Source organism: Zingiber officinale, chromosome 3A, assembly GCF_018446385.1.
Source record: "Zingiber officinale cultivar Zhangliang chromosome 3A, Zo_v1.1, whole genome shotgun sequence".
Taxonomy (NCBI): Eukaryota; Viridiplantae; Streptophyta; class Magnoliopsida; order Zingiberales; family Zingiberaceae; genus Zingiber; species Zingiber officinale.
In genome coordinates, this window is record NC_055990.1 from 43,794,320 (window position 1) to 43,866,408 (window position 72,089).

The following is a 72,089-nucleotide window of genomic DNA, read 5'->3' on the forward strand; positions in this document are numbered from 1 at the left end:
GTTCTAAATGTCCTTAAAAATGTTTAGAAATGCTTTTAAAATATTCTAGATATTTTTAGAAATTTTTAGAGTATTTTTACGTAATTTTTGGAAGTCGTTTGATATTTTTACTAAACGAAAGAAGTTTTGACAAAAAAATGTCCAAGCTGAGGTTTGAACCGGAAACCTTGAGATAAGCAGAGATTCGCTAAACCAACAGACCAGCCGAATGTTTCTTAATTAAACCTACAACGAAATATATTTAAGTTGTAATTGATAACGAAATACCTTAGTTTTAAAAAGGTTGCAGAGAAATGGCCGAGCCGAAGCTCGACCCGGTGACCTAGGGTTTCGGCGGAAATGCAGATAACCAGCTGTACCAGTGGGTTATGTTAATTAAGGAAAGAATGGTTTATATTTAAGGTATGGTTAGTAATAGAAAACCTAGTTATAAAGGGATTAAGTTTTCCCTTTCTCGCTGAAAACCCGATCCTTCCTTCCCCTTCTCTCCCGACGGCGCAGCTCTTCATGGGCGAAAACGTTGCGAGCGTCTAGGCGACTCCGGCGGCCGGCGAGCTCCCTCCTCCGCGGGTTCCTCACATAACCGAGCTCCTCTCGGCAAGGTGAGCACACGGGCACACGAAGGGCCGAGATATTCATCCTTACGAACCCTAAAACCCCCTTCCTTCTTGGTTTGAATCCAAGAACACGCTGTAAGTACTACTCACTTGTGGTAGGAGTTGCTCCGAATCTTTGGATTTCATTTTCCTTGCTCACGGAATTTTGCAGTGCCGAATAGATGATGTTAGGGTTTGTTATTCATTCTTTCCTTCAGTTGCTGCTTAGATATATTTTGCCATGTATTCTAAGTTTCGGTTGGACCTTGTATTTAAGTGGCAGAGACAAGCTTTAGGTTTTCGTTCTTTGCTGTGTCGAATTGCCATAGTTAGCATTGCTACTCAATTCCTCTCCTTGCTGTCCCAATGAACCTGAATTGCTTGTATGCTGTGTTACGGTTTTTTTTAGGTTCTTTTAGCCATTTAGTAAGTGTAAACAGTTATATTAGAGTAGCATGTAGTTTAAGTTTTGTTACCACCTTAATATGCTGCTTTAGATCTTCTTGGTAGTATTCTCAGTGTGATTTCTTGCAAATCAAGGTGTGTATATAACCTCATTAATTAGTAAGCAGTATCAGAATTTGATTGACATTCAACGAGCATGAAATGGGTTGCATAGTGAGCTTGAAGTGGTTCATATTTTGAGTATACTGTTAGTCTTCTTGCTGTAGTCTTGGCTGTGCGGTTTGATTTAAACTACGTTCCCGTTTAGTGCATGATCAATTCCGATGTTAAGCATTTAGTTTTGGATTTCTTGAGTTTCCATGAACATGTACATCCATTAACTTGACCATGCACGGTTTAGCTTTCCTTGCTACTTAATGAGCATGCACAACTTGGTACACTAGTATGTTTGGATAGGTCGTTTGTTGCTGTTTTAAGGGCAAGAACAGCCTTGTTATAAGGATTCGGAGTTAGCTTATTTTGATACCTTATCTAGCATTCCAGTGTTTGGTTTCCTTGCATTTCAGTTGCTTAGTTTCCTTTGCAATTCAACATGCAATTCAGTTTTAGAATTTCACAGCTTTGCCCTATTTTATAGCATGCTTAGAGAGTTCAGACTTGTTTTCCTTTATTTTGTTAGGATGGGTTTAGCATTTTCCTTGCTACTTAGAAGGGAAAGAACAACCCTTTATTTAGTTAGAATGGGTTTAACATTTTCCTTGCTACTCAGAAAGGCAAGAACAACCTTCATTTAAAGTATGTAGTGTTGGTTTCTTGAATTTCTTGAACATGAGCAGCTATTAAGCTCATCTTGTAGTTTGATTTGCTTGCTTTATTTTTATAGCATGCTCAATTAGTTGCAATTCTTTACTTGTTAGATACACTTGTAGTATTAGAATAGCATGAGCAGTATTGAATTATAATTCAGTTTCTTGTTTTGATACATATGCACATATGTGTTAGTTAGCTTTTAATAGCTCTTTAATCTGAAGCATATAGTTAGATGTTTTTGCTATTTTAATAAGATGAATAGCCATGTATTTTAGTGGAATAATTATGTGCCCTATTAAACCTTTTGAGGATTATGGGTAACTACAGGTAAGAAAAAGACCAAGGTCTAGTTAGAAAAGATAACAAGTAAATTAAAGTAAGAGGCTAGTATCCGACTTCCAAGGTTGTCGTTAAACAAATCCAGGTGACCAATTCCAAGGTCTTGGCCCTGGTAAGACCAATGTCTTTATCCTCATAGGACTGGAGGCTCGATACCTCAGTCACTATTAGAGAGCGCGCATAAGATGGTACTAAGCTTGGGCCCAAGAAAGAAAGAAAGAAAGAAAAGAAGAAAGTTAAATACTAATTTCAAGTATAAGGCTATAAGTAAATGAAACAGGTATCGCCTATGTTTAGAACCAGTAAATTTTAGCTTTTATAATGCTAAGCATACAGTCTTAGTTTTCATTTACTTTCCTTATGAGTTTATTGAGCATGATTATCTTTATTTCTAGTATGCAGATTTATTCTTATATTATGAGTATGCTGATTTATTCTTGTATATCATGAGTATGCAGTTTATTTTAGTACTTTGCTATTAGATGAGCATGTTTAGCTTTTCTTTTTAGCATTTCAGTTTCAGTATCCTTTGCACCTTATGCACTTTCGAGTTTTTGTGACATAGATTAGTACTTACTAAGCGTTTCACTTATAGATTTATTTTTTCTCCTACTGTAGATAAAGGAAAATCTAAAGTATATGAAGGAAGGCGACAAGGAGATGCATGAGGGGCGTGTGATGTTTGGACTATGGGAGAGATCTGGGGACATTATTAAGTTATTTTGAGTTTTGGTGAAAACATTTGAGACTATATTATTTATTCTAGGTCCATAAGATTATCTTTGGGTTCTAGATTGCATGCTATAATGTAATTGTTAGTAAGTTAGTATTTTGATGCTTTCTTGAGTTATAGTTTTGATATGTTTCTGTTAGTATAGTTATGTTATAAATGCATGTGATGTATGTATTGGATTTTGGTCCGCCGAACAACAGATTCTCTGCCAGAATTTTAAGTTTTCTAGAAACATTTAGTACAGCTTACTATACTAGTTGTTTTAAGATTACCGCGTGAGTTGTTTGATATATGTTCCAGCCGCCTGTGGCTGATGTATATAGTGTTTGTATCTCAGTTTAAGGTCACCGGTACAGGGGAGACTCTGTCGAAATTTTTCGATAGAGATTTCTCGTGGTTTAGATCACACCGATTAAGTAGAGTTAGTAGTTAAGTAACGGTCATCCTTAGAGTGTAGTAGTAGTAGTAAGAAGGGTGGTCGTTAGAGTTCAAGATGAGATCACAAATCAAAAATACCAAATTAACAACCTACCTCCAGAAATCGCTGCTAGGGCACGAGTTAAGAATTTGACTGGGGAACTAGGGCATAGGGATGAAGTCTAGCTTGTTAATCAAGTTGGACTTGGGGAGATGCTTGGACTTTCTTCAATGTGTTCTATTGACAAGAGATAAGTATGATTTGAACTTGTATTTGGTCTTGTATCCAAGTCCAGATCGATTGTATATGACCCTTTGTTTTCTAAAAATTAGATCAAGATTCTTGGAACCCAAGGTGAACCGTTCCAATGTTCCCTTTAGTTCGTTGACTTGATCTTTCAGACTGAAATTTTCTTTCTCAAGTTGTTAAACTTAAATTGAAGTTCCAGTTTGAATAGGTTCGGTCAAAGAGCTTGGGTTAGTCACTTTCTTAAGAGTTGTTACCTCCTTTTGGAGTGACTTGACTTGGATATTTAACTTGGCTAATTTATGCATTAAATAATTAATTAAATTAAATAATTTATGTACTTGAGAAGATCTTACAGCGTCGTTTGGCCCTTCGGAAGCAGATACAGATCTGTGGCTTCTCTCAAACTCGACTTCAGATTCACTTCCAGTTTCAGACTCGTCAAGTTGTTCTCGGGTTTGACGTGCGAGGAAACTTGTCTGCTCAAGTTCCTCGTCGGAGTCTTTTAATGAAGATTCGTCCCACATTGCTTGAAGCACCTTCTTCTTCCATTGCTTCTTTGTTTCCTTCTGGTTTGGATAGTTTGCTTTGATGTGCCCCTTCTTGTTGCAGCTATAGCAGATTACTTCTGACTTGATTTTAGGGCTTGGATCACCTTTTCGATCTCCTTTTGGTGAATCCTTTCTTCTTCTTGTATAGTCTCTGGACTAGGTTTATAAGTTTGACAACAATCTCATCATCGTCTTCTAAGTCCGGTTCATCTTCGAGCTCGGGTTCAGTATAGTGCTTGAGCTTTGGTTCCCGTATTCTACTTGCACTTGCAATCAAAGCAATACCTTTCTCATCTGACAATGCATTATTCTTTTCATGAAGTTCAAATTCTGAAAAGAGTTCATCTAGTCTAATTGACGAAAGATCCTTGGATACTTTGTAAGCATCTACCATTGATGCCCATAATGTATTCCTCAAAAAAGCGTTTAGTGTGTACCTTATTACGTCATAGTTCTCCACTTTATGTCCGATCACGTGGAGTCCGTTCAGAAGATATTATATGTGAGCATGAAGTTGGCTTGCTTACTCACCTTCCTACATTTTTATATTATATAATTTATTTAATATTAAGTCTCATTTTCTTACCTTCGTGTCGAAAGTGCCATTGTGTAGCTCGATCAATTTTTCCCACAACTCCTTTACACTATTAAAGGGACCAACTCAGTTCAGTTCTTCTTTGGTTATGCCGCATTGAAGAGTTTGTGTTGCTTTTGCATCGACTTCAATCTTCTTGTAGGTTGGTGTGCCCCATTTGTCGCATGGGACAAGGACTTCATCTTCGGTGGGAAATATGAATCCGTTCTGAATTATTATCCACATTTCTGTGAGTGATCGGTGGCCGGCTTGAAGGGAAGTTGGATAGACGGCACCCCCAAATCCTCGCTTCTTTCTATAATGTTAGTGTGCAAGCGGAAATACAAATAAACAAGTAGAAAGACTAAAACTAAGAAAGGAAATACAAACTGCGAACACGTTCGTTTACGTGGTTTGGAGATAACTTGCTCCTACTCCACGGCGTGTCCGTAAGGTGGACGATCCCTCAATCCGTTGGTGGATTAGTCCCCGGCAAACTCCGGCTAGCTCAACCTCATTGTGGGTGGAGAAACCTCACCACAACTCTCACCAAGGACTCCTTTGACGCTAGGGCACAGGTAGACTACTAATAGAGATTAACCACCTCTATTTCGTCAACTATAACCAAGCTCCCAAGGCTTGGTTATATAGGCCATGGGTTGAAAACCTCGCCTACAAGTCGACTGCCAAAACATGCAGTCGGCTGCCCTATGTGGAAATTCGGTCATTACATCCCAACGGCTAGATACCAGTCCACTGCTAAAACTAGCAGTTGACTGCTCCACACTGACTGAACGAACAGAAGCATTCTATTCACTCTCAGTCGACTGCCCGGTTGACTACACCAGTCGATTGCTTAAACATCGACTGCCCGGTTGATTACACCAGTCGATTGCTAAAACATGCAGTCGACTGCTAGAGTAACGCTACAGTGCTGCTACAGTAATGCTACAGTAAAACCCTAAAACTAGGATTTTACTCCGAGTATAATCTCTCGTGCACTCGTACCCTCACCCTTATGACTCACAAACCTACTTCCTTTGGCTCTCGTCCCTCGGATGTATTCAAGACTGCGGCTCATCCCCAATGTCATCCTTCGCGTATTCCTCGAAATCGCTTCCCTCGGTCCTTGTCCTCTCTTCCTTGTCCACGGTCCCTCAGATTCTCCATCCTTCACCAGACCTAAAGCCATCAACCTGAGTCACATGTATATCCTGTAAACCTGCACAACTCTAATACACATATCAAATACAAGGGTGAACCTAACTTAAACCCTTTACCCAAACATCAAAACGCATGGTCTCACAGACCATTGGGATTGCTCCAACAATCTCCCCCTTTTTGATGTTTGGAAATATGTTTAAGTTAGGGAAAACAAATAGCAAATAAACATGCTAAACAACAAATGGACTTACGTGGCCAAGGCTACACACTTGGACTTACACTGCCGAATGGATTTACGTTGCTAAGGCTACACACTTGGACTTACACCGCCGAATGGACTTACGTTGCCAAGTCTACACACTTAGACTTACACCGCCAAAATAAAAATGCAAACATGCATTAAAACCTATCCTAAGGCTCCCCCTACACCTATGCTCCCATTGAGCTATGAATTTTCCCAGAAGGATTTTTAAGAACCTATCCCAAGGCTCCTCTTATGCAAATGCACTAAGGTTTTCCCAACTAAACCTTACTTCTCCCCCTTTGCCTAACATCCAAAAAGCTTTTGAACAATATCCCAACTGTTGAAAACTTATCATCCAACTGACCCTAAACTCATGTTTTATCCCCATGGATCCCATACATCTATACGAGCTGACCTGATCAAAATCCAGTGCTAAAAACACTTTCAGACTGGTATCAGTCGACTGCAAGAAGTATCAGTCGATTGCCCTTATCGAAATGAGCTTACAGAGACATTATGTGCTCAAAAATACTGTTACTAGTCGACTGCTAACTATACCAATCGACTGGTACACTATTCATGCAAATATCAGCCTTTTCTGGCTAACTTCATAAATGCACCAGAAATTTCACAGACCTCCAAAAATTCTCAAATTTTATGGAGAGGTCTATTATATTAATGTCTACTTAGGGAAAATATATCTATCACAAATTCCAAGATTCACACAAAATCCAAAACTAGTTAAATGGTTCAATTGAACCTTGACCTAAAGTCCTAGTTTTGGCTTCCTCTTGATGTATTTGCCCATACTAATCCACAATGCATCCCTATCATTGGTTTATATGACATCTATACATCCAAAACCAATTATCATGCTATATACCCCAATGTCATATGTCTAAGTATGAAATATAACTCAATTGTGCCAAAACCCTAGGTTTGAGACTCAAATCCGTCTCTAAGCCACTTGGCACATTCAATGACCCAATCTAGACTCCCAAGTAAAACCCACTTGAGATCCATTTGCCATGAGTCCCAAATTGACTCTTAGAGCTCCCCCTATAGCTCTTAACCATAGTCACCTCCCTAGGTGACTCATTTACAATAGCTATGTAACACCCATAGGATCCCTAGCAATTTTATGAATTTTACCATGATTAAAATAGGCCTTATGTGGATTTTTCCAAAATATAAGAAAAATAGAACCAAAAAGAGGCATGACCAAGGTTTGAATCTTAGACCTTGTGTTAGATGCATGTATGTGATAACCAGTAGCCCCAGCAGGGGTGTGCTGTTAGGAAAAGAAGGGGAATTGTAGTTAAGGTGAAGGCCTTTCATTTAGAAGGAGACTTAGAAGGAAAAGTTGGAGTTGCCTTCTTCCTCCCTAATGGAAAAAGATGAATTGCCTTCTTCCTTCATTCAACATAAATAAGAAAAAGGGAAAAGTGAACTTCATTTTCTTCTCTTTTCTTCCTTCCTTCTTCTCTCCACCGAAAAACCAAAGCCTCACCCTCACCATTGCCGAAACCAAGCCAAATAATTTCTTCTAGGAAAAAGTTTCAAGAAGCAAAGGGTATTCTCTTAGTGAATTAAGAGAGAGTAAGTAAGTATTCTCTCACCTGCAGTACAATAGTTCTCATACACTTTATGTTTAAAAGTTATTTGAAAAACTTAGGGATTTCCTTGCAAGTTTCGGCCAAGATGAGGAGTTGTGGTCACTTATGGTTGTCAAGTTTACAATTTTTGCTTCATGTTGTAACAAAAAGTCTAGAACCTCACTCTTGAGGTTTCGGCCAAGATGGAATACAAGGCTTACAGTAAAAATTTTAAGACCTAATCATGCTTGTTTGTGTTCCTTCATGATGTATGATCTATTATATGTTGTTAGTTAAGTTTTCATGCTACATGTTGTATAAACAAAACCTAGAACCTTACCTTAGGTTTCGGCCAAGGATGAACATAAGGCTTAGAGCAAGGTTTTGAAATCTAATCATGCTTGTTTATGTTCCTTCATGATGTATGATCTATTATATGTTGTTAGTTAAGTTTTCATGCTACATGTTGTATAAACAAAACCTAGAACCTTACCTTAGGTTTCGGCCAAGGATGAACATAAGGCTTAGAGCAAGGTTTTGAAATCTAATCATGTTTGTTTATGTTCCTTCATGATGTATGATCTATTATATGTTGTTAGTTAAGTTTTCATGCTACATGTTGTATAAACAAAACCTAGAACCTTACCTTAGGTTTCAACCAAGGATGAACATAAGGCTTAGAGCAAGGTTTTGAAATCTAATCATGTTTGTTTATGTTCCTTCATGATGTATAATCTATTATATGTTGTTAGTTAAGTTTTCATGCTACATGTTGTATAAACAAAACCTAGAACCTGACCTTAGGTTTTGGCCAAGGATGAACATAAGGCTTAGAGCAAGGTTTTGAACTCTAATCATGCTTGTTTATGCTCCTTCATGATGTATGATCTATTATATGTTGTTAGTTAAGTTTTCATGCTACATGTTGTATAAACAAAACGTAGAACCTTACCTTAGGTTTCGGCCAAGGATGAACATAAGGCTTAGAACAAGGTTTTGAAATCTAATCATGCTTGTTTATGCTCCATCATGATGTATGATCCCTTGTCTATGGTTAGTTTAAGTTTCATGCTTTTTGTGGTAGTCAAAGTTTAAGATCCTTACCTTTAGGGTTCGGCCAAGATTAAATGGAAGGTGTAGGGAAAAGTTTTGAACCTAACTATGCATGTTTATGTTTTCTCATGATGTATGATTCTTGATATATGGTTAGTTTAAGTTTTCCATGCTTCATGTGGGGTTAAAAATAAATAAAAATAAAACCTAGAATCCTACCTCTAGGTTTCGGTTAGGTTAAGATCTAGGGTTATAGGAAGATCAAAACCCCAATCATGTATGCTAATGATTTCTTATGATGTGATCTGGATTTTATGCCATCATGCTATTTGTTATGTGCACTTACGTCATCATGTATGTTTTCTCTAAGAAATGCTATGTGTTATGTGCACTTTATGCTACTATGTTATGCAAGGCTCATGTATGATGAAAAGCCTAAGAGATGCTTCCCTTAAGTTGGGACTAAGAGCACTCTTCATGATATGACAAGAATATGATATGACATGATAGGACAAGAACATGATATGCTATGCTATCATATGATATGATATGAATCATGATATGTTATTTTACTTTGTATGGCTTGTACCAGGGATGGGCTCCTAAGTTGCCCCTAGGTCGATGGTCTATGAAATGGGCCTAGTAAAAGGGATGGGCTCCTAAGTTGCCCCTAGGTCGATGGTGTATGAAACGGGTCTAGTTCCTAGTAGGTTCAAGATTTGCTACCTTGGATCTACTTAGGATGAACGCATTTATGTATGTATGTGTTACAAAGTCGGGCCCTCATGATGAGATTATGTTTAAGTATTTATATGATATATATATGTTTTCAAAGGACATCTTGCATATACTCATTCATGATGCATGTTTTCAAAGGACATCTTGCATATGCTTATTCATACTAAATGTTTTCCTTTATGTTTAAGTAAGATGTTCCTTTTTGGAAAATAAGTTTAGGATGCCTAGATGATCATGTTATTACTTTGTGTATGAACTCTCACATGCTATGTTATGATTTACTTACATGAGTATGACTCTACTTTATGCTAGTATGCAGATTTATATCTAGATGTTGGTTAAATGAATATGTTACCACTTTATGTTTAGATGCATGATTCATGTTTTGTGAGTAGGAAAGAATCTTACTAAGCCTATGTGCTTATAGTTTAATTTCCCTTATACTGCAGACAAAGGAAAGGAATGGTTGACTTAAAAGGGAGCAGCAGGAAGGGCAAGAATGTGTGTGGCAGTGGCATGGTGGAATAAATCTGCTTAATGTTTCTATGTTCTAAAACTTTACGTATGATGGATGATATTTATTGATGTCTACTCACTATGAACTTATGTTTTGATGATCTCTGATAGTATGCTTATTTCAAGTAAAATATTATGCATTATGTAGTAAGTAGTAGATGTTAGATCAAGTTATGAATGTTAACATGATATGTTGGATATATGATCCTATGATAATGAGCATGTTTTTATGACAACATGATTGTATGCTTAAGTTAGTTTAATTTGTTTTAAAAAAAATAACATTATTTACTTCCGCTGCCATGTATGTATGTTTGCAAGTAACCCCCGTCCTTTTGCCTCCTTCCCGATTGGCGGGGAAGGGCGGGGCGTTACAAGCTAGGCAACATCGATGCACCTCCGGTGGCACTTGCCCTACAAACCTAACCTTCTTAACCTTGGACACCTTGTCCTTGGTTAATTTCTCCTTACCATTAAATGACTTTCTCTTACCATTTATTGGCTTCTCCTTGCTATAGTCATATGCAACCCTAGCATACGACTTTCCCTTAGCCTTGGAGACATTAGATCGGTATCCCAAACCCGAAATATCATTGTTGGGTCTTTGGCTACCCAACACCATACCTAAACCCTTAGATCCAATATTGAATCTTTCTAAGGTTTTCTCCAATTTATCAAGCTTTGCCTTCAAAGCTTGATTTTCTCTTTCTAGGTTCCTAAACCTAGAGTCAACATGTCCACCATGGACATTCCTAGATCTACCCACTTTTCTAGGCATATGTCTCCCCTTCTTGGGATTAATGCCTTGGGTCTCCCTAGGTCTATTGTTTCTAGATTTTTCATGCATAGATTTCCTAGTGTTTTGATCGACAATTACCCTATTCCTATCATGATATTTAAATCCAAAATTTTACATGAGCATACTATGATTAACAAAATCATTTCTCCTAGCATGCATGGAGGAATTTAAATTTAACTTCAAATTTAAACTAGGATTTACCTTACCCTTTACCATTGGAGCTCCCCCTTGTCATGAGCCTCCATTCTTCCTCCACTTCTTCTCCTCCTTCTTCAAATGCACCAACTTTTTTATTTCTTTCTTCTTTGGGAATTTGGTGTGGTAATAACCCCGCTCACCACACGTGAAGCACACTATGTGCCATTTCTTCTTCTTCTTCTTATTGGCACCATCATTCCTACAACCCACATTAGTGTTCAAATTAACTTGAATGGGTTTAGGAGTTACCTTCCTACCCATTGGATATCTACTCTTGTAATGTCCCTTTTCATTGCACCCGAAGCATACAATGTGGTCCTTTGACTTTGCTTCGGTGAAGGTGCTCACTAGGTTGACTTCTTCCAAGATTTCTTCTTCATTTGTCTTGGGCTCTTCTTCAACCCTCGAGGATGTAGATGCTACCTCATCTTCCTCATCCACACTTATGGATGTCCTTTCTTCATCCTCCTCGGATGTTCAGCATGACTCAACTTCCGATTGCTCCACCTCCTCTTCTTGAGCTACTACATCCGTTTCTTTGGATTTTCCTTTTTCTTCTTCTTCTAGTATAGGCATAAGTTCTTCCCATTGAACCTTCTTTATCTTGATCCACAAATTGTGAGCATTCTTGTACTCACCTACATGAGTCATCACATGATTAGGTAAAATATCAATCAAAATAGACATTACCTTTGAGTTTGCCTTTGCCCGTGTGGTTTGCTCCTCCGTCCAATGTCGTGGTCGGAGCTTTTTCCCTTTCTTGTCTTTTGGGACTTCGAACGGCTCCTTGATCACCATCATGATGTCCCAATCCATATTGAAGAAGACCTCCATCTTCATCATCCAATATGTGATGTCCCATAAGCCTCCGCCTTCGAACTTTGGCGGTTCTATCAAGCCGGTCATCTTCTTGTAGTTGCTCTTCTCGGTGGTTAGTCCAGTGAAGTGCGACCTTCACTCTGATACCACTTGTGAGGGATCGGTGGCCGGCTTGAAGGGGGTTGGATAGATGGCACCCCCAAATCCTCGCTTCTTTTTATAATGTTAGTGCGCAAGCGGAAATACAAACAAACAAGTAGAAAGACTAAAACTAAGAAAGGAAATGCAAACCGCTAACACGTTCGTTTACGTGGTTCGGAGATAACTTGCTCCTACTCCACGGCGTGTTCATAAGGTGGACGATCCCTCAATCTGTTGGTGGATTAGTCCCTGGCAAACTCTGGCTAGCTCAACCTCCTTGTGGGTGGAGAAACCTCACCACAACTCTCACCAAGGACTCCCTTGACGCTAGGGCATAGGTAGACTACTAATAGAGATTAACCACCTCTATTTCGTCAACTATAACCAAGCTCCCAAGGCTTAGTTATATAGGCCACAGGTTGAAAACCCTGCCTATCAGTCGACTGCCAAAACATGCAGTCGATTGCCCTCTGTGGAAATTCGGTCATTACATCCCAACGGCTCGATACTAGTTGACTGCTAAAACTAGCAGTCAACTGCTCCACACTGACTGAACGAATAGAAGCATTCTGCTCACTCCCAGTCGACTGCCCGGTCGACTGCACCAGTCGATTGCTAAAACATGCAGTCGACTGCTAAAGTAACGCTACAGTACTGCTACAGTAATGCTATAGTAGTGCTACAGTAAAACCCTAAAACTAGGATTTTACTCCGAGTACAATCTCTCGTGCACTCGTACCCTCACCCTTATGACTCACTTGACGCTTCTTTACAGCCTTGACCTCTTGCCTTCAAGCCTACTTCCTTTGGCTCTCGCCCCTCAAATGCATTCAAACCCGCGGCTTGTCCCCAATACCATCCTTCGCGTATGTCTCGAAGTCGCTTCTCTCGGTCCGTGTCCTCACTGCCTTGCCCACGGTCCCTCGGATGCTCCATCCTTCACTGGACCTGAAGCCATCGACCTGAGTCACATGTGTATCCTCCAATCCTGCACAACTCAAATACACATATCAAATACAAGGGTGAAACTAACTTAAACCCTTTGCCCAAACACCAAAACACATGGTCTCACGGACCATTGGGATTGCTCCAACAATTTCCACCTGCATCTTGAGATGGTACTCCATTCAGACCTTCTAGTAGCTGAAGTCTTCGCCGGAGAAAAGAGGCGGGCGGAATGTTCTATAGCCATCTTGGTGGGCCATTAAAAAAGAATGTTGCACAAAAAAAAACAATAACAAATGTACTAAGACTTGGTCTTGGATTAGTTGTGCGGGAGAAAATAAAATATTTCACTAATTTAAAAAAATAATAATAAAATATTATTACAAATTTTGGTAAATGTGATATTTTGCTAATACTGACCAATGGTCAAAAGATGAAAATGAATTTTTCAAAAGAATCTTTTTTAAGCATAAAAGAAAGGCGTGAGAATCTTTTTTAAGCAAAAATAGTATATAATTTTGTTCTTCAAAGAAGAATCCCCCTACTCGATTGGTGGTTTCACCAAATTAGAGTGGCCTCATTCTAATACCAATTGTAGGATCGATGACGTGCTAGAGTGGGGGTGAATAACACTCGTGGCTTATTCACTCGTTTCAGAAATCACAAAGTAAATATGCAGTGGAAAAGAACAAAGCGAATGCAATCACTAACAAGTTTCTTTTACTTGGTTCGGAGTCTGTGACGACTCCTACTCCAAGGCTCGCGATCGTTGATCATTTTCGATGGGTAATCATTAATAGCTCGGACATTCTTTACAAGTAAGCAATTACAATTGCAATATTGAACTAAGTTACCGACAATACAAAGATGATGGAAAGGTTCGTCGATTGTCGGTGTAGCAGTTGAATGTTGTTGAAGCATTTAGAGCAGCACACAGGAGCACAAGTAGTCTGATTTTTGGTGTTCCTGAAGTGTTGGCCGAGACCTCTTTTTATAGCCTCTTCAAACCTAATCCAGATACTTTGATCTCGGGATCAAGTTTTGACTCGACCCGGATCGGTCGACCGATCCCTAGGTTCGGTCAACCGAACCTGCTGAATCCTCCTGGCCTTCCGTCTAGATGTAGCCTCTCTAGATACCGCTTTCGTTTGGTCGATCGATCCCGCTGTTCGGTCAATCGATCAGCTGATGATCTTCACCTCATCCGATCCAATCAACCCGGCTCGATTAAGTCTCTATCTATCCTCGGTTCGATCGACTGATCCTAAGGTTTAGTAAACTGAACCACTGGTCAACACTTCACTGAGAGCTAGAATTTTTAATCTTTTGTACTGAGATTCGGTCAACTGATCAAGTCTAAGTCCAACCTTGTAATACTTGTTAGTTTTCTATAAAATAGAGTTAGACAAATAGCAATTAATATGTAAATAAATAACTTGACAGCCTTCGAACTATCCAGTTCTCACTTCGGATTTCCTCCGAAAATCCTAGGTCGAACCGACACCTACTGTTCCCTCAACGGGGAACGTGCCCTCACCTACTCCTCTCAGGAGAAGTTACCTGTTGCTAGACCGGTCCTCCAGACCGTCTGAACTTTTGCTCAATGTCTGAGGCTTCAGAACTTTCTGTTGAACACCTGCTCCACGACTCATTCAGTCTTTCATTTGGTCAACGACCACCAGGGCCAAAGCATCCGACCCGCCAAGACTTTCTGCCTAGGGTTACTACCCCTAGGACCTAGGGTTGCCACCCCCTAGGACCTAGGGTTGCCACCCCCTAGGATTTTCCACCTACTTAACTGCAGCTAGGACTTTCTATCACCTAAGGTTACCACTCCCTAGGACCTAGGGTTACCACCCCCTGGGATTTTCCACCGGCCTAGAATCCACTAAGACTTTTGCTTAAGACAACTTAAGACTTTCCTACAAGCTTAATCAACCATATTAGATTACAAGATAACTTAACTGTGGACCCTTTGACATAATCAAAACTCAGGCTCAATCATCTGGTACTTCCTGCACCAACACACATCTCTTTCTCACTACTTGAAATGCGCATGTGGAGGTAAGAGACATCTGACGAAGAAGCTTGTCTTTGATTTATATAAGCAAACGAGTGTTGGCTGAAGCAAGGGCTAGATGAAACTGAATTCAAATTCTTTTATTAGTTCTTAGTCAAAGCAGTGGTTAACCAACTCAACCACTTTTTATCTTCTTCTTCTTCCTTCTACATAGTCAAAACTCTCCCCCAGTGTAAGACACTTATTTTAATAGCTTGAAAAGGTCCTTCCCCAGCGGAAGACACTTTCTTTTCCAGCATAAGCCTTCTCTTGGAGAAGGCAACCTTTTTCTTTAGCATTGTGCTGATTTAAGCACTGGAGGGATAAGTTGGCACCGCCGACTCCGGCTAATCAATGTTGATCTCATAGATCGAAAGCTTGCTCAGCTACGGTGGACTGTTGTTGGAAGTTGGCCTGGGTGTAGAACAGAAGGAGTTCTACCTATGGAAACCCAACTTAAGTGGTGCAGTAAAATAGGAGATCAGGAGCCACATCACTACAATTGCATTATATCCTACTAAGGGTAAGTACATGGTTATTATTGAGACTTGTAAGGAAGCTATTTTCTTGAAGGGGTTGTTTGGTGAACTCTTTGAAGACTTACATGTTATCATAGTTTTGTGTGATAGTTAGAATGTTATATTTTCCTCACCAAAAATCTGATGTTTCATGAGAAGATAAAACACATTAATATTCAATAAAATTGTGTATGATATCATTAGTCGTGGTGATATTACCGAGAGCAAAGTTAGTACCCGTGATATAATTCTGTTGATATGATGACCAAGTTATTCCTTGTAGCAAACTTTGTGCATTGCTTGGACTTTGTTGGCATTTTATATGGTTTTAGAGGATTTGTAGGTGAGGTACAGAATGTTTTGTTAAAGATTTAAGTATTATTTTTTTAGCATTTTACTAAACTCCATAGACAAGTTTTAAGATTTCTTATTTCACGTATATAACTTTCATAATACTCAAATCACATAGCATAGCGTATTCCTGAAATACTCCTCTTTTTTTTTTACTTTATGTCTATCATCCTATTTTTTCTGAAACTAGCTGATAAATCAAGAGTACTCTAAATCACTTTAAATCAAAACCAATATATTCTTGGAAGTCTTTTTAATATATTTATGCTCTCATATATAAATTTGTAGAGTGAATTAAAAACAGTAAATTAAATTGAAGCATATATCTAAATTTATGCTCTGCCCATTCAAACATTCACTGCTCTCAACTTACGCTATTGAAGTTAAATCTGAGGACATAAATTAAGAAGGTTTCATAAGTAGATTTATTTTGATTTGAAATGATTCAGAGTTATCTAAATCTATCATGCAGTTTCAAACAAAACTAACTAATGAACTAGCCTACACCATTTGAAAATTTGAAAATTTGATATTTTTCTAACAAGGAAAGTCCTAGAAACTCATTAGTAGTATTGATTGGTGAGTATTATTATCCTAGGCCTTATAATGATCTTTTGATAAATTTTCATCAAACATTTATAAGTTAAAAAATTTACTGCTCTCAATTTACTATATTGAATTCATATCTGCACTACAAGAAAAAAGCTAAACAACAACGCTTTTTTGGCGTTGTCGTATGTACTTAAAAAGTGATGTTGTAGATGGTGTTGTAGAAAGTCATATCAAAGACAACGCTTTAAAAGCGTTGTGGTTGGTCACAAAGACAACGCTTTTTAAGCGTTGTCTTTTCGTTCTTAAAAAGCGTTGTTATAGATGCTGTTGTAAAAATGCACATATCAAAGACAACGCTTTAAAAGCGTTGTGGTTGGTCACAAAGACAACGCTTTTTAAACGTTGTCTATTCGTTCTTAAAAAGCGTTGTTAAAGATGCTGTTGTAAAAATGCACATATCAAAGACAACGCTTTAAAAGCGTTGTGGTTGGTCTCAAAGACATTGTTTTTTAAGCGTTGTCTTTTATTACTTAAAAACGTTGTCTTTTTAAATTTTTTATTAATTAAATAGCAAAATTATAAAAATACTCAAAATTTACATATAATTGAATATCCACAACCACAATCATTTTTATAATAAGACTATTTAACAAATAAATAAAACTTTATATTATACAAACAAAATGTATACATATTGATCCACAAATTAAATTTGTATCATACAAGTTATCCTTAACTTCATGACAATAATTTTTCAAACACACAAGTTTTACAAAACCTCATCATTGACTAACCGCTGTTGTTGGTGTCCATCGCATGGAATTGCTTCTTTAAGTCCAGCAATCTCTTCTTCTGAAAGGCTTTCAGCTATCACTCTTAGAGCCATCTTCTTCAACTTGTCATCAGCACACCTGGGGTTGTAGGCAATCAAGAAATTTTGTATGAAAACTTTCATACATGTAAATCTCGTACTAAATAATATGTCAATGTTATATATACATGTAATTCATACCGTAAGTGTGTTTATATCGTAACTGACAAGTTTTCTTTAGGGCCAACTTCTACTCAAGCTCTTTAAACACTGCATCAAAATAAAAAAATTGGCATTAGTTCTGTGCTAAATGAAAATCATATTTAAAGGAAAAAGCGGGAGTGCTGTAGATGGATATATTAACCAAGCATATTAATGTTTGACCTGTCTTTACAAGTTCTAAGCATATATATTAACCAAGCATATAACCTAAGAGGAATAAGTTACAAAATGCTACTTGATGTTTGACCTGTCTTTATTGGATTTTGCGGCCCCGGTCTTCTTGTAGCCGGGCACAATGTAATACTTGATGTTGACTCTACCTTTGCAGTTGTTTCGGCTTGAGGAGTGGCAAAGAATGGTGGAGTAGAGGATGGATTTCAGGTATTCATCCGTGCCATCGAGGAAATGACTCCAGTAGGTGACTAGCATGTTGACCAGGGCATGCTTGGAGAAGATGACTTGTTTCAGAAGCTTTTTAGATCAAAGATACGAAGTGCATTGTTATAAAACTAGATGCACGAACACTTGCTTATACGGTTCTTGAAATAAAATACATTCGTAACCGTCACTAGCCCAAGCTCAATAAGGAAAATTCACGGTAAATGTGCATAGTATAAATTATAGTATACCTAACCTCACTATAGGAGTCCTGGTTTCCATACTGGTCATATTCGCTACTGTCATTTTCAAGCTTCTCTTCGGCAGAAAGAAACCTCAAGTGAGCTTACTGTCTTGCAGTGACTTCACCATTCGTTCCTGTCTACAACTTATGCATGATTTAACTTTTATTGTTTTGCATCACAGTCACCGGCTCCACCAGCTGCTACTGTCGCACCAGCTGCTCAACCCCAGAACCCTGATTCTGTAGAGTCTGAAGTTCTAGGAAGCAGTGAAGAGAAAGAAGAGGAAGGGAAGGATGATGTATCAGCACCACGCCCTAGGAGATCTAGGAGGGAGACATAAAGGTAATCAGGTCTTCAAATTTCGTGTGCTATAAATATATTCAGTCTTCAGTTTGAAGCTTCAGAAGTTAACTTGGAAAAGATGGATTTTTAGTTTATCTTTCCTCTCTTCTTGTTTTTCTTAGAATCAACCTGAAAAAGATGGATTGTACTATAATTTTTTGATGTACTTAAAAATCAGTAGTAGTTCCTGGGTACTGTTTTATGTGTCTAAACAGCTTATCATCCATAGCTTTGAAGTTTGCCTATTTACATGCATCTCATTGCTCTGAAGAGTGATTCTTAGTATTACGTCTTGCAATTCCGTTGGTAGCCTACTATTTATGTTATTTGACATGCCTAATTGTATCTGTCTAACACATTGAAATGGTATCTAGAGAAAATGGACATGATGACTATAAACTCAGTGTCAACTTAGGTTATAGACATTTTTGTGTGAATACTTGAGCTATGGATGGGTGTTTAAACTTGCTAGTTTAATACAAAGAGTGTTGAAATGAGTGAACTAGACAATTCAAACAAGTTGGATAGATCGGGCAAGTCCATTAGGCTTGCATGTGTTAAGTGGGTCATATAAGTTGAATTGACCCAAGTCACACTAACCAAGTTAACCAGTTTGGTAGGCTCGGCTGAAAGGATTTGCCAAACGGGTTGAGCAGCCTAAATAGAAGTTATATTGATAGCCACCAACCTAATTGTTCACAAATATCTGTATAAGTTATTAAGGGTGTTCATAGAAGTTGATCCTTTAGCCGTGTCTGTTAGATGGTCAAATCTAGGCGCCAACTCAAAAATGTTGGCGTCCAAGTGTTAGTGTTCAACTACTTCTGATTTTCTTCATCTTTGAATTGTTAAATACATAGGGTATTTATAGGAATACTCAAGATGTATCTAAATAAATACATGAACCAATATTAAATGACATACATTCATCATCCGAAGAGTCATTCATGAATCCTCCAATATTCATGCTCCAGATGACCATACATTAGATTATAAGTCCAATTAATTTGATTGCAAGGTTGTAAACAGTCCTTGAGGGCTATTGATAGTGATTCCAGTACGTACTGGAAAATAATGGAACAAACCTATGAAACAACTATCAAGGGATTCACTTCAACTTTCCTAAACCAAAGAAGAAACAGATGGATTACAAAAGAAAACAATTTGCACCATCAAACTGAAACTTATAATAAGCCTTAATAAATTAATGAAAAAAGAATTGTTTAGAAGTTCACTGAGAAACATATGAAAATACAACAAATGCAACTGAAAAAAAAAAATAAAAAACTAGTATCCAATTAACTTTTTTTTATACTTTCAGATCAAAAGGTCAAATTTATATACTTTGGTTCATGTTCAAGCAAGAGGATAACAATCTCATCGACAGTTAGTATTTCCTTTTAATATAGAACACTAAAAAGAAGGAATATCAATGATGAAACAAACCTGAAAATGCGAGCTACTGAGGCAGCGAGCAATCTGCTTGAACAAGGTAATCATGCAGCGTTGGAACTCTGTCGTGAGCATCAAAGACCAAATATTACCAAATATTAAGATCACTGACAAACCAAATAATACCTTATTTTTAACAGCTATCTAGAGGATCTGGCTTTTTGACTTGAAGCTGGTTCAAAGAAGACAAATCAAATATACAAATACTAAGATGAAAGCATAATGAAGTAGTTAACTTTTTCTACTTTACCTGATTATAAGATCTACAGCTTCTTGCTCAGTATTTTGTTGCACGAGTAATTATTAGAAAAACAAACCCAATAGTGGAACAAAAGCTAGATAAAGAAACTAGATAATTTACACTGATAGAACTTTACAGAATAACATATAATACAGTGCTTTGTACTTGCATATTAATCCAGAAAACATCCTTTCACCTAAGTGACAATTTTTCCAAAACATCATCATTCACAAAACATCATCATTCACTAAAAATTTTCACAAGTTTTTAAACTTCAGTGACAACTTTTCTTTGGGGTCAACTGCTCAAGGTCGATCTGGTAACTATGCACTGCATCAAAAAAATTTGGCATTAACTATGATTCCACCAAAAAAAACCACCATTCCATGAACTTAAATCTAAATAGAATTATGGCAACTATCATTCCATACCTATTCATAAATATGATCTTGTATGCACTCCGCCAACTCGGACCGAACCTCATCAATTTGTTCACGAGAGTACCCTATTTTTGTGAACTGTGAGCATACACAATTTATGTTAATGGAAAAAATAATCAACACTGATCACTTTGCAATTTTAAATAGTTTATGTCAAATAATTTGAGATAAGCTAAATAATGTTACTATTGATTGCAGCGAATCTCTCTCAATAGTCTCAACTTCTTCAATAATTTCTCTCATAAATCGCATCACAAAAAAACCACATTGTTTCACATCCGGTTGTTGAGGAGCCTATATATAGTAATTAGAGTCAAATTGTTAATGAAAATTATACACATTACAATATATGTTAAACAAAAGTACACATACCTTAACTACTTCCCACTTAACATTTTTCCTACCTTTCCTTCCCTTGGTTGAATTAAACAATTTTAAGGCCCTTCATACGCTAAGAATATTTGTTAAATAAGATTTTTATTATAATAAATATTTACTAAAAGAAATCTGAACTCACATTTCCATTACGTATTTTGAATCATCATCGCGAATGCGGCAACTTAGGGAATCCAGCAGGTAAATAGCATCCTTGTAAGGTTCAATAACACTAAGATTCCAATGGAAACTAGGCAAATACATAGGATTAGATCATAAAATTGAATAAATTATCGAAAGGAAGCAATTGAAAGTGATGTTTTACTTCTTGCTTACCCGACATTACATGGCACTAACACTAGTTGATCTGTTGATGCACTTGTCAGCTTATCTGCTAAAAGAGTTGCCCTTTGATTCAGGGTTTCAAGCTTAACTGATTTGTCTTGTGCCGTTTTTGCCAGATATGGGAGTTTGTGAGGATTCATAAATCTGAATTTCTTTGTCTTGGTATCTTTCACCATCTTTTTATACAGACACCTATCATTGCAAAGAAAAAAATATTTAGATACTAAATAATAAAATTTAGATACAAAACACTCATAATAAGTTGGAAAAAATAATGATCACTCATAACACTAAGTTATGGCTGATGATAGTAACATCCATACATGAGAACTTACTATGAACAGTCTTGCATATTAAACATACCAGAAATGTATACATGCAAATTCTTTTATTTCTTGAGGACAAGCACATTTAAGATACTTAAAAATATACAAGAAAAAAGATATGAGCAAAGTACTTCCTGTCTAGAAGAACAAATGGCAGAAGGCAAACATTAAGGGCCGGTTGAAAATGAATGAGCTATATTTATGTAAAGTGTACCACATCAATTGATATTAGTAAACCTCTCAATAGAAATGATGAACTATTAACTTAATGAGAATAACATGGTATGAGAAAATTACTAGAAGTTGAATTTTTCAAGAGTAAACTTGTTCACACAACAATATTAGTAAACTTCTTGCAGTTCAAATCATAATAAGTTGGTGAAATTGTAACAATAAACCATAATAAGTTGCTAAAATTGGGAAGCAAACATGTGATGAAAAAGTTGCTGAAATTGCTTAAATAAACTTACTTACCATATGTAGGCAACGATCAAATTTCCTGAAATTCAAGCTATGCAAGGAATGGCTGTTAAACTCCTCATTGCACTGCTTGCCTTGGCTTCCTCAATACAAATGTAGGACAAAACAATTATGGATTAACAACTGCATTTCCTCCAAATTCAAGTTTGGTTCTTCCTCTGAAAAAAAGTATCTCATAGTATTAGAAATATTATTATTATGAAAAGCTCCAACACTCACATTTAAGAGAAGACGAATTTTAACCCTAAGATCATGATAATCTATCTGTAAGACCTCTCCCTACCAACTAAGTTAAGCTAATTGGCACCCTCAACCTGATTATCAATCTATCCATCTATTGCAATGTTTCTTTTTGATTTCCTTCTTGTTATTGCAAGTCATCAAACATCTCAACAATTTCCACAAGGTTCTGAATCCTTGGAATGATAAATGCACACCAGAGCACGAAGCATCAAAGGACAATAATAGCAGGAAACTGAACTATTCTTAAACTCAGACAACAATAATTACAACAGTGAAAGAACTCACCTGTTATTTGAATAAGCAATTCTCTTCAAAGCTCTAAATCGTCCCTCCCTGTGTCGTAATTTGTCTGCCATCTCGTGGACACTCTCACTGCTCAGGCCTACTCCTCTTGTGGCTTGGTTGCCTCACTGCGGAGCTCCACTCGGACGATGCTTCCACGGATTTGGTGAAGGAGAGGGAGAGATCAGCGTAGAGGTCGACGACACGCCGGATGTTATTGTTGAGCTCTCTGATCAAGCCCACATTGCGGCTGAGGCTGTCAGGGATCTTTGACTCGTGATTCTGATTGATCTCATTGATCAGTAATCTGTTTTGATCTAAGATGCTTTGCACCTGAAGGAAGCTCTTCTGGAAGGATTGGAAGACTTTGCTATCCACTTGGGTTCCATTGCCGAAGACTGAGAAGTTGTCTCCTTCCATCATCCTTCCTCTTTGTCACACACCCCTGATCAAATCAAAAGCAGCAAAGGGAACAAAACAAAACAAAGAAGAAAAGTTTGAAAGGCATCAGCTTTAAGTGACTAGAGGAACACGCAGTTGGAAAAGCAAATGTGAGATCACTCATAGTGGCGCAGTGCACTACTACTGTGAATTGAGAACAATCACCTTTTCTGAATCAATAAGGAACTGATACGAGATCCTACGGAAAATGATGCAGTGAAGAAGAGCATTGACGAAAAAAACTTTGATCGAGTCAGGATATATTTAGTACAAACCAACATCTCTACAAAGACATAGAGATGATCATGAGGGCAGAGCAAGGGCGGAAGACTGAAGAGAGAGACAGGAATCTACTGTAAAGTTGTCAGGCTCGAGAGGCATGAGAGACAAGTATTGTGGAAAAATAATGGCCTCGGCAGCTCCTTTTCAGAAAGAAAAGGGGTATCAAATGGCATGGTTCTCTTTGCATGATGGCATTTGGAAAGCAAGCTCATCCAATTCCCCAAGATCTATTTTTTACATAGTCCATTGAACAAATCTCACATTGAATCAATCCATCAATCTGGACTGAAAGCAAGAGGAGAATATGTACGGAAAGAAAATAAAAACGAGCATACAAATACAAAAATGGAAAGCATGTACAGAAATTTAGGGCAAATGAGAAAACCGACATAGATTGGATTTCGAAGCCAAATTCTTTAACATAAGATACATACTAAAACATGATCTTTACGGAAGCCTCTTGATCGTTTCCTTAAAGCAAGAGTAGCAAGGCAGAAAACACGAATCCGGCAAGTGAGAAACAAAATCTAAAAACCCTACAAGAAAAGGCATAATCTTTGCGCTTCCAAATCGGGGAGTAAGATTTGGGACAAACCTCGAAGATGAGGGTCACGGGTATAGAGGAGAAGCTTCGAAGCCCTCGACGATGGAGGATTGCACCAGAAGTTGGAGGAAAAGAAGATAAAAAAGAAAAGATCTGGTACGGAAGGCGCTCGTGGAGAGGAGTGGAGAGGAGAAGGCGCTCGTGGAGTGGAGAGGAGAAGGCGCTCGTGGAGAGGAGTGGAGAGGAGAAGGCGCTCGTGGAGAGGAGAAGGAGAGGAGAAGGCACTCGTGGAGAGGAGTGGAGAGGAGAACTCGTGGAGAGGAGTGGTGAGGAGAAGGCGCGCGCGCGTTGAGGGTTTAGAGTTTAGCAAAGCGAGGGCTGCGAATTTATTTTAAGTGAGTTTAGGGGAAACATACACAACACTTTAAAAAACGTTTTTTAAAAAAATGTTGTCTTTGACCATAAACAACAACACTAAAGACAACACTTCATTAAAAACCGTTGTCTTTAGTAAAAAGTAAATACCATAGACAACGCTTTTCACTAAAAGCGTTGTAAAACAAAGAACAACAACGTTTTTATTAAAAAGCATTGTCTATTGGGTGTTGTGGAATGCAAAAATTCTTGTAGTGCTGAGAGCATAAATACATCAAGGACTCTTCTAGGAGTATATTGATTTTAATTTAATGATGTAAAGTTCTCTAGATCCATCAGTTATTTTCGTCCGAAACTGACTGATGGACCTACACCATTCGAAAATTTAAAAGTTTAGTATTTTCGAATAATGGGAGTTCTAGAAATTCATTGGTAGTATTGATTAGTGAGTATCATTATCCTAGGCATTATAAAGAACTTGTAATAAATTTTAGCAAGCCTTTGAGTTTAAAAATTTATCGCTCTTAATTTCAAATCAAAGTGTATAAATATATTAAGGATATTTTCAAAAGTACATTGATTTTGACTTAAAGTGATTCAAAGTTTTCTAAATCTTTTCATCCCAAACTAGTTGATAAGAGGGTTATTTCAGAAATATGCTACATAATGTTGAATAAGTGTGAATGGAGAAGAGGTGGAAGAGAAGAAGCTCCATTGTGAATGGGACTTTAGTCCCACATTGGAAGTTTCAAGGCAAGTTTGTTGGTTTATATTGATTCACATACATTGAGGATGTGAACAAATGCATGGGGAGAGACTCTCTCTCACGCATGGGTGCGCAGGAGGGGGGGTGCAAATCCAGGGCCCGGATTGCACTGAACCAAGTTGGCTCGTGCGCGAGCGCGACCTGTGCACACGAATGCCAGACCGGTCGGGGCAAAATTTACCCAAGCGGAATAACCAAGATTTTGCCACATATATCTTTTTGCTGCTTGTGTAACGGATGCATTAAAGAAAGATTAATGCGGAATCAAAACGGCCATTACCACTTAGTTCGCCGTGACCACCAGTGCTTGGCGGAGTTCACGGTCGACCGTTGTATCCTGGGAAGCAGACGACCCGAGTGAACCTCGAAGCACAGCCGGAGGTGGGCAAATCTATTTCAAGAAAACTGCTACTTGCAGGCCTCGGTCAGCTTGCCAGGTCGGGATTTTGCCAGACCTGCTGCTCTGTCAAGACTGCTCTGCAGACCTGGTATGGTCTTCCTTTCTGCAGACCTACTTAGACAGACCTGGTCTTTCTGCTCTACAGACCTGGTCTTCCTTTCTGTAGACCTGCTCAGACAGACCTGCTCATTCTGCTCTACAGACCTGGTCTGTCGCTCTACAGACCTATCCTGCTGCTCTGGTCTTCCGTACTGCAACTCTGGTCTACTGCTCTAGTCAACCGCTCTGGTCTGTTGCTTTGCAAACCTGCTCTGGCACGCTGGTCTGTCGCTCTGGTCTGCCACTCTACAGAGTTGCTCTGCCGCTCTGGTTTGCCGCTCTGCAGACCTGCTCTATCGCTTTGCAGACCTGCTCTGCCGCACTGGTCGGCCACTCTGGTCTACCACTTTGCAGACATGCTCTGTCGCTCTGGTCTACTGCTCTGCAGACCTGCTCTGCCGCTCTGGTCTGCCGCTCTACAGACCTGTTCTGCCGCTCTGTAGACTTGCTCTGCCGCTCTGCAGACCTGCTCTACCACTCTGGTCTGCCGCTCTGTAGACCTGCTCTTCCGCTCTACAGACCTGCTCTATCGCTCAGCTCAGCTGCGTTATGGAAACCAGCCCCTACTGGCAGCCTGAGATTATCCGCTCAGGTCATTTCGACTGTAAGTTGAATTTAAATTCCGCGAAAGTTTGAAATTCAACTAAGTCCCCTAAATTATCCGGGAGACTGTTTGTGCCTAACAATCTTGGCCAGAGTTATTTCTGTTGAGATGGCCATGGAACAAAATGTTGAGGTGCAACAGACTCAACACGTGCAGGCCCCCTCCGCCTCGATTGGAACTATGTCAATCAGTCATGGGGAAAAGCCAGAGAAGTTCAGTGGACTGAACTTCAAGAGGTGGCAGCAAAAGATGCTCTTCTACCTGACCACACTCAATCTGGCTCAGTTCTTGACAGAGGACTCTCCCAAGCGAGCTGAGGATGCTAATACGCAGACCATCAGTACAGTGGAGGCATGGACTCATTCTGAGTTCCTTTGCCGAAACTGCATCCTCAATTGCCTGGCCGACTCGCTGTACGCTGTGTATAGCATGAAGAGAATGGCTAAGGAGTTGTGGGAGTCCCTGGACAAGAAATACAAGACAGAGGATGTAGGGGCAAAAAAGTTCATCGTGGGCCAATTCCTGGACTACAAGATGGTTGACTCCAAGACGGTGATCAGCCAAGTCTAGGAGCTTCAGGTGATCTTGCACGAGATCCACTCAGAAGGGATGGTTATGAGTGAAACCTTCCAAGTGGCTGCTATCATTGAGAAGTTGCCTCCCAGCTAGAAGGACTTCAAGAACTACCTGAAGCACAAGTGGAAGGAGATGAATGTGGAGGAACTCATTGTTCGACTTCGCATCGAAGAAGACAACAAGAGTTCAGAGAGAAAAATATTCTCTCAGGCTATTGTGAAAGCCAACGTGGTCGAGCACGGTCAAAGCTCGAAACGGAAGAACCCCAAGTCTTCCAAGATGGGACCCAGAGGAGGCATCAGCAAGAAGAAGTTCTCCGGAAAGTGCTTCAACTGTGACAAAGTGGGCCACAAATCTTCGGAGTGCAGAGAGTCGAAGAAGAAGCAAGAGGCCAACCTAAACGAGGGCCCAGAAATGGACGACCTCTGCGTTGTGGTCTTTGAGTTGAACCTGATCGGTTTAAACTCGCGACAATGGTGGATCGATACTGGAGCCACCAGACATGTGTGCTGCAATAAGGAGTTTCTCCACAACTTCGAGGAAGTCACTGGAGATAAACTGTTTATGGGGAACTCAGCAACCTCGAACATTGTGGGCCAAGGAAAAGTGGTGCTGAAGATGACCTCGGGCAAGGATCTCACTCTGAACAATGTGTTGTATGTTCTAGAGATTCGAAAGAATCTAGTGTCCAGATCTCTATTAAGCAAGCATGGCTTTCACATTGTCTTTGAGTCGGACAGAGTTATAATGTCCAAGAATGGAGTGTTTGTAGGAAGGGGCTATGTATCTGATGGGTTGTTTAAGCTCAATGTAATGGCGATTAGACCTAAGATAAATAAAAATGAAAGCTCTTCCACTTACATGCTTGAGTCTTCGTGTTTGTGGCATGGTAGACTAGGACATGTTAACTACGATGTGTTGCGTAGATTAATAAACATGCAAAGTATACATACATTCCACCTTGACCCAAAACACAAGTGTGAGATTTGTGTTGAAGCGAAAATGACAAGGTCATCCTTTCAACATATTGAAAGAAGTAATGAACCACTTGACCTAATCCACACTGATGTGTGCAACTTAAAAGGTACACCAACACGTGGTGGTAATAAATACTTCATCATTTTTGTAGATGATAACACAAAATATTGTTATGTGTATCTTCTCAAAAGTAAGGATGAACCTATAGAGAAATTTGCTATCTATAAGAATGAGGTTGAAAATCAACTTAATAGGAAAATTAAGGTGGTTCGAAGTGACCGAGGCGGTGAATATGTGTCATCATTCACTGAGTTGTGTGTTGAACATGGGATCAGACACGAAACAACAGCTCGTTATACTCTTCAGCAAAATGGGGTTGTTGAGCGAAAGAATCAAACTCTAAAGGAAATGATGAATGTTCTTCTATTGAGCTCTAGATTGCCAGAGTCCATGTGAGGGGAAGTTATGTTAACAGCTAATTACCTTTTAAATAAGGTGCCCCGGAAGAAAATAGATAAGAGCCCTTATGAGTTGTGGAATGAAAGACAACCGTCCTACAAATATTTACGAATGTGGGGGGTGTCTTGCCAAAGTGTTGGTGCCTGATCCGAAAAGGATTAAGATAGGACCAAAGACTGTTGATTGCATATTTATTGGATATGCACATAATAGCAGTGCTTATCGATTTTGTGTGTATGAGTCACACATACCGAAGATACACAAGAACTCGATAATTGAATCGAGAAATACCTCGTTCTTCGAGCATGTGTTTCCGTATAAGACCCGAGAGGATGCTAGCTCCTCAAAACGGGCATATGAAACACAAGGCGAAGAAGATGGTGATGAACCAGTTGAGGTTGAGGTTAGACGGAGTAAAAGAGCTCGGGTAGAAAAATCCTACGGATCGGATTTTATCACTTTCATGCTGGAAAGTGAGCCCCGGAGTTACTTAGAAGCAGTAAGCTCGTCTGATGGACCTCACTGGAGAGAGGTAATTGCATCTAAGATAGAATCTATCTTGCAAAATCACACTTGGGAACTCGTGGATCTTCCTCCGGGAAGTAAACCACTAGGTTGCAAGTGGATCTTCAAGAAGAAAATGAAATCAGATGGCACAATCGATAAATACAAGGCCAGATTGGTAATCAAAGGATACCGACAACGAGAAGACATTGATTACTTCGATACATACTCTCCGATGTCGAGAATAACTTTCATTAGGGTGTTGTTGGCAATTGCTGCTATATGGAATCTCGAAATACATCAAATGGATGTAAAAATATCCTTTCTAAATGAGGATTTAGAAGAGAAAATCTACATGAACTAACCTGAGGGGTTTTCGGTGTCAGGACAGAAAAACAAGGTCTGTGGATTGGTAAAGTCATTATATGGCTTGAAACAAGCACCAAAACAGTGATATGAGAAATTTGATAATATGTGTTGATAGGTGAGACCAAAATTATCCCTCCGTACCCTACCAAGATAATATGTGTTGCTCTGCTTTGGCAGATTCAACAACAACATGTGATCGAGGTAGTGATAGGTATCACGACATGGTAGGCATTACGAGTTGACGTGATTGAGATCTAATCTAATTGATGAGGTGTATCATATATGTGATTTAGATCTAATCTAATTATTAGGGCGCATCATGTACGTGATTTAGATCTAATCTAATCGTCGAGGTGTATCATATACGCGATTGATCGAATCGAATCGTTAAGGCGCTAAATAATTACTTATTCTAGCATGCATCACATATACACACACAAGCAATTAATTAAATATTTTTGTGATTAGTCATGGCCCTACTACGATCTTCTCAAGCCAATGAGAAGTTCGGATGGTCAACCTAAGGTCAACAGCTTCTCAAGCTCCTTCCTTGACCACTTTGTGTTGCTCGCGCCCTCCTCTTAACTCCGTCTCGAGTAGACCTTCCACCGCTCCATTTTGTACATTATAAAAGTGAAACTCGAGTTACATTCGAGTCTAAACTAATTTACAATAGAAAATAAAAATAGGAAAGGCACAACGCGCAGGTCGCGTATCACATACAACACGCACATCACAGAAAAATGGCACGCAGGCCATAATATGAATTACAACACAGAATTTCCAATCTAATTGGGTCTTTTGGGCCATGACCATCAAAAAATAATACATAATTCTAAATTATGTAATTTCTATAAATTTCTGTAATTTTTCTTACATTTTTTACAATTTTTATGAGTAAAAATTCCCGGCGGTCCCATTTAGCGATTTTCGGGCGCAATCGCGGAACGAAGCCCATTGTGGGGTCAGGGGCAGCGCCCCTACCCGCGATATAACCATCTCGAGTGTTCCTAAGCGATCCTACAATGCCCTAGTCCGCTGTCCCAAAAGAATTTGGGGCGAAACCTAGCCGTTTCGGAAATATCTTCTCGATAGTCGAAGCCTACAAGTGTTTAAACACTTGTGCTTCGCTTCTACGAAAAAATTACCCATAAAATCAATAAAAATCATAAAAATACAGAAACTTACATATCTGTAGAATTTCATAAAATTCAAAATAAAACATGTATACGCTTCGCACGTGGTTCTGATACCACTGTTGGGTTTTTGGGCCGCAAAAATCGCTTTTTGCGTTGCGAAAACCCCGAAACCCCCATGCCACGGATCCGTGTGAAGAAATAAAATTATGTAAAACTTTCATATACATGTTTTCTACTCCAAGATCTACATTAGATCTATAAAAGAAAAAGGTTACTCTTGATGCGAAGTCCATCGCAATCCCGCTCGTCCAAGGTTCGTCGCCTGATCTCGAGAGTATCAAAGTAGATACTCCTCTATGTGTATCCACACGAACAACTCGAGAGAACCTCTAAGGATGTGTTAGCAACCTTAGAAGATCAGTAATGGTGGAGGAGAGGGAGAGAAGAGAAGAGCTTGAGGAAGAAGAAGGAGTTACTCACCAAGCACACAAAATGCACTAACTCCATCATCTAAAGTGGCCGACAACTTTAAGAGAGAATGTAACCTCCATGGGATGCCAAGAGTCACAACTCTTGGTAACTCCCATGAGGAGGCATCTCACTTAAGCAACCATGATGATGTAGAGCATCATCATTGCTCCACTTCTTGCCAACTCACCAATGAGGTGGCAAATGGTAAAATCAAACTTGACTATTCATCTTCCTCTCAAGTCAAGTCAAACTTGACCACTTCTCTTCCATGGTTGATCAAATCTATCCATTGGTTCAAGTCAATTTTAATTTAATGAATCCCTATTCATTGAATTAAATTGATTCAATGAGTCTAAGTCCAAATTAGACTCATTTAATACATGAACCAAATTGAGTCCAACTCAATTAGCTAAATTTGGATTACTCTTAATCCAATTTGGTTCATCACATGAACCTAATTTTTAGGTTCATCAAATGAACATAATCTCCATCTAATTGCCCTTTGTGTGTGACCCTATAGGTTCTTATAACGTTGGAAATGCTCCTAAACCCATTTAGAAGCATAAGTAATGAGCGGTATCTAGCAACACATCATTACTACCCAAGTTATAAGAATGTTGAGATCCAACATCACCTTGTGACTACTAATTATGACTCTTTACAATATATGACAAGTGTCCTTCTATCCTAGACATCTAGATTGATCAATATGATGCATAGACCGTGTCATCCTCTAATCAATCTAAATCTTGAACTCCAAGTAGACTCACTCAATCAAATGAGCTCAATATCGCATATTGACTCATTTGGGCATGGTCATGCACTTAGTGGTCTCACTCTATCAAGAATATCGATGTCACTCTCGTCATATAGGAGGGATAGATCCCATCTACATCACTCACATCCCTCCGCATAATTTGTTACATACCCAGTAATCGCCTTTATAGTCCACCCAGTTATGGGTGACGTTTGACGAAGCCAAAGTACATAACTCCTTATGTAGGGAACCATGGTGACTTCAGGTCCATGGACTAATAGTCATACTAATAGGCACATGAGAAAGTATATGACACTCATATAATGATCCATGATACTTTCTCATGGCAGGTCATTCAGTATACATTCTCCAATGCATACTCATGTGTCAACTTGATATCTCCATATCCATGACTTGTGAGATCAAGTCATCGAGTTGACCTACATGCTAGTCTCGTCGCATTAACATTGTTTTTGAATGTTAATACTTGACTAGGAATGATTAAGAGTAGTGTTCCCTATATCATCTCACTATCGATTCAACCAATCGATTGATATAGGTAAGAACCTTCTACTCAAGGAAGCTATTGTAGTTAGTTATTTGGCGCCAATACAAGTAAGTATAATAACCAAAAAACAAATGCCTTTATTTATATACAAGAATATGATACAACGAGTCCATACAACAATCATCAAATGATTGGCTCTAGGGCTCTAACTAACAATCTCCCACTAGCACTGGTGCCAATCAGTGTAGGCTCTAAGGCCTAATGACCTAGTGTGACCATCATGCTTTCTCTGTGCCAAAGCCTTGGTCAAGGGACGTGCGATGTTAGCCTCAGTGCGTACTCTGCAAATCTTCACATCTCCTCTCTCGATAATCTCTCGAATGAGATGGAAGCGCCGTAGTATGTGTTTGGTCCACTAGTGTGAGCGAGGTTCCTTAGCCTGTGCTATTGCTCCATTGTTGTCACAATAGAGCTCTATGGGATCATCTATGCTAGGAACCACCCCAAGCTCAGTAATGAACTTGCGGATCCAAACTGCCTCCTTTGCTGCTTCTGATGCAGCAATATACTCGGCCTCTGTTGTTGAATCAGTGACTATGTCTTGCTTCGAACTCTTCCAGCTCAGAGCACCACCATTTATGCAAAACACGAACCCTGACTGCGATCGATAATCATCCTGGTCAGTCTGAAATCTAGCATCACTGTAACTCTTTACAGCTAGATCGTCATCGCCTCCATATATCAAGAAATATTCTTTAGTCCTTCTTAAGTACTTAAGAATATTCTTGACCGCTATCCAGTGACTTTTACCTGGATCTGACTGGTATCTGCTCGTCATGCTCAAAGCATATGAGACATCAGAACGAGTACATAGCATGGTGTACATGATAGATCCTATGGCTGAGGCATAAGAGATCTGATCCATGCGGTCTCTCTCCTCTCTAGAAGAGGGACCTTGAGTCTTCGAAAGACTCACGCCATGTGACATCGACAGAAATCCCTTCTTGGAGTTCTGCATGGCAAACCGTAGGAGTACCTTGTCAATATATGTACTCTGACTTAGGCCAAACAATCTCTTAGATCTATCTCTATAGATCTGTATGCCTAAAATGTGGGATGTTTTACCTAAGTCCTTCATTGAGAAACAAGTTCCTAGCCAAGTCTTAACAGATTGTTGCAAAGGGATGTCTTTCCCAATGAGTAGTATGTCATCCACATACAATATAAGGAAGACAACTGTGTTCCCTGTAACCTTCTTGTAGACACAAGATTCATCTTCATTCTTGATGAAACCAAACTGTTTGATTGCATCATCGAATCGAAGATTCCAGCTCCGAGAAGCTTGCTTTAGTCCATAAATGGACCTATGCAGCTTGCATACTCTGCTAGTATGCTGTGGATCTACAAAACTCTCAGGTTGTGTCATGTACACATCCTCGAGAAGGTGTACATTCAGAAACACGGTTTTGACATCCATCTGCCAGATCTCATAATCGTGGTACGCTGCGATAGCAACCATGATCTGAATGGATTTAAACATCGCTACTAGAGAAAAGGTTTCATCATAGTCAATACCATGAATTTGCTTGAAACCTTTAGCTACCAAGCGACTCTTATAAATAAATCCATCCATGTCAGTCTTTCTCTTAAAGACCCACTTACGCCCAATGGTTTTGACCCCTCAGGTGGATCAACCAAAGTCCATACTTGGTTAGTCTACATGGATTCCATCTCGGATCTCATGGCCTCTAGCCATTTCTCAGAATCTGGTCTCATCACAGCTTCATGATAGGAGGTAGGCTCATCCTCAATGAGCACAACATCATCATGGTCAGACAAGAGAAATGAGTATCTCTCAGGCTGACGACGTACCCTATCAGATCTGCGAAGAGGTAGGTATACTTGAATTGGTTGTTGTTCCTCAACTCCTTGTGGAACAACATCATCCACAACACTTTGTGGTTCCAGTTCAACTTACATCGAGGCTTCAGTGCTATGGTCCACATCTTGAACTTCTTCAAGATCGAACGTACTCTCACTAGTCTTTCTAGAAATAAAGTCCCTTTCTAGAAATACTCTAGTCTTAGCCACAACTACCTTGTGTTGACTGGGAATGTAGAAGTAATATCCCTTCGTTTCCTTGGGATATCCAATGAAATAGCACTTGTCGGATTTGGGTCCCAATTTGTCCGAGACTTGACGTCTAACGTAAGCCTCACAACCCCAAATCCTCATAAAAGACACTTGGGCATCTCTCCCAGTCCATATCTTATATGGTGTCTTTATTACAGTCTTAGATGGAACTCAGTTGAGAATGAAGGCTACTGTGTCTAGAGCATAGCCCCAAAGATACATAGGAAGATCTGTGTGACTCATCATAGATCGTACCATATCTAATAAGGTACGATTCCTCCTTTCGGATACACCATTCCACTGTGGTGTTCCAAGAGGAGTGAGTTGAGATAGAATCCCACACTGAGCTAGATAGTCACGAAACTCATGGCTAAGGTATTCACCACCTCGATCTGATCGAAGTATCTTAATACTTTTGCCAAGCTAGTTTTGTACTTCATTATTGAAATCTTTGAACTTTTCAAAGGATTCTGACTTATGTGTTATCAGGTACACATAACCATATCTACTGAAGTCATCAGTAAATGTAATGAAATACCTATAACCACCTCTAGCAGTGACATTGAAAGGGCCACATACATCACTATGTATAAGACCTAACAAGTCAATCGCTCTCTCACTGTGCCCACTAAAGGGAGTCTTGGTCATCTTGCCAAGAAGGCATGACTCGCATATCTCATATGATTCAAAATCAAATGAGTCCAGCAAACCATCTTTATGGAGCTGGGATAAGCGCTTGTCATTTATATGACTTAAGCGACAGTGCCAGAGATAGGTTTGGTTCATGTCATTTGACTTGAACCTCTTGGTACTAATGTTATAGATAGGGTTCTCAAGGTCTAGAATATAGAGTCCGTTTATCAGTGGTGCACTACAATAGAACATTTCATTTAAATAAACTGAACAACATTTGTTCTTTATAATAAATGAAAACCCATTCTTGTCCAAACAAGAAACTGATATAATGTTCTTAGTCAAAGCAGGCACATAACAACAATCATCCAATTCTAGTACAAGCCCAGAGGGCAGAGATAGAGAATAAGTTCCTACAGCAACAACAACAACCAGTGCTCCATTGCCTACTCGTAGGTCTATCTCGCCCTTCGTCAATGCTTTGCTATTTCTCAGCGCTTGTACATTAGTACAAATGTGAGAAGCACATCCGGTATCTAATACCCATGATGAAGAAATAGAGAGTTTGACTTCTATAACATGTATACCTGAAGTAGAAATCTTATTTCTCTTCTTCTTAAGATCTTCCAGGTATCCTGTGCAGTTCCTCTTCCAGTGCCCTGCTTGTCCTTGATATAGTTGACGAAGATGTTCAACCATATCATAAGCACCCATCAACTCGTGTTGCTTCTGAAGCTCAGAGTTCATGGTTGTGAGCATGAGACAAGACACATCTAATGCGTCATCTTGATGCTTCTTGTAAGCATCTCGGTCAGCCCGAGTGGCAGTGGTAGGAGGTGCCTCCGGAATGGGCTTCTCCAGAATGTACAGTTTACGTTCTTGTGTGAAAACAATTCTCAGATTCCTGTACCAGTCCAGGAAATTACCTCCGTTGAGCTTGTCCTTTTTAAGGACATAACACAGGGAGAAAGAGTTCGTATTTGACGTCATGGTTATCTACAACAGAAAAATGCAGAAAATAAATAAATATCATATTCTATTAATCATCTAATTAGGCCTTTAATTAAATGATGCTCCCGTTGAATTATATAATTCATGTGGGACAAGATCCACATCATACTATGCCCTGAGTTAGCTTTGGCTAAATCGCCCAAGACTTAGTATGATCGGTAGGTAACTTATTACCAATTACATCTCTATGCAGCTCTTGTTTATAGGATCAAGATCTGTATTTATATTAAAACTTGAGTTAGCTTTGGCTAATACGCCCAAGAGTTAATATAAACGTGATTTTGTCCTATCTTCCAACCATTGAAAAATGCCTATAGTTAAACTCGATCCAATTGAGTTAACTAGTTACTCAATCCAATTGAGTTGTACTCACCCATGCGTTGATAGGTGGGACCAAAATTGTCCCTCCGTACCCTACCAAGATAATATGTGTTGCTCTGCTTTGGCAGATTCAACAACAACATGTGATCGAGGTAGTAATAGGTATTACGACATGGTAGGAATTACGAGTTGACGTGATTGAGATCTAACCTAATCGACGAGGTGTATCATATACACGATTTAGATCTAATCTAATCGTCGAGGTGTATCATATACGCGATTGATCGAATCGAATCGTTAAGGCGCTAATTAATTACTTATTCTAGCATGCATCACATATACACACACAAGCAATTAATTAAATATGTTTGTGATTAGTCATGGTCCTACTACGATCTCCTCAAGCCAATGAGAAGATTGGATGGTCAACCTAAGGTCAACAACTTCTCAAGCTCCTTCCTTGACCACCTTGTGTTGCTCGCACCCTCCTCGTAACTTCGTCAAGAGTGGACCTTCCACCGCTCCATTTTGTACATTAAAAAAGTGAAACTCGAGTTACATTCGAGTCTAAACTAATTTACAACAGGAAATAAAAATAGGAAAGGCACGACACGCAGGTCGCGTATCACATACAACACGCACATCAGAGAAAATGACACGCAGGCCATAATATGAATTACAATACAGAATTTCCAATCTAATTGGGTCTTTTGGGCCATGACCATCACAAAATAATACATAATTCTAAATTATATAATTTCTATAAATTTCTGTAATTTTACTTACAATTTTTATGAGTAAAAATTCCCGGCGGTCCCATTTAGCGATTTTCGGGCACAATCGCGGAACGAAGCCCCTTGCGGGGTCAGGGGAAGTGCCCCTACCCGTGATATAACCATCGCGAGTGTTCCTAAGCGATGCTACAGTGCCTTAGTCCGCTGTCCCAAAAGAATTTGGGGTGAAACCTAGCCGTTTCGGAAATATCTTCTCGGTAGTCGAAGCCTACAAGTGTCTAAACACTTGTGCTTCGCTTCTACGAGAAAATTACCCATAAAATCAATAAAAATCATAAAAATACAGAAACTTACATATCTGCAGAATTTCATAAAATTCAAAATAAAACATGTATACGCTTCGCACGTGACTCTGATACCACTGTTAGGATTTTTGGGCCGCAAAAACTGCTTTTTGTGTTGCTGAAACCCTGAAACCCCCATGCCACGGATCCGTGCGAAGAAATAAAATTATGTAAAACTTTCATATACATGTTTTCTACTCCTAGATCTACATTAGATCTACAAAAGGAAATGGTTACCCTTGATGCGAAGCCCTTCGCAATCCCGCTCGTCCAAGGTTCGTCGCCGGATCTCGAGAGTATCAAAGTAGATACTCTTCTATGTGTATCCTCATGAACAACTCGATGGAGAGAACCTCTAAGGATGTGCTAGCAACCTTAGAAGATCAGTAATGGTGGAGGAGAGGGAGAGAAGAGAAGAGCTTGAGGAAGAAGAAAGAGTTACTCACCAAGCACACAAAATGCACTAACTCCATCATTTAAAGTGGCCGGCCACTTTAAGAGAGAATGTAACCTCCATGGGATGCCAAGAGTTACAACTCTTGGTAACTCCCATGAGGTGGCATATCACTTAAGCAACCATGATAATGTGGAGCATCATCATTGGTCCACTTCTTACCAACTCACCAATGAGGTGGAAAATGGTCAAGTCAAACTTGACTCTTCATCTTCCTCTCAAGTCAAGTCAAACTTGACCACTTCTCTCCCATGGTTGATCAAATCTAACCATTGGTTCAAGTCAATTTTAATTTAATGAATCCCTATTCATTGAATTAAATTGATTCAATGAGTCTAAGTACAAATTAGACTCATTAAATACATGAACCAAATTGAGTCCAACTCAATTAGCCTAATTTGGATTACTCTTAATCCAATTTAGTTCATCACATGAACCTAATCCTTTAGGTTCATCAAATGAACCTAATCTCCATCTAATTGCCCTTTGTGTGTGACCCTATAGGTTCTTATAACATTGGCAATGTTCCTAAACCCATATAGAAGCATAAGTAATGAGTGGTATCTAGCAACACATCATTACTACCCAAGTTATAAGAATGTTGAGATCCAACATCACCTTGTGACTACTAATTGTGACTCTTTACAATATATGACAAGTGTTCTTCTATCCTAGACATCTAGATTGATCAATATGAGGCATAGACCATGTCATCCTCTAATCAATCTAAATCTTGAACTCCAAGTAGACTCACTCAATCAAATGAGCTCAATATCGCATATTGACTCATTTGGGCATGACCATGCACTTAGTGGTCTCACTCTATCAAGAATATCAATGTCACTCCCGTCATATAGGAGGGATAAATCCAATCTACATCACTCACATCCCTCTGCATAATTTGTTATATACCCAATAATCGCCTTTATAGTCCACCCAGTTACGGGTGATGTTTGACGAAGCCAAAGTACGTAACTCCTTATGTAGGGAACCATAGTGACTTCAGATCCAAGGACTAGTAGTCATACTAATAGCCACATGAGAAAGTATATGACACTCATATAATGATCTATGATATTTTCTCATGGTGGGTCATTCAGTATACATTCTCCAATACATACCCATGTGTCAACTTTATATCTCCATATCAATGACTTGTGAGATCAAGTCATCAAGTTGACCTATATGCTAGTCCCGTCGCATTAACATTGTCCCTGAATGTTAATACTTGACTAGGAATGATTAAGAGTAGTGTTCCCTATATCATTTCTCTATCGATTCAACCAATCGATTGATATAGGTAAGAACTTTCTACTAAAGGACGCTATTATACTTAGTTATTTGGCACCAATACAAGTAAGTATAATAACCAAAAACAAATGCCTTTATTTATATACAAGAATATGATACAATGAGTCTATACAACAATCATCAAATGATTGGTTCTAGGGATCTAACTAACACTTTTGGCCCACAAAAACCGCTTTTTACGTTGCGGAAACCCCAAAGTCTCTCCACTGGATCCATGCGAAGATATTTAAAATTTTACATGTACATGTTTGTAATCCTAGATCTACCTTAGATCTACATGAAAGGAAGTATACCTTTGAAGCGAACCCCTTCGCAAATCCTGCTCGTCCAAGGTTCTTCGGATCTCTCGTGTGTTCAAGTGTACACACCTCTAGAAGTATCCACACGAGACAAGAGTTGGAAGAAAAAAAATCACCTAGAGTGTGCTAGCACTCTTGGATGTTTCGGCCAAGGAGGATGAGAGGGAGAGAAGAGAAGAGAGGAGGAGGAAGAAGATGAAATCAATTGCCTTGAATTTCACAAAAATGTAACTCCTCTCCCTTTTAAGTGGCTGGCCACTCTTGGGATACCAAGAGTCATGCCTCTTGGTTTTCTTCATGAGGTGGCACACACATAATGTAACCATGATGATGTGGAACACCATCATTGACTGGCCCCATGCCATGTGGCTTTGGTCAAGTCAAACTTGACTAATGAAGTGGCATTTGGTCAAGTCAAACTTGACCTTTCACCTTCCCTCTCAAGTCAAGTCAAACTTGACCTCTTATCTCCCATGGTTGATCAAATCTAACCATTTGATTCAAACCAATTTGATTTAATGAATCTATATTTATTGAATTAAATTGATTCAATGAGTTATAATCTAAAGTAGACTCAATGAACACATGAATCATGAATCACATTGAGTCCAACTCAATTAGTATAATTTGAATTACTCTTAATCTAATTTGGTTCATCATATAAACCTAATCCTCTTGGTTCATCAAATGAACCTAATCTCCATCTAATTACCCTTTGTGTGTAACCCTATAGGTTCTTGTAATGTTGGCAATGCTCCTAAACTCATTTAGAAGCATAAGTAATGAGCGATATCTAGCAACACATCATTACTACCAAAGTTACAAGAATGTTGAGATCCAACATCACCTTGTGACTACTAATTATGACCCTTCACAATATATGATAATGTCCTTCTATCCTTGACATCTAGATTGATTAAATTGAGGCATAGACCGTGTCATCCTCTAATCAATCTATATCTTGAACTCCAAGTAGACTCACTCTAAACAAATGAGCTCAATGTCTCAAATTGACTCATTTGGGAATGACCATGCACTTAGTGGTCTCACTCTATCAAGAATCATGATGTCACTTCCGTCATATAGGAGGGTTAGATCCCATCTACATCACTCACATCCCTCCGCATAATTTGTTACATACCCAGTAATTGCCTTTATAGTCCACCCAGTTACGGGTGATGTTTGACGAAGCCAAAGTATGTAACTCCTTATGTAGAGAACCATGGTGACTTCAGGTCGAAGGACTGATAGTCATACTAATAGTCACATGAGAAAGTATTTGATACTCATATAACGATCAATGATACTTTCTCATGGCAGGTCATTCAGTATACATTCTCCAATGCATACCCATGTGTCAACTTGATATCTCTATATCCATGACTTGTGAGATCAAGTCATCGAGTTGACCTATATGCTAGTCTCATCGCATTAACATTGTCCCTGAATGTTAATACTTGACTAGGAATGATTAAGAGTAGTGGTCTCTATATCATCTCACTATCAATTCAACCAATCGATTGATATAGATAAGAACCTTCTACTCAAGGACGCTATTATACTTAGTTATTTGGCACCAATACAAGTAAGTATAATAACCATAAAGAAATGTCTTTATTTATATACAAAAATATGATACAACGAGTCCATACAACAATCATTATATAATTAGCTCTAGGGCTCTAACTAACAGATAATGTCATGAAGAATGTGGATTCAAGATCAATGAATGTGATAAATGTGTCTACAAGAGAGCCACGGAGAGTGACTATGTCATCTTGTGCCTCTATGTAGATGACATACTTATCATTGGGAGCAATGATAAGATACTCAAATCTACTAAAGATATGTTGAACTCAAGATTTGACATAAAAGACATGGGCCTAGCTGATGTGATTCTAGGAATTAAAATTCTTAGAACGACAGAAGGACTTGTTCTTAATCAGTCCCATTACGTGGATAAAATTCTTGAGAAATTCACCAACAGTGATACTGCGTTGGCACGAACGCCGATAAATATGAGTCAACATCTATCAAAAAATCAAGGTGAAAGTATCTCTCAGCTAGAGTACTCTCGAGTGATTGGAAGTCTGATGTACCTGATGAGTTGTACATGACCAGACTTGGCCTACGCAGTAAGTAAACTGAGTAGATATACGAGTAATCCCAGTGTTGAGCACTGGAAAGGGATAACAAGAGTACTGAGGTACTTAAGGTATACTCGTGAATATGGACTGCACTACACGAGATATCCTGCTATGATCGAAGGATACAGCGATGCAAGTTAGATATCTGACATAAAAGACTCTAAGTCTACGAGTGGATATGTCTTCACTCTAGCAGGTGCAGCCATTTCATGGAAATCTTCTAAGTAAATCGTAATAACCAGATCCACGATGGAATCTGAGTTTGTAGCTCTTGACAAGTGCGGTGAAGAGGCTAAATGGCTACGACAATTCTTAAAAGATATTCCTCATTGGTCGAAACCTATGTCGATGATTTGCATACATTATGATAGTCAATCATCAATCGGTCAGGCACAGAGTCATCTGTATAATGGTAAGTCTAGACATATACGTTGTAGACATAATACCATTAGACAACTACTGTCAACTGGAGTTATCACTGTTGACTATGTGAAGTCAAATGATAACATAGGGGATCCGCTAACCAAGGGGTTAAATCGAGGGTTAGTTGCAAGCTCATCACAGGGAATGAGCTTGATGTCGTTGTCAGCGATCAATGCAGAGGACACCCAACCTATGCTGACTGGAGATCCCAAGAACTTGGTTCAAAAGGACAACTAATCTGCACTGACTAGACATACTGTGGGGGTTAACCCAATGAAACAGTGACTAGAACAGGATAAGCCGATGAGCTTTTAATGATCAAAAAGAGTAGATGGTAACTCTTGAGGGATCACCTATATGAGAAAGAAGTGGAGCTGCTTCGAAGAGAATTGGAGGCACAATTCTTAAAGCTTCTCACAGAACCAGGCGTGTTCATGGCCAAGAACGAACACACTCATGAGAACTGAGTTGTATCAGGGAGAGTCTTGGGTGAGATTTATCACTGCTTACACAGACGGCAGTATAGTTCAAGGACATCGTGTCTACTATCAACTAGTAAGCAACCAGATCTTCACAAGGAAAGGTTCAAAGGGTAAAACCTACTTATCATATACTTGACTCAACTGATGAATGCTATCACATACCCTATCTCCATTCATGTGGGGGATTGTTGAATAAATGTGAATGGAGAAGAGGTGGAAGAGAAGAAGCTCCATTGTGAATGAGACTTTAGTCTCACATTGGAAGTTTCAAGGCAAGTTTGTTGGTTTATATTGATTCACATACATTGAGGATATGAATAAATGCATGGGGAGAGGCTCTCTCTCACGCGTGGGTGCGCAGGGGGGGTACAAATCCAGGGCCCGGATTGCACTAAACCAAGTTGACTCGTGCGCGAGCGCAACCTGCGCACACGAATGTCGGACCGGTCGGGGCAAAATTTGCCCAAGCAGAACAACCAAGATTTTGCCACATATATCTTTTTGCTGCTTGTGTAACGGATGCATTAAAGAAAGATTAATGCGGAATCAAAACGGCCAAGTGAAATGCTGGCGTTGAATAATGATCATTAATTGATCATTAATGTTGTCCTTTGGTCTTGAGCTCCTATATAAGGATGCAGCGACGCAGATAATACAGCGACGCAAGCAGAAGCTCTCCACCTTATTACCCTCCTCTGTCGCACAATTCCTGCTCGGTAGAGTGCCCGTGATAGCAATCGGGTACCACTCAGTTCGCCGTGACCACCAGTGCATGGCGGAGTTCACGGTCAACCATTGTATCCTGGGAAACAGACGACCCGAGTGAACCTCGAAGCACAGCCGGAGGTGGGCAAGTCTGTTTCAAGGAAACTACTACTTGCAGGCCTCGGTCAGCTTGTCAGGTCGGGATTTTGGCAGACCTGCTGCTCTGTCAAGACTACTATGTTGACCTGGTCTGGTCTTCCTTTCTGCAGGCCTACTCAGACAGACCTAGTTTTTCTGCTCTGCAGACCTGGTCTTCCTTTCTGTATACCTGCTCAGACAGACCTGGTCATTCTATTCTGCAAACCTGGTCTTCCGCACTGCAGACCTATCCTGCTGCTCTAGTCATGTAACACCCACTAAGCTTTTAAGATAAGTATATGAATGGAGGATTTTGCCTTAGAAAAATAAAAGGAAGTGGGTTGAAGCAAAAAGAAATAAAATGAAATAAAAAGAAGAGGAGGTTAAGGATTGAACCTTGAACCTCTTATATTATAATTTATAGAATTAATTAGTAGAAACCAATTGGGATAGAGAGAAGATATTGATAGCAAAGGAGGGAAACTCATGATAAGGGTGAGAGTAAAAGTTAGCCAAAAGAAAACAAGAAAAGAGCAAGAGAAAGGCAACTTGCCTTCCTTCCTTCTCTCCCTCTTTCTCTCTTCTCTTGCCGAAAATAAAAGAGGCTAATTAAGGGGATTCATTCCCCCTTATTTCACCATGAATGATGAGGATAAATAAATAAATAAAAATAAAAATAAAATAGGAAAAAAAGGCTAAGGGAGAAGGAAAGCAAAAACTAATTTTGCTACTTCTTCCTCCTTAACATAAAAGGGAGCAAGTAAAGAGAAGAATTCTAATTTTTCTCTCATTTTTCTCATCCTCCTCTCCATCACCGAACCCCACCCCTCTCCTCCATCTTCGGCCCCAAGCCAAGGTTTTCTCCTAAGAAAGCCTAAGATACAAGGAGGACTTAGCAAGGGAATCAAGGGAAAGGAATTAGAAGAAGAGACTACTTCTTCCATCACCATACCTTAGATCCACAAGCGAAAAGGATGTAAGCTTCCCCTCACCTGTGGTACAAGGCTTTTTATGTGATTTTATGATTTTATGAGGATTAGAAAACCTAGAATAGAATTTAAGAAAATTCGGCCAAAGAATTTCAAATCTAGGAAGGTTTAAACAAGTCCTTATTTCGTGATATTTTTCTATGCTATGTAGGAAGGTTTTCCTTCATGTTTTTATACCTATATGATGCTTCGTCATAGGAGTACCTAACCCTAGAATTTCGGCCAAAAATGTTTTAAAGAGGTTAGGGAAATCATTGTTTAACCAAACTAGTACAAGATTCCCTCCATGAATTACTAAGGATCTTTTATTGGTTTTTCTTGCTTGAAAGTTACTTGGAACCAAAGGAAATCCCCTCATATGTTTCGGCCAAGAAAAGAGCTTAGGGTTAGGAAGACCTTTAAATTTAAGTAACCATGTTTATATGATAGAATATAGAGTTCTCTTAAAGAATTGCATGTTGAATATTGCTAGAAATTCATGAACTCTTCATTAAGATTTTCGGCCATGTTAAGATGGATAGCTTAGGAAAGCTTAAACAAAATTTTAACATGCTCAAGACCTCTGTGATATTAAGATATGAACGTGGTTTAATGCTCTCATGCTTAATTAGGGTGTAGAGAATTTAGTTACATGATATATGACTTGTAAGGTCACAAGGGTCCTAGCTTGTTTATGAACCAAATTGGTATATGATGTTCTTAGTAATTTTTGCCATGAAACTTACTTAGGTTTTCCATGCTTTAGGCCACTTAAAACCTAGTTTAGAGAATGGTAGGTTTCGGCCATGAGGAAAAATAAAAGAAAAAGGAAAGAAACCTAGGAAGCCTAAGACACAATGCACATGTATGTTTATTATGCTTGTCTTTATACATGCTATGAAACTTGTATGACTTCCTATGCTTTTAGGCTATTGAAGCAAAGTTAACCACTGATGGGTCTCGGCCAAGTAGGGTTTAAATGACCTAGAGGCCTTAGAATTGAAACCAATTGTGTTAAAAATGCTTCTTATGGAAATATGATAATGTGTTGATTGTGTCACATGCTTGTATAATTTTTCATGACCTAAATGGACCATTGTAGGTCTCGGCCATGAAGGGATAGATGCCCTAGAAACCCTAGAACAAAATTTAAATATGCTCATGTCACTCTACATGAAATATAATAAGTAGAAAGCCAAAGTTCTCATGCTATATGTTGCTCAATGACCTAAAATGAGGCTAGGGTAAGTTTCGGTCATACCCTTTGTATGATACCTTATTATGAATTTATACATGATGTTAGTTCAAGTTCACATGCTTGTATGCTTGTTTTTAGCCCTAATGAATACTTGTGAAATTTTGGCCATGACATATGTTAAGGGCTTGAAGAACTTAGGAGTTAGCTCAAATATGATTACTATGTTACTTGGAAGAAAAATGCTATAAATATGGTGTAAGGTTTCCATGCTTTCATGACATTTGGGACCTTGTTTCACACATGATAAGGTTCGGCCACATGAAGTTTAGGGACTTGGAGAACTTAGAAACCAAGTTAATCATGCTTATAATGCTTCCTATGAAATTGATGTGATGATAATTTAGGTTCCACATGCTTGGAGGTTATTTTTACCTAAATTGAGATCTAAGGGGGTTCGGCCATGATAAGAACCCAAGGGATTAGGAAGCTTAGAATCCAAGTTAACTATGTTACCATGTTTCTTATGATAGTATAATCACATGATACACCCTTATGCTTAAACATGTATGCTTGTGATTTATACTTTCCATGATATGATATGTGCTTAGAAATATGCATGCTTTTATGATATGCTATGTGGATAGAAATATGCATGCTTTTATGATATGCTATGTGGTGAAAATATGCATGCTTTTATGATATGCTATGTGGTGAAAATATGCATGCTTTTATGATATGCTATGTGGATAGAAATATGCATGCTTTTATGATATGCTATGTGGTGAAAATATGCATGCTTTTATGATATGCTATGTGGTGAAAATATGCATGCTTTTATGACATGATGTATGCCTAAGTGATGCATACCTTTATGATATGATGTATGCCTAAGTGATGCATACTTTTATGACATGATGTATGCCTAAGTGATGCATACTTTTATGATATGATGTATGCCTAAGTGATGCATACTTTTATGATATGATGTATGCCTAAGTGATGCATACTTTTATGATATGATGTGTGCCTAAGTGATGCATGCCCTTATGATGTGTGATATGTATAAGTATGACATGTACTTTACTTTATATGGCTTGTACCAAGGGTGGGCTCCATAAGCGCCCCGGGGTCGATGGAATAAGACTCGGGCCTCGTTAGGGATGGGCTCCTAAGTGCCCCTAGGTCGATGGAGTAAGACTCGGGCCTAGTATGTTTGCCTTGTAGGGTTCAAGACTTGCTACCTTGGACCTACATAGGTTGCGCGCAATATGTAAGTGGTACATAGCCGGAATCCCCTTTAAGTTGAGATTATGTTCAAGTATATATGTAAGAAGAAATGGTTTTAAAGATCATGAGACATACACATGTTTTTCGGATACATGTTTTCAAAATCATATTGCATATACCTTATGATCATGTTGTGATGATGCTATGATTTATGATATACCATGATTAGATATGATTATGTTATGTTTCATGCTATGCTTTAAGAGTTTGATATGCGCGCCATGCTACCTTGTGATGATGCTATGATATGCCATGATTAGATATGATTATGTTATGTATCATGCTATGCTTTAAGAGATGATATGCCATAACTAGTTATGATTTTGTTATGTTGCATGATATGCTTAAAGAGTATGATATGTTATGCCATGACTAGTTGAGATCATGTTATGTTGAGATATTCTTTGATCATGTGATGATTTTCGGTTTTAGTGAGTAGGAAAGGAACTTACTGAGCCATGAGTGCTCATAGCTTACTTTCCTTATACCACAGATAAAGGAAAAAGCTGGACGAGCTAAAGGAGCAGCAGGAGAGGCAAGGAGATGTGTGTGGCGGTGGCTAGGCAACCAAATAAGAACCTACTTTAAGAACTTTTAAGAATTACACTTTGGTTTCGTAAATTGTAGTACTATATGGGTAACTTGATGTTATGTTTCTATTTATCTTGTTATCATGTTATGGAAACCATATTAGTGTAGTTCGGATTTGAAAACAAAAGGAAAGTTTTATTAAACTAAGAAAAAAAAAACTATTTCAAGTCTTCCGCTGTAATATGTACATAGAGTATCGTAGTCCCGTCCCTTAGGGTTAGCAGGGAGGGCGGGCGTTACAAGTCAACCGCTCTAGTCTGTTGCTCTGCAGACCTGCTCTGTCGCGCTGGTCTGCCGCTCTGGTCTGCTACTCTGTAGACCTGCTCTGCTGCTCTGGTCTGCCGCTCTGTAGACCTGCTCTGTCGCTCTGCAGACCTGCTCTACCGCGCTGGTCTGCCGCTCTGGTCTGCCACTCTGCAGACCTGCTCTGCCGCTCTAGTCTGCCGCTCTACATACCTGCTCTGCCGCTCTGCAGACCTGCTCTGGTCTGCGCTCTGCAGACTTACCCTGTCGCTCAGTTCAGCTGCGTTACGGAAACCAGCCCCTGCTGGCAGCCTGATATTATCCGCTCAAGTCATTTCGACTGTAAATTGAATTTAAATTTCGCGAAAGTTTGAAATTCAACTAAGTCTTCTAAAATCTCTGGCAGACTGTTTGTGTCTAACCCATAATTTGTGTATTATGAAAGTGAAGTATACGAAATGAAAAATCTTGAAATTGAATGCTTGGTTCAGTAATTAAAATGTAGTTTATTTTTCAGTTCTTGCTTTGGATTTCGCAACAGGCTAGCAGAGCTTGTTAAACTTTGTACTAGATCTACCCTTAATTTTATCAATATGGACGAAGGGGCACACAGTCTAATCTAACCATGTTGTTTATTCACGTAGGTACAGCCAGTTCATCGGTGACTTCTTTTACCAAGGAACCTCCTACATTTTTTATGTATCGTTTGGTAGTGTCTTCAATAAAGTAGATTACAATGAGCACGGCTGAGTATGGCAGTATCTGTCTAGTGGTGCAGGTCCAGCTAGGAATACTGAGAGAAATTAACATAATCCATCATTAGCAAGAATAATGTCATCTAGCCCACAAAATCCAGGAGCCGGAAGAAGAAAGTCCAATCAATTTCTGAAACAAGGTACGTGCATGAGGAATAAATACATACCAGCGACTAGAATTGGTGAAACATTGGAGTTATTCGTGTTCTTTTTTTAAAAAAAAATTGGAGAGAACGTGACCGATGAGATGTGCGTAGAGATTCTGTTTAGGTGAATGGTGCATGTGATTTTGAGGTGTGCTTGATGATTTGAACTTGTATATTTTAGTCATTTAGCCATGCCAAAGTCAATTATGTAGACATTGGGAATATGCTTTTATTTGATGTCGCCAAAGATAATTTTGACTTGAATAGAGGTCTTAATGACCACATGCTGAGAAGTGTATATAGGAGTCGCTGAGGGCAGTCATTTTGGCATGTTGACATTAAGCTTTGTAGATGTTGAGTTGAGATAATTGAAGGTCAAGGTGTGTCATGACTAGAGTAGGAATCAGGGGCATTTTGTGGTATCAAAATACTTGTGGGTATTTTAGTCTGCCTAGTGTAAATTTGATGCATTTAGGGTGTGAGAGATGTAGTTTTAGATTTTATTTTATTTTTTATAATTATATTTGAAAAAAATCAATTAAATATAGCTTCTAGTAAATTTTAGAGATTTGAACAGTCGATTGGACAAGAATTTCATAGAGTAGCAATATAGTTGTTGGCTTTAAACAATAACATTTGTCTAATCAATTAACTAGAGGGTTAGGTTATTCCAATTGACTTGATTGTAGATAGACAAAATATGGTCATAGGAGGTTTCCTTTTATAAGCTTTTATAGACAACTTTGAGACATATGTGATTGCACAAAAACATTTCTAAACTCTTTTAATCAAGTGCTAATAGTGTTAAAGATGTCCAAGGGTATTCTCCAATGAGCTTTTCATTATTATTGTTGTTGAGAGGAGTGTAAGAGGTTTTCTCTAGTGGAACTTGCAAGATGACACATTGGGTGCATCGTAAGTCATGGGTTAGGAGTGGGGTCTGTTGGAACAATGTAAATGAAAAATACCACAAGTGAGTTATTAATTTCACAACAGAAAAGTGACATTACGATTGAGGGGGTGTGAATCCAGAATGTCAATTGTATGACCCTTGTCTTGTATATGAACATTATTGCATGCATCTGACCAGTCAAGGTATGATATGCCTATGTGGATCAGTCAATATTTGCTGTATGTTGCATAGTGATAAAAATGATTTGTTCGCTTCTAACGCTTCTGTCAATTTATCTTCAGGTTAACATGTGTCAATTTACCCTCGGGTTAATATGGAAAATATTTAGTGGTAAAAAGATGAATACATTTATCCCTAATATCTTCGTCAATCTGTTTTAGATCAACACGAAAGAGGTAAATTACGGACGATTATTAATTTTTGGAATAAAGATATTTTAATATGGAAGATAGTCGCTCGTAGGTCATGTTGCAAATGTTATTGGGCTTTGTAAAGGCTGTTGGGCTTTGCAAACACGGTTGATTTTCATGCATGTCACTTGCATGACACGTATGCAGGCTTAAGCCCACGGTGAAGATGTGGCTTTCAACATGTGGTTGCTTTGCATGAATGCCACCCTAGTTGCCCACGTTGTGTTGAATAGTTCTCGATCATGCTTTAACAATATATGATTATGATTTGGAATCAATTTTTAAAAACTGACGATATATGATTTATCTTACATAAATCTAACATCTATATATTTATATTTATTTTTTGTCTCTGTCCATATGACCGATACAAAAGATATGTTAACATAATAGATCTATTTTTTTTATTATAATAAAATTGTCATCCTGTAATTAAAGAGGTATACATGAATGCCACTCCACCAAGTTCTTGTTTTGTCATTTCTTAATTAATTAGACATACATAAATGCTAAAATCAATTAATTTCGTTCATTTCTTGGAATGACCTTCATTCCTATAAAATTTTTTCACTAATTTTTAGGATAAATTGTAAAACATAAACCATGAATAACTAGGTATATATAAATGCCACCACACTATGTTAATTTTGTATGCATTCATGACTAATGCCTTAGCATGCTCTCATCCACGCAGTGGTGATACATGACCAAGACACTTCTATAAAAGAACGAAGCTTAAATACAGGAAGAAGTACTTCTTCGCCAAGGGTGAGTTCGGTTAAATTAAAATAATTGATCAAATTTAAAATTTTAATTTAATTATTTTAAAATTTTAGTTTGTTTTAATATCAATCATTTTATTTTAATCAGTTTAATTTTGATTTTAAAAATTTTAATTCAATTAAACCAAATAAATTTAACTTAAGTGCTACATGGTTCCTTAATACTCATGCATGCTGCTGCAACTTCTCCTCATGCTTACCTACGTTCACGCTTATATCCCTAAATCGATTTCGCACGCTTCCTCATGCTGCTCCAACTTGCCCCTTGCGGCAATGACAATCGGCGCCGAGGGAGATCCCATTGCTCTCATTGCACCGTCAGCTCCTCTTCTACCAGACGCTCTTACCTTGTGGCTTTGGCATTCATGGTGCCAGCCCTGTGGGTAAAATTGTTCAATTAAAATCATACAGTATCTCATCTGCAACAATACTAATTGAAACCTAGATACATAATCATTAAGCTATCCAAGTGCAATAAATGACAGCCCATACGACTGAAAAATAAACATAACCATGCAGTTATATATACAACTCACACGGCTGAAAATAATCATTATCACGCAGTTAGATAAACAATCCACACGATTGAAATAGAAATACAGCGGAAGAAAATAAAGCTACATAGCATACATGGCTGGTACAGATACAAAACTACGCAAGATAATAGACTAACTACACGCCGACATGACTTACCACAACAAAACTCAAAACGAATAAAAAGTGATCACAAGATTCAAAACCATAAACAAGACAGCATAACTCAATACCAAATTCAAATATAAAATAGAATAACGCAAAATGAAATAGCAGTGGAAAACTGATCTCAAATGTGACATGAGACTGACAGCTAGGATCCTCCAAGCAACTCCATAAATCCCCAACCTGCTCTCTGGCGAAAGAAAACCAGTAAAATGGGTGGTGAGTTCAGGTAACTCTGTGGGCAATAGATAAATAGTAATGCATGGACAAATGTGTAAGGCGATCAAAGTATATAGTCTCAGTAGGGAAATAAGAACATGATCATATATGACATGATAAACACACATACTAGTACCGGTCTAACACACATGGTATAACAATTAGTAAATCATTGGGGATCAACAACAGATCTGCTCATAACACTTGGACAATATATATGCTAGTATATCCATGTATGATAAATTTACATGTATGAATCATGAAAAAATTTCAAATATATGTAAAATGCACTTACAACATAAGCAACATGGGTACTGTAATTCTAAGCATGTGTCAATACATATAACAGTAATAGATCATCATATGTGAGAGCAATGCTTTATCACAAAATACATCATATGTCAGAGCAACGCTCCACCACAAGTAATATAATCCATGTGAGAGTAACGCTCCACCATAAGCAATACATCATATGTGGGAGCAACGCTCCGCTACAAGCAATACAAATGGCCAAGACATCTATCTATCTAGCTAGTAACTATGAGAGAATACTCTACCACAGTTAACCCGTGTGTAGTCCAAAATATCTGGGTCCCTATCTACGTGAGAACACTCTACCACAGATTACCCGTGGGTAGACAGGATGCAACAATCTAGCTATAGGCTATGCGAGATCAATCTACCACAAATAATCCATAGGTAGCCTAGGGTATAACAACCACTATCGATTAGCTTTGACCTCATGTAAAATACCGGAAAAATGGCGAATAATGATAAGGGAATTTTCTGGAATTTTTGGAAATTTTTCGGGAATTTTTCGGAGCACGTATGGACGAGTTAACGGGGATACGATTTTGGTTCCGGGAAAGCCTGTTTTGGCTACCCATTTAAGTGAGAAAAAGTTTACTTTTTCCTTTATTTTTCTTTTATTTCTTTTCTTTATTTCTCTTTTCCTCCGTTCCTTTCCCTCGCCGAACCCCTCACCCGACCCGACGGTTTCCCTTTCTTCCCCGATTCTTCACTGTGCCGTTTCTTCCCCACACCGGCGACGCTGACTTCACTGCCATAGCGCCGGCCACTGCCTCCTCTTCTCCGAGCCTGATCTCTGCCCACCGACGCCGAGTCGTGCCCTAGTTTTCACTGCCGCCAGCAACGCCACTGTGCTTTGCCGGTGCCCCTTCCTTGTGCCCTAGCGCCGGCGACGCTCGAGCGACCGCCGACCGAGTCTCCTTTCTTCTCTTCTTGCGCCGACACTGACTCCCCGACTGTAGGCGCCTCTGATCTCCTCTTCGCGACATTTTTCTTCTGCCATAGTGCCTGTGCCGTAGCCGCCGAGTACCGTCGACACCACCTGGCACAACCGAGCCTCTCCCTCTTCGTGAGTTGATGCCGACCACCACAGACGACGCCGACCTCACTGTGCTTTGTTGCCGGCGTATCTGTGCCCTAGATCGCTGGAAATCCAGAAATTTGAGTAGGTCTTTGGTTAGGAGTAGCAACTCAAGCCTTGGTGTTCTTTTCCGTGCCCTAATTCCCCTGTTATGTCTTCCTTCAGCCACCTCCTACAGTGAACCAGCAGGGGAGCATCCAAAACTGGTGAGTTTGGGTTTGATTATTTCTGTCCTATTAGATTTAGATCCTATTGGTGGGATCAGGATATATTAAAGGGTTGAGAATTTATCTGTGGACTGATTATGGCAGCGGAGGCGTTGGGTGGCTTCTGGAACAGCTAGTTGCTTCTGGTGGAGTAGAGGATTGGTGACATTAAGCAATTACTTCGTCCAACAGCAATTTTCCTTGCCTGTGGATTAACAGGAGCGGCTGAGAAATAAGGTAAGGTGTAGGGCATTTGATACATGCTATATCATGGTTAATCATGTTTTAGATTCATGTGTAATTGGATTTAAGTTTTGGATTAATTAGAATCGATTGAGGAGTTAGGTGATCCAATTAGAGTTTATGATTGGATCTGGATTTATGTTAGCTTCTCGAGGATTTGATTTAGCTAATTTATTATATGTAATTAGCTAAAACTGGACACCATGTATCACAGGACGTTGACACGAGACGAGCATCTCAACGTCGGATTTGCACTGGATTTGGACCTTCCGATTGGAGGCGGGTACCTCTTGACTTATCTTTTATGATATTGTCTTTGGATATGCATAGTATTTTATAACTACAAGCAATGAACATGTTTGTCTTTGGTATGTCACTGTTTGATATCCATAGCATGTTAGGTTTATCGCCTGTGACGTATCCGTGCTTACATCATGTGATTTATTGCCATGAGTACTGTATTACCATGAGTATCTTAGTATCTAGAATAAGTGACATACCATGTTTTACTGAGGTTAGGACTAGGATTTGGATTGTTGTTTCTGGCCTGTGTATCTAAATTATCTGATACTTAGGTTTTTGTGCCATATCAGATTTGTGTACCTCTATTTGTATATCATATATGATTCGTGTTTAGACCTTGATTCTTGATATATTGTTGGTACATATGCTATGGAAGAGGGATATGATTTGGGTCTAGGTTGTTATACCTTAGAGGACTTGTATACCCTAGATCCGTGGATTTGACTTACTGATACTGTGGTACCCATATTATGTATATATGGATTTTTCTATGCTGATCAGGATATTCCATACTTATTATGTTCAGGACATAGGGTTATTGATATTCTATCTGACCTATGTACTCTAGATCTTGGTATGTGACCATCGCTTTTACAGTACCCATTTTGTATGTATGGATATGGTTATGTTGATCAGTTTTTGCCATGCTTAGTGTCATGCATCATGATTGCATGCTGTGCGATAGTCGACTCCATTGTTGTTGAGCACATCGCCAGTTACATGGATCTGCACACACCACCACTCATGGGTTAGTGGTCGATTCAGGCAGTGTGTGTTGCAGCAGGGACTTTGTTTGGCTACGTTGGTCCGCTCATGGGTAGTGTGACACAACGTGTTAGCCGGCAGGGATTCCTCCCCGTCATCGTGTACCGGGAGTTGAGAGCATTGAGCTCCCCCATTTATGATTTGGGGTCACAGGACAGGAGTACTCCGACAGCATCCCGTCCACTCGGTCACTCATCAGGAGCAGTGACGACAGAGTGCACGGTTGTCACAGCCCTACCCACTCGGCCCTGCCATTTGTGTGTGAGATGACTGACTGGCGTCAGGGGTGACCAGGACGCATCATTGACATCATATGCATTGATGCATTTATTTCTTGTGATTGTGTTTGCTGCATTTATTTGCTGCATTTGGTTGGATGCATATGTTTGACATGCATACAGGATTTAGGGCACTTTCGGTTTGACGACCCTTTTGTTTGGATAGGAGTTCCTAGTGAGTACAGCTTCCTTAGTTACCTTTCAGTTTTGCATCTTTCCTAGATATATGATTAGGAAGCTGTATTCCATGTTTATTGCTGTTAGATATATCTTACTAGGCATGTCTATTGGTATTCGCTGAGTTGTTGAACTCACCCCCGTGGACTCTATATTTTTCAGGTACCAGGTTATTTATGGTGTCGCTTGGAGCATCCTGTCTGCTGGTCCCCACGTCTCATCAGAGGACTTATCGGTTCACGTATGTTTTTGTTTGTTTTATGTATCGGTTTGTTTAGCTCTGTACTCTGGTTTTATTTTTGGAGTGTTGACGTTGTTATGTGGTATTTTGTATTTATGTTATTGGTTGTGTAAGTCTAGCCGGCTAGCAGTTTTGTGTTTTGGTTTTGGTACAGCCTAGTGGGCTGCTTAATTTTTAACTGCGTGGTTGTGTCAGCCAGAGGCTGAATTTGATATTAACTGCGTGGTGTTTGTTTTCTTTTACTGTTATTATTCCAACCGCATGTGGCTGAGGTATATTGTGCTTGTAGAAAAGTTTCAGATTGTCCGCCGTACAGGGGAGATGCTGCCGAAATTTCTTCGGATAGAGACTCCTCCGGGGCGTGACAATATTAGTGGTATCAGAGCAGGTATGCGATACTTGCTATGTGTTTTGGATTTTCGAGATTTGTCTGATATCAATTTATTTGGTATCAGAGATCGACTTACGTGTCTTATTTTTTCCGGTGTTTCGGATTTTGTGTTTTGGTCTTCTCGATGTGACTTTTCGGATTTTGGGACCTGGCAGCAGCAGGACATCTCCAAGCTATAGGAGGTATGTTGGTATACTGTTGTCCTACCTTTTTGTTAGTATATGCCCTGTTCACTATTACAGTTTATGACCTGTATTAGCATTATTTATTGGTACTTGTCTAGTTGATATATCATATAATTTATGTGTTAGGTAAACCATTGATCATGGTAGATCGGAATAGAGATCAAGGATTACAGGTCTCTGCTGATTTTTTATATCACACCATTAGTGGTATTAGCTTCTATTACTACTAGTTGATTAGCATATTGAGGCACATACCAGCCTCTGCTAGTATTAGCTGGGTAGTGGATAATATCTATATCTTCATGTTGATCTAGCCAGTAGTATATCATTTTATCTTAATTAATTACATCAGTAGATAACTGGTTTACTCTTGTTAGATGGGTCAGTGAAAGACTGACTTACGCTTGTCGACTTGGGTAGTCGTAGATTGATATACCTTAGTAGCTTATGGAGGATTAAGGTATTCTTGATTAGTTAATAGATGACCGATTTAGCTTTATTGGTCCGATCTGAATCTTTGGGTAGTTTGTGCTTAGTTTGGTATCTAAAGTACATTTGAGTACATGTTTTGTACTGGTGTGGAAAAAACAGAGTTGATCGTATATCATTGTCGATTTTGGTCAGTCTATGGAGGATCGATGTATCATATTCTATGGATACTTTAATTTTAGACTGTATGTACCTGATTGGATAACTTAGAAGGTGGCATATGATTTGTGTGATAGATTGGATTAAATATGTTGATTATGCATATATATGAAGTGTACATATGATTGTTATGAGTTGAAGGAGTTCTATGATGGATAGTTCATTTGTGGATAGTGTGGGTATTCCCATCTAGATATGGTTATTGTAGGTTCCTTGTGGATTATAGCTATTTAGTTAGCTGTACGTGTCTGATTGACATATTGGAGGTATCTTGTTGATTATGTGCGATTTGTAAATGCACCTGGGTTTTAGTATGCCTTATTGGAAGTATATATTGATTATACTCTTGGCATATGTGTATATTTGTCATGTGAGTGTTGTTTGGGGGTATTGTTGATTTTACCTACGATGATATATGCACACGGGTTCGGTATGTATTGTTGGAGATATCACGGTGATTTACACCTATATTGTGAGTATGTTGGGTGTGGACTAATTAGAGGATTATGTTGATCATACCTATGTTGTGTGTGCACGTGTGTCAGATGTATGGTTGGTAGCATCATGATAATTCTACCTATGTTAAATGTAGAATATTAAATGTCTACATTATGATATTGGTCGTTATACCCTGTCAACTAATTCTCCCATTAGTGGGTGACCGACCCACTAGGAGGATGATAGAGTTGACTATGGATTAGATTTGCTTACTGGGTGGTTATACCCTAGGCTACCCACATTGATCTGTGGTAGAGAGATCTTGTGCAGTCTCTAGCTAGATAGTTAGGTGCTTGGGCACTTATGTATTGTTGTGGTAGAGCGTAGCTCCCACATGTTATGGATCGTTTGTGGTAGAGCGTTGTTCCCACATATTACGGATTGTTTGTAGCGGAGCATTGCTCCCATATTTATTGTGGATATATATTCTGGATTATTTGTGGTGGAGCGTTGCTCCCACATATGGAGGATTTCTTGTGGTAGAGCGTTGCTCCCACATGTATGATATTTCGTGTGATAGAGCATTGCTCTCACACTGGAGGTTCTATTCTTTGATGATTATATATCGTTGGTGATTAGATCTATTTATTGTTGAGGATCTCATGGTTAGGAATGTCTGTGATACGGACATTTTGTGTCTTGGTTTTACCATTAGTGCTTGCGGTGCCCTAGATGTTGTCATGGACTCGATGATTTGGGTATCCCTGGAAGGTTTGGATCGGTTTCCATTGTCTTTGTTGACGATGTTGTGATCTATTTCGGATCCGCGGTGAGTCACGCACGTCATTTTGCATAGTTCTGGAGATGTTTCGACGAGAACATCTTTATGCGAAGTTCAGTAGTGCATTTTGAGAGTGTCTTCTGTGAGATTTTTAGGACACATGATGACCAGTAGGAGTATACTGTGGTTCCACAGGAGATCGAGTTTGTTTCCGTTGGGAGTAGACGGAGTCTATGGAAGAGGCTCGCAACTTCCCTTGTTTGGCCGATATTTCCGGAGATACGTTGAGGGTTTTTCACGGATTACTATGCTACTTACACGCCTGACCAGGAAAGGCGTGAAGTTCACTTGGACTGAGGATTGCAAGACCAGCTTCTAGGAGTTGAAGTGGAGACCAGTGTCGGCTCCAATTTTGTTTTTTCCTTTTTGAGATGACGGATTCGTGCTTTATACCGATGTATCTCTACAGGATTTGGCGCTGTTCTGATGCAGCACGACACGATAGTCTTCTATGTTTCTCGGTGATTGAAGGAGTATGAGAAGAACTCCCCTGTACATGATCTGGAGCTAGTCGCCATTATTTTTGCCATGAAGATTTGGCGACATTATTTATATGGCGTTACATTTGAGATTCTCATTGACCATAAGAGTCTCAAATATCTGTTTACTTAGAAGGAACTTAATCTCCGACAGAGGGGATGGATGGAGTTCCTGAAGGATTTTGATTGTACCATTAGCTATCACCTAGAGAAAGCTAATGTGGTTGTCGACGCACTTAGCTGGAAGTCTAGAGTGACTTTGGCTTGCCACCGAGTTGTGGTCACAGACTGGTTACCATGGTTTCTCAGTCGTCGATCAGGACGAGGATCCGAGAGCCCTATGCTGTATTTACGGGTTATTTACAGCCAGATAGCTTCCGGGTAGTAGACCGAGTTTATACGAGACGAGAAGGGTATTATATACTTCCGAGGTAGATTATGCGTACCTCAGTCTCATCCGGTTTTATAAGAGTTACTTCCGGAGGCTCATCGCTCATGATTTGCTGTCCACCCAGGCGGTACCTGCGTGTACCAAGATTTGAGGTGTTTTTATTGGTGGAACGACATGAAGGAAGACATCACGGATTTTGTAGCTAGATGTCTTGTCCGTCAGCAGGTGAAGGCCGAGCACCAGATACCTGTCGGTTTATTTCAGTGGATTCCTATTCCCGAGTGGAAATGGGAACATATTACCATGGACTTTGTGGTGAGTTTGCCGAGGACATGATGAGACCATGACGCGATTTGGGTAATCTTTGATCAATTACCCAAATCCGCGCACGTTTTGGCTAATCGGAGGATAGATTTCCTGGATCGATTGGTAGATCTGTTTTGCCGGGGGATCATCAGATCACGTGGTGTCCCGTTGATTATTATTTCGGATGGAGACCCCGATTCACGTCTCGTTTTTTTTTTTTTTTTTTTTTTTGACAGAGTCTGTAGTAGGCCTTTGGGCACGCAACTCTGTTTCAGTACAACTTTCCATCCGCAGACGGATGGACTGTTAGAGCGGACCATTCAGACTCTAGAGGACTTGCTGAGGTTTTGTGTATTGGATTTTAGGGGCAGTTGGGAGGACCATTTGCCATTGGTAGAGTTCGCCTACAACAACAGTTTTCATTCGCCTGTCTAGATGGCACCGTTTGAGGCGTTATATGGTAGACCTTGTCGGACACCCAACCTCTAGGATGAGGTTGGGGAGGCCCAGTTGTTGGGACCTCATATAGCTCAGCAGAACGAAGAGTTGGTCCGTATTATCAGACGGAGAATGTTAGAGGCGCAGGATCGCCATAAGTGTTATGTTGATCGGAGACGCAGACCCCTAGCGTTCTCTATTGGCGATCATGTATTTCTGCGAGATTCACCCACGAAAGGAGTAAAGAAATTTGGCTTCAGAGGAAAGCTAGCTCTGTGATACATTAGACCTTTCCAGATCTCGGAAAGGATTGGAGCGGTAGCTTACCGGTTGGCACCACCACCGTCTCTGGCAAGAGTTCACGATGTATTCCACGTATCTATGTTGCGGAGGTATGTGCCCGACCCGACGCATGTGCTGGCTGATATTCCAGTTCCAGTTCAGCCTGATATTTTATATGAGGAGATTCCGGTACGGATTTTGGACCGGAAAGAGCGTCAGTTGCGGAACAAGACTATCCGGCTGGTTAAAGTCGGATGGCAGCATCATTCGGACGAGGAGGCTATTTGGGAGCTCGAGGATACTATCCGAGCTCGATACCCCATTTTTCATTTGAGATATGTGATTTTATTTATCGTTCAGCATTTATACTCGTTACCTGTTGTTGGTATTTGTTGATGGTAGATAACGAAATTTGGGGACCAAATTTTTATTAGTGGGGGAGAATGTAAAATACCGGAAAAATGACGAATAATGATAAGGGAATTTTCTGGAATTTTTGGAAATTTTTCGGGAATTTTTCGGAGCACGTATGGACGAGTTAACGGGGATAAGATTTTGGTTCCGGGAAAGCCTGTTTTGGCTACCCATTTAAGTGAGGAAAAGTTTACTTTTTCCTTTATTTTTCTTTTTCTTTTTTTATTTCTTTTTCTCCTTTTACTTCGTTCCTTTTCTTCCCTCCCCGCGCGCGTGCAGGCCTTTTCTCCGACGCCGTGCCCTAACCTCCTCTGCGCCATACCGACCGCCTCCTCTTCTCCGAGCCTGATCTCTGCCCACCGACGCCGAGTCGTGCCCTAGTTTTCACTGCCGCCAGCAACGCCACTGTGCTTTGCCGGTGCCCCTTCCTTGTGCCCTAGCGCCGGGGACGCTCGAGCGACCGCCGACCGAGTCTCCTTTCTTCTCTTCTTGCGCCGACACTGACTCCCCGATTGTAGGCGCCTCTGATCTCCTCTTCGCGACATTTTTCTTCTGCCATAGTGCCTGTGCCGTAGCCGCCGAGTACCGTCGACATCACCTGGCACAACCGAGCCTCTCCCACTTCGTGAGTTGATGCCGGCCACCACAGACGACGCCGACCTCACTGTGCTTTGTTGCCGGCGTATCTGTGCCCTAGATCACTGGAAATCCAGAAATTTGAGTAGGTCTTTGGTTAGGAGTAGCAACTCAAGCCTTGGTGTTCTTTTCCGTGCCCTAATTCCCCTGTTATGTCTTCCTTCAGCCACCTCCTACAGTGAACCAGCAGGGGAGCATCCAAAACTGGTGAGTTTGGGTTTGATTATTTCTGTCCTATTAGATTTAGATCCTATTGGTGGGATCAGGATATATTAAAGGGTTGAGAATTTATCTGTGGACTGATTATGGCAGCGGAGGCGTTGGGTGGCTTCTGGAACAGCTAGTTGCTTCTGGTGGAGTAGAGGATTGGTGACATTAAGCAATTACTTCGTCCAACAGCAATTTTCCTTGCCTGTGGATTAACAGGAGCGGCTGAGAAATAAGGTAAGGTGTAGGGCATTTGATACATGCTATATTATGGTTAATCATGTTTTAGATTCATGTGTAATTGGATTTAAGTTTTGGATTAATTAGAATCGATTGAGGAGTTAGGTGATCCAATTAGAGTTTATGATTGGATCTGGATTTATGTTAGCTTCTCGAGGATTTGATTTAGCTAATTTATTATATGTAATTAGCTAAAACTGGACACCATGTATCACAGGACGTTGACACGAGATGAGCATCTCAACGTCGGATTTGCACTGGATTTAGACCTTCCGATTGGAGGCGGGTACCTCTTGACTTATCTTTTATGATATTGTCTTTGGATATGCATAGTATTTTATAACTACAAGCAATGAACATGTTTGTCTTTGGTATGTCACTGTTTGATATCCATAGCATGTTAGGTTTATCGCCTGTGACGTATCCGTGCTTACATCATGTGATTTATTGCCATGAGTACTGTATTACCATGAGTATCTTAGTATTTAGAATAAGTGACATACCATGTTTTACTGAGGTTAGGACTAGGATTTGGATTGTTGTTTCTGGCCTGTGTATCTAAATTATCTGATACTTAGGTTTTTGTGCCATATCAGATTTGTGTACCTCTATTTGTATATCATATATGATTCGGGTGTTTAGACCTTGATTCTTTGATCTGTGTATATTATTGGTACATATGCTATGGAAGAGGGATATGATTTGGGTCTAGGTTGTTATACCTTAGAGGACTTGTATACCCTAGATCCGTGGATTTGACTTACTGATACTGTGGTACCCATATTATGTATATATGGATTTTTCTATGCTGATCAGGATATTCCATACTTATTATGTTCAGGACATAGGGTTATTGATATTCTATCTGACCTGTGTACTCTAGATCTTGGTATGTGACCATCGCTTTTACAGTACCCATTTTGTATGTATGGATATGGTTATGTTGATCAGTTTTTGCCATGCTTAGTGTCATGCATCATGATTGCATGCTGTGCGATAGTCGACTCCATTGTTGTTGAGCACATCGCCAGTTACATGGATCTGCACACACCACCACTCATGGGTTAGTGGTCGATTCAGGCAGTGTGTGTTGCAGCAGGGACTTTGTTTGGCTACGTTGGTCCGCTCATGGGTAGTGTGACACAACGTGTTAGCCGGCAGGGATTCCTCCCCGTCATCGTGTACCGGGAGTTGAGAGCATTGAGCTCCCCCATTTATGATTTGGGGTCACAGGACAGGAGTACTCCGACAGCATCCCGTCCACTCGGTCACTCATCAGGAGCAGTGACGACAGAGTGCACGGTTGTCACAGCCCTACCCACTCGGTCTCGCCATTTGTGTGTGAGATGACTGACTGGCGTCAGGGGTGACCAGGACGCATCATTGACATCATATGCATTGATGCATTTATTTCTTGTGATTGTGTTTGCTGCATTTGGTTGGATGCATATGTTTGACATGCATACAGGATTTATGACACTCTCGGTTTGACGACCCTTTTGTTCTGGATAGGAGTTCTTGGTGAGTACAACTTCCTTAGTTACCTTTCAGTTTTGTATTTTTTTCTATATATGATTAGGAAGCTGTATTCCATGTTTATTGTTGTTAGATATATCTTACTAGACATGTCTATTGGTATTCGCTGAGTTGTTGAACTCACCCCCGTGGACTCTATATTTTTCAGGTACCAGGTTATTTATGGTGTCGCTTGGAGCATCCTGTCTGCTGGTCCCCACGTCTCATCAGAGGACTTATCGGTTCACGTATGTTTTTGTTTGTTTTATGTATCGGTTTGTTTAGCTCTGTACTCTGGTTTTATTTTTGGAGTGTTGACGTTGTTATGTGGTATTTTGTATTTATGTTATTGGTTGTGTAAGTCTAGCCGGCTAGCAGTTTTGTGTTTTGGTTTTGGTACAGCCTAGTGGGCTGCTTAATTTTTAACTGCGTGGTTGTGTCAGCCAGAGGCTGAATTTGATATTAACTGCGTGGTGTTTGTTTTCTTTTACTGTTATTATTCCAGCCGCATGTGGCTGAGGTATATAGTGCTTGTAGAAAAGTTTCAGATTGTCCGCCGTACAGGGGAGATGCTGCCGAAATTTCTTCGGATAGAGACTCCTCCGGGGCGTGACACCTCAACCCACAACGAGAGGGAGCCCTAGTCGATAGGATATATGCAAGTTCAAATGTATAACAATCACTATCGACTGGCTCATACCTAAATCTACAATGGGAGAGAGCCTTGGCCAACAAGATACATGCAAGTCCAGATGTATAACAATCACTGTCGACTAGCTCAGATCTCAACTTACAATGAGAGAGAGCCCTGGTCGAGAGGATATATGCACAACGACACAATGTAGTGTTACTAAGTAACTATCTACATCAGTAGGAGTATACGAACTCTATACACTAGTATACAATCATACCTAGCATGATAGACTTAGGTATATCCAAAAACATGATATATCAATCACATATATTTATATATATATATGATAAAATCCAATTGATGTCTACCAGGCAACATATACAGTAACACAACACCTATAGTACACTCTAGTCACGTATGCACACCACAACATAGGTATAATCAATATGATCCTCCAATGATACACATCAAACATGTGTACACACACCACACAGGTATAATTATCATGATCCCTCCAATAGTACACACCTGACAAGTGTGCTCATATAACACAGGTATAATCAACATGAAACCTCCAATAATACACACCCGATGCACATACAACACAAGAATAATCAACATGATACTTCAATAGTGTAGAATCGAAAAGAATTTAGATATCTCCACAATGACATGATATTGTCCACTTTGGGCCTAATCCCTCATGATTTTGCTCTTGGGCTCTACCCAAAAGGCATCATGCCAATGGAGATATCTTTTCTCTTATAAACCCATGGTCTTTCTCATGTGTTTTCAATATGGGACTATGTTTGCAACCTTGTAACCCCAACAATCCCCCCCTCAAACAAAGGATCAAAGGCTTCCCATGTCCGATCCTCGACCCACCAGGTCTTCCTGCCCCTCGGTCCACCAGACCTACTAGGACTGCCTTACCTAGTCGCAATTAGGACTTCCTACCTGGTGTCTGGTCCTCTTGATCCGAACATAGGAGTCCCCACTTTCTTTGTTCGAGGTCAATATTGTACCCACATGGCTCAATCAGACCATAGCTCTTGTGCTCAGTTGGCGGTTAAACTTTCTGACAGTCCGGGCTCTGATACCAATTGATGGATCAAAAAGAATTTAGATATCTCTACAATAGCATGATATTGTCCACTTTGGGCCTAAACCCTCATGGCTTTGCTCTTGGGCTCTACCCAAAAGGCCTCATGCCAATGGAGATATCTTTTCTCTTATAAACCCATGGTCTTTCCCATGTGTTTTCAATATGAGACTATGTTTGCAACCTTGCAACCCCAACAAATAGTACATACCCGACACATATGTATGCACAACACAGGTATAATCAACATGATTCCTCCAATAGTACACATCCAACGTATGTGAACACTCAACATAGGTATAATCAACTAGATATCTCTAATAGTACACATTAGATATATGTGCACATACTATAATTCAGGCTTAATCGATAAGATATCTCCAATAGTACTCATCATACATGTACATACATACAACCTAAGTATAGTCAACTATATACTACCAATAAAACATACAGACGTGTGTGCACATACAACAAGGGTATAATCAATATGATACTCCTAATAATACATATCATACACGTGTATATGCTACTACATATAAACAATCTTAATACAAATTTCTATCGTATACACCATACACCTGTGTACCCTATAAAATAGGAATATCAAACAGTGAGACTGTATAGACATAAAGACTCCATCTTAAAGATCAAGCATATAAATATCAAAGACAGATAAAATATGAGTGAAGTTAAGATAAAACAACCTAACCCATCTGATAATCCATGCACTAAGTTTAATGAACTATAAAGGCCAAGGAAGAAATACCCACCTTAAATATAAGTCGCACTAAAAATATCCTCATGTCCAAGAGTCCACTTCAAATTGAATCAAAACTCTGCAACATATAATACAAATCATACCAATCTACCATAATACAATCAACCAAACCTAATCCCAACAATCCACCCCTCTAATCATACCAATTCTCCCTACGACTTTGACAACTCTCATCCTCGGCTCCTCCTCGCTTCTACCCTATGTCCTTCCCTTGAGGACTACGACATCGACAACCACGATGCCCTTCCCCTGTGGTTTTAACATCTACGACACCCGCCCATTCCTCCCTATGGCTTTAACAACTAGTGTCGACCCCTTACCCCTATGGCTTCGACAACCATGGTGCTGGCCAAGATGAGACATCTTCATCATAGCCTCGCACCACCTCTCTCTAGGTAACTGATTTAAATATGCTTCATTTTCAAGCTTGTGGCTGATTCTTTCGATGCTCCCTCGATTTGCCTATTTTAATGGTGATTCTAAAATTGACATAACATACTTGATTTCCATCTTGGAATTGAGTTCAGTCATTCACCCTTTGATTGATTTGGGTTTGGAGGTTTACGATTACAGATAACAATGAATAGGTATGGCATAGTCATTCATGTTTTCTTCTTCTCTTGGATAACACCACAAAATAAATATGTCTTGGTTTTTCTTTCTCTTCTGCTATGTTTTCTTCCATTGCTCATGCATTTTATGGCATGACATGGCCTCAACATGAATTTTTCTCGATGTTGTCGCAACTTCAACAACTCAATGCTGGAAGCCAAGAGGGAATTCGGGGAGAAAACTTATATAAAAGTTCATTTAATTTGGTTGAAAACTAAATTAACTGATGTTTTATCAGCAAGGCTTATTCGATTTTAGTTGAAAATTTTGGTTGGTTTGATTGGCTAAAAAAAATTTAGTTTATTCGATTTCAATTTATTCAGTTCAGTTTTGACCAAATGTACAATCCTATTCTTTGTACAAAGTAAGATAGAAAATATCCAAGAGAAGAGAAGATAGATTTCTTCTTCACCCCCATCATTTCTTCCTCCATCGTTCTACCATTCAATTCTTCATTTGGCAGATACTAGTAATAGCGTTCAGGTATACGCTTAGCTCGCCATGTCAAATTGTTTTAGGTTGTGTTCATGGTTTCTTCATTTTATACTCGGAAACATATGTCCAAGTGTGACTTCTTAGCATCGCTAGAGGGAATGAATCTATTTTAATGGTACAAAACTCAACGTCTTTGTTCCTCAGATGACACTCCTCACTCAACCCACTAGAACTTAGGCTCTAGGTTTGTTCTGCGTTCGTCCCAAGCCTTCAGCATCAACTTTATTGACTTGGCACTCGGATTACTCGGTGACCAACACTTAGGTATTCAACATTGGCTCAGCTCATGTAACCACTAGTGACATCCCGAAAGAGATCGGACAAAGTTGACAATCGACTTACTAGGATGACAGATTAAGATTATCAACTCAAGTCATCTTGATAGATAAGTAAGTACCACCCATTTGGTAGATTGTAGATAGCGATCCAATAATCTTAAAACAGTTTTATTCTGTCGAGAAGGTTGTAGAGATGCTGAAATGTAGTAAGCTCAACATGTGTCAGCCTCCTCCATCTGATTAAAAATGTTCCAATCAATATTGGAGAAAAACTAGAGTAGCTTACTAGGTTGAGCATCAAGCAGTGGTAGGAGAAGATGTTCTTCTATTTAACCAGACTAAATCTAGCATGGATCTTGATGGAGAGACATCCCAAGTTTGCTGAGGGTGTAAGTGATTTGAAAACCATCACTACAATGGACACATAGAGCCAAGTTGAGTTCTTTTGTCGAACTTACATCCTTAACTGCCTTACCAATTCATTGTATATTGTGTACAGTGAGAAGAAAATGGAAAAGGTGCTATGAGAGTCCTTGGATAATAAATACAAATTAAAGGATATTGAAGCCAAAAAGTTCATTGTTGGCCACTTTTTGCACTATAAGATGGTTGACTCCAAGTCAATAATCAACCAAGTCTAAGAGCTTCAGGTGATCTTGTAGGGCATTGACTCATAAGGCATGATACTGAGTGAAAACTTCCAGGTTGCAATGATCATTGAGAAGTTGTCTTCCAACTAGAAGGACTTTAAGAATTACATAAAGCATAAGCAGAAGGAGATTAATGTAGAAGAACTCGTTGTTAGACTTCAAATTGAGAAATACAACAAGTGTTTAGAGAGGAAACTATTCTCTCAAACTACTGTGATAGCCAACATGGTCGAGCATAGTCAAAGATCAAAATCGAAGAACCATAAATCTTCCAAGATGGCACCTAGAGGAGGCAGTTTCAAGATAAAATTATCTAGAAAGTGTTATAACTGTAATCAAGTCAATCACAAAGCTTTGGAGTTCAAAAAGATGAAGAAGAAGTAGGAGACCTGTAGGATCGAAAAGAATTTAGATATCTCCACAATGGTATGATATTGTCCACTTTGGGTCTGGGCCCTCATGGCTTTGCTCTTGGGCTCTCCCCAAAAGGCCTCATACCAATGGAGATATCTTTTTCTCTTATAAACCCATGATCTTTCCCATGTGTTTCCAATATGGGACTATGTTTGCAACCTTGCAACCCCAACAATCCCCCCCTCAAACAAAGGACCATAGGCTTCCCATGTCCGATCCTCGACCCACCAGGTCTTCCTACCCCTCGGTCCACCCGACCTACTAGGACTTCCTTGCCTAGTCGCAACTAGGACTTCCTGCCTGGTGTCTGGTCCTCTTGATCCGAACATAGGAGCCTCCACTTTCTTTGTTCGAGGTCAATGTTGTACCCACATGGCTCAATCAGACCGTAGCTCTTGTGCACAGTCGGCAGTTAAACCTTCTGGCAGTCCGGGCTCTGATACCAATTATAGGATCGAAAAGAATTTAGATATCTCCACAATGGTATGATATTGTCCACTTTGGGTCTGGGCCCTCATGGCTTTGCTCTTAGGCTCTCCCCAAAAGCCCTCATACCAATGGAGATATCTTTTTCTCTTATAAACCCATGATCTTTCCCATGTGTTTCCAATATGGGACTATGTTTGCAACCTTGCAACCCCAACAAGACCAACTTAAATGAGGAATCAGACATGGACCTCTGTGTCATGATCTATGAAGTGAACTTGATAGGTCTAAACATGCGACAATGGTGGATCGATACTGGTGCCATCATATATGTTTCCTACAACAAGGAACTACTTCATAACTTTAAAAGAAGTCAATGATAGGGATAAATTGTTCATGGGCAATTCAGTAATATTAGATATAAATGACCAAGGGAAAGTGATGCTGAACATGACCTTGGGCAGGAAAATCACTCTAAACAAGGTGTTGTATGTTCTAAAGGTTAGAAAGAATCTAGTATTCGATTCACTTCTCAGCAAGCATGAGTTCTGAATTGTGTTTGAGTCAGATAGTGTTCTGAACATGGAATGTTTATAGGAAGAGGCTATGTAAATGATGAACTATTTAAGCTCAATGTAATGGTCATTCAACCTAAGATAAATAAAACTGAAAGCTTTTTTGTGTATATGTTCGAGTCTTCCAATTTGTGGCATGATAGACCAAGACATGTTAATTATGATATTTTATGTAGATTAATTAACATACTAAGCATACCTATATTCCACCTTGACTAGAAAAATAAGTGTAAAAATTGTGTTGAAGTAAAAATGACAAGGTCTTTAACACATTGAAAGAAGTAATGAACCACTTGGCTTAATTCACACTAACGTATTCGACCTTAAAAGTACATTGACACGTGGAGGGAAAAAGTACTTCTTACTTTTGTAGATTATCACAAAATATAGTTATGTGTATCTTCTCCAAAGTAAGGATGAAGCTATAGAGAAATTTATTCTTCTCTATAAAAATGAGGTTGAAAAATAATTTAATAAGAAAATTAAGATGGTTAGAAGTGACCGCGGTGGTGAATATTTACCACTGTTCTCTGAGTTGTATGTTAAACATGAGATTATGCATGAAACAATAGCTCCTTATTCTCCTTAGGAAAATAGTGTTGTTGAGCGAAATAATCATACTCTAAAAGAAATAATGAATGTGTTAGTGCAGGGAGCACTAGACGATCAAACCTAAGTTTTGATTATGGAAAAGGGTCTAAAGTTAAGGTTACTTGTTGTCTAACAAGGATGAATGAGTTTGCAGGAAAGCCCTAGGTGCTCTTAGGCAAAAGTCCTAGTAGATTCTAGGCAGGGGGAAAATTCTAGGGGGTTAACCCTACGTGGTGAAAAGTCCTAACTACGGTTAGGCAAGGTGAAATCTTGGCGGGTTGAGCACTTTAGGTGAAATCCTAGAGTCTGGGACTCTAGGTGAAAATTCTGGTGGTCGCGGACCAGGTGGAAGTCTGGACGGGTCATGGAGCGAACGTTCAACATGAATACCTAAACTCTCAGATACTGAGCAAAAGTCCGGACGGTCTAGAGGAGCAGTCTGGCGAAAGATAAACTCTTCTGAGAGGAGTAAGTGAGGACGCGTTCCCTCGAGGAGGGAACAGTAGGCGTTGGTTCGACTTAGAGTTTCAACGAAACTCAAAGTTAGATCCGGACGGTCCGAGGCTATCAAATTCATAATTGTTGGTGCGGGTAGCACTAACGGTCTAACCTAGGTTTTGATGAATGACAAATAGGATAAGTTAGTTTTGTTGTTGTCTAACACTTTGATCGAGTGTGCAGGAGAAGTCCAGACAGGTCGACGGGCTGACCGGATGTCTGGCACGAAGTCCAGCTAGGACGACGGGCTGACCGGATAGCTGGCGAGAAGTCCAAGTGGGTCGACGGGCTGACCGGACGCTTGGCGAGAAGTCCAAGCGAGTCGACGGGCTGACCGGACGCTTGGCGAGAAGTCCATCTAGGTCGACGGGCTGACCGGATAGCTGGCGAGAAGTCCAGACGGGTCGAAGGGCTGACCGGACGTCTGGCAGGTAAGTAAGGTAAGTCACTGGAGGGAAGTGACTGCGAGGACGCGTTCCCGGGAAGGGAACATTAGGCGTCGATCCGGCTTAGATCCATTTCGGATATCTAAGTCGAGATCGTGACTAGATTCCGGTCTCAAAAAGACGGAATCTAACTCATACTCTTTTTTGCTAATTCATGCTCACTTTGCTTTTGCTAACAATCTGTGTTGCAAGGTAAATTAGCCTCCGGACTAACGTTTGTCTTGCAGGACGGATTCTGCGGGAAAACAGGGTCCGGGCGCCCGGAGGTCCGGGCGCCCGGAAGGGATCCGGGCGCCCGGGAGGGAAATTTCATCCTGATCGCGCGTCGCCACGTGGAGCTCGCTGGTTGGACTTGCCACGTCTCACCAGGGCGCCCGGAAGGCATCCAGGGCGCCCCGAGCCTCATATAAAAGAAGGGTCAGAGGAGAGCTTCAGGACAACAACGAAAAGAAAAGTCTTCCACTGCTCTGCACTTCTGCGACGCTAACAAAGCTCCGACACTACGCTCATTTCTTGTCTTTATTGTCGGTATTTGCTTTTCATTTTCATTAGCATTCATTGTACTGTTTTTTTAATCATTATTTCGAACTGCTAGTGAATTGCCCAACGAAAGTACTCACGGAGTACGGGCCTTCGAGTAGGAGTCGTCACAGGCTCCGAACGAAGTAAAAAACACTGTGTCTACTTTACTTTTCCGCTGCGCTTATACTCGATATTTTCGAATCGATATTCACCCCCCCTCTATCGAATCTAACGGTCCTACAAGTGGTATCAGAGCAGGTACCGCTCTGATTTGGTGCAACCACCAATCAGGCAAAGGGGGGAATTTTTGAAAGAAAAATTAGATATCGTTTGTCTTTAAAATAAAACCTTACGCCTTTCGTTTTTTTCCCTCCAAAACCATTTTTGAAAAATACATCGTCATCTCTTCACCATTGCTTAGTATTGACAAGATATTACATTTTCAAAAATTTGAAATAATATTTTTTTTTATTAATATTTTATTATTTTTTCCGAAAATAGTGAATTATTATTATTTTTTGGCACTGCTAATCCAAGACCAAGTCTTGGGATCTTTTGTTTGTTCTCTGTGTGCAAGAAATTATGACTCTTCTAGAAGGACGGAACCCCTGCGAACCACCACCATACGATCATGAAGACTTCAACTACTGGAAGCGATTAATGGAATACTTCTTAGGAAGCGTAGACATCGATTATATGCTAATTTTGAGGAAACCTTCTCAAAACTCGGAACTGAACAAAAAGGTAAGTAACATTATTTGTAATGTTTTACCTAACAATATTTTATGCAGACTAGAAAAGTACAAGAATGCATATGAGCTGTGGACCCAGTTGATCAAGCTTCACGAGATGCCGATGGAGCTAGAAGATCAAGTTAAAGTCGAATCCGGACTCGAGTCAGATCCAACGGAGAAGCCTGCTGAATTAGGGGTTGCGCTCAAGGTTAGTAATATTTACCAAAACACCCTTGCTAGTAGTAGTTTAAAATATGTGCCTGTTAATTTGGATATGTCTGAAAGTATATGTGAAAATAGTGTACATGACAATACTTGCAAAAATACTTCTAGGATATTTTCTGATAAAACAAATATAATTACTTTAGAAAATCTGGAAATAATTAATAAATCTAAAAATTTGAATTTAAACCTAAACAAATTTGAAAATTCAAACAAAAAAGATGACAAGGTCAATATTGATCTAGATAAAATTAATAAATTATTTAATCTAGACAATATTAATCTAGAAAATGCTATCCAAAATCAAGATAATTTAATTAATAAGAAATTAAACTTTAAAGATAAAACTAATCTAATAAATTCAATTAACCATATCAATTTAAAAGGCAAAGAAAATATAAGGATAAAATCAAACACTTTGATAAAATCAAAACGGAATTTAACAAACTTAAAATTAAATGTTAAAGATAACATATTAAACAAAAATAATCTAGAAATTTCAAAATTAACAATTAATAAAAAACTAAAAGATAAACCGTTAAGAAAATATAATTCAAACAGTTTAGTTAATTCAAATTTAAAAATAAAAAAATAATTTAAACTTTAAAAATAAGCTATTAAAGAAAGATAATTCAATTAACCCAATAAAATTGAAATTGAAAGAACATTCAAATATTAAATACACTCTCTTAAAGAAAGATAATTTGACCAATTTAATTAATTCAAAATTAAAAACTTAAATTTAAATTACAAATTAAACATTACAACTTAACTAAAACCAACTCTAATTATACAAAAATCTTAAATTAAAAACCAATGATTTAGGGGGAGGTTCCAGAATAGCTGGCACCTCCAAAACTAACTTACCCGACAGGGTAACCCAAACAAACTAACCCGGCAGGGTAATTAGGATTAGTTAAAAAGAGACCAA